This window comes from Sus scrofa, chromosome 7, assembly GCF_000003025.6.
Source record: "Sus scrofa isolate TJ Tabasco breed Duroc chromosome 7, Sscrofa11.1, whole genome shotgun sequence".
Classification (NCBI taxonomy): Eukaryota; Metazoa; Chordata; class Mammalia; order Artiodactyla; family Suidae; genus Sus; species Sus scrofa.
Window position 1 is genome coordinate 89,952,169 of NC_010449.5, and position 72,089 is coordinate 90,024,257.

Here is a 72,089-nt window from a genome sequence, read left to right on the forward strand (position 1 = left end):
TCCCTGTGACTCATTTCTCATTGAGTTGGGTGAACTTTCTGAATTTTCTAGAGGCCTCTGATGGATCCAGATTGGTTTCTGATAGGATCCAGGATCGCTCCTGCTTTCAACAGCACAACCGGCTCTTTTCCCTTGTGTTCGGGGTTCTGGAGACTAGCTGTGGGCTGAAATATCAATATCCTTTCCATGGTAGGCTGGGAGGGGGCGCTAGAGAGATGAGAAGGTGAGTTTCCAGTGTGTGCACAAATGCACACAGCCACCCAGCCTAACACAGAACTCGAAAGCTCTAGAGGAGCAATTACCACATTTATGACCTCAGCAATTGCTCAGGTTGGGGAATGCCAGGCACTTGAAGTTTGTTTTCCTGTACAATTGGAACTGACATTTCCCCAAGATTGCATTACTTTGAAATCCAGAAATTGCAGCTCAGATAGTTCATAAATTTATTTCTGTTCCACCTTGTAGCAGTTATTACAAAGACTGATCAGCCAAAGAATATGGGCTTTCTGCTTTTTATTTCCTGTTTTATTGCAGTCGCCTTTTAAGATAGGGTGGTATGATTAGCAGGGTGGGGGCAGCTCACAGGCAGTTGGTACGGGTGTAACTGGTAGAAACTCCCAGTCTCTTCTATTGCCTACTCCACCCAGCCCCCTGGAGGAAGGGTGTGGAAAAAGATATCAAGTGTCCTAGGAGGAAGTGAACCAAATGTTTAGTTGTCCCTGTCCTCCAGAAGCTCCTAGTCATATGGGGTCACTGAGCTGAGAGCCAGAACAGGCGGGGCCCAGGTGCTAGGGGAACCCTATGGAGAGCTTCCTGGAGGAAGTGGAGGCTTCTACTTGGAAAGCCTTTGACGTGAGATGATTACCTTCTATGTGGTTGGGCCCAGAGTCCTAAAACAGGAAAGGAGACAGGGTGCAGGGCAGAAGCCCACTCCAAGAATGACAACAGTATAGCTGATGGTTTAGCAGGGTGGTAAAGAGTCTTCATGATTGATATCCTGGCTCTGTCATTTGCTAGCTTTGTGGCCTTAACCTTTTTGTGTCTCTTTTTTAATTTGTAAAAGGGGGGCAAAATTGGCTTGCTGAGAGGACAGAATGAGAAAATCCATGGACCATTTGAGGATGGTGCCTGCACACAGGAGTTACGAGTGTGGCTCTGTTAGTGGGGCAGGACCTGACTTTGTGAAGATGAGGGAGAGGAACAGCCAAGGTCTGCACCTGTGTTCCTCAGGTCCTGTCCATGCAGAATACAGGGTTGACCTAGTAATAATGAGCCTGTGAGTTAACTGACAAGTTTTTTTTTTTTCCCCCCTTGGGCTGCATCTATGGCCTATGCAAGTTCCCAGGCCAAGGACTGAACCTTACCCGCAGCAATGATCCAAGCCACGGCAGTGACAACACCGGATCCTTTAACTGCTGGACCATCACGGAACGCCCTGACAACTTACTTTAAATGAGAAAAGGAGAGTAAAGTTTTTCTTCCTCTATCACATGTCCTATTTGGGGCTTAAAAACACAGCTGTCATCCTCACTTCTTCCCTTTTGAATAAGTGGCTAGGAGCACAGTCTACCTTTCCTAACTGGGAGAATCAAATCTCACAGTGCTTAAATAGCTTGTCCCAAATCCTGCATTGAGATTACTAAAGAGTAGGGGTCTGAACTGGGGTCTAAACTACAGGCCCAGTCCTCCTAATCCACCACATTGCTCCCTGTCCTCTGGTACCCAGCAAGATCTACCCTCCATCATTGCCAAGCTGGTCACACAGATGGAATGATTTCATCAAGCAAGCCATGCTCAGAAACAGAAAATGTCGCCTTAGGCATCTCTTGGATGTTTGGTTTTAATATCAAAGCTAGTTCAGACCATAACGAGCAAATACTAAATGATTGATTCTTTTAGGTTTCTCTGACAGAAAAGAATGGAGGCTGAGAATCAAGCCAGCTTTGAAGGGTCAGCAGAAGGGGACAGGGAGTACCAGGTGACTATTACTGGGGTGAGTAGGGACTAGACTTTGCATTGTAACTTTGCTTGGCTGTTCATTCAAAGGAAAACTGTGGCTTATAATTACAGAAAATCAGTAGCTGGAGTTATTAATAACAAAGCAAACAGCAAAAAAAGCTGTTTGCGCAGCAAGTAATTTGTGGTAATGTTTTGTAATTGATAGTCACTTCTATTATTTAAACACTAGTTAATTCCTGTACTAAGCAATGTATTGACTTTACTTGTGGTGTTATGGCAGCCCTCCCTAGCTTAAAATCATTCCCTGTTTTCTTTAGATAATTAAAATGCATTGTTTATTTGTTCTATTTGTAGGTGTTGACAGGACTGCACCTTCTGGGAGAGCTCTATGGGCAGCTTATGGAAAAGCGCACTTGTAAGCTCTGGTCCTTCTAAGGAGCCAGCCTGATGCTTTTCTTACAAGAAGGAAAATGGGAACATCCCTTGGTAATTCGTCCACACAGTCCCCCTGTTGTTGGCTTCACTTGGGCCATCTGTGAAAAGAGAAGAGTCAAGCCTGTGGATGCAGCTGCCATTCTGCAGCAATGACGGAGCAGCTCTGGCTCTGACAAGTTGCAGGGGCGAGTCTCTCCCCCCTCCAGGCCTGCAGGTCTCCTCTCTAGGCCTGTAAATGAAGGATGACGTGGTCATCCTTACAAGTTCTCAGGGCCCTAAATTGAATGAGTTAACAGAATCTGTGAATATGCCTTCCTGCAGATGCACTGAAGGCTCTGCTGGAAAGAGAAAAAAATACAAAAAGATTGATAGACCAGTGTCACTTGAGGATTCACAGCCAACAAATATGAGCTGTCTGTTCCTGTTTAGTGTCTCTGCATCTTCCTGAAGGCTAAGTTTTACTATTTGATTCCTTCTATCCCTTTAAACAACAGGCTGCACATAAAATAAAATCTACTGAACCTCAGCTGAGGCTCCAGGCTAATGTCTTATATGAGGTATTCCAAAATGTTTTTCCAAGTTTATTTACAAGATGGGAGTCCTTACATTAATTTACTGGGCATACTAATTTTGATTTTGTTTTTGTTTTTGTCTCAGGAAGAGAGACAAAAGGCCTCTCTCTCATAAGCTGTCAGTTCTCACCTCACAAGGTCAGAGCTGAAAGCCCCGTGTGGAAAAAAAAATCAACTCCAAAATGCAAATATGTTGTATTGCTATTGCCGGCTTGTGGTTGTGCAAATCAGTTGGCTTCAGCTACCTTGAGAGATTGAGATCATTGATTAGCATTTCTTATCATTCTGTTAGCCTCTATTTTGTTTCATGGCTTCACATCACAGTCCTAGTCTGCCTAGCTATCTTGCAAATGTGTGTTGCTGGCTGTAAGAAGCATTTGCTCTGAACTACAGCTTGGGCTGGGTTCTTGTTACCATGGATGTCCCCTTTTCTTCATCTTGGACCAAGCAATTCATAACAATTTCCTGCATCACGGCTAGAAAGGTTAAGTCTTTTGGCCTAAGAAGTCTTGTCTGCTTGGTTGAATTTTGACTTACAGATGGTATCCTCCAGCTTAATGGCTGTCTTATCATCCTACTGAACAGGCTAATGTCAGGCTTATGCCTTCTCCCAAATTCATTTGCCCTGCCTTGAATAAGCTGTCCTAAGCCTTGCAAACCATCCTGAGATACAGGCACAGACAGCACCTCTTGGGATGTTACACAACATTTGGAAGAGATCAAGAAGACATGCCTACTTTTTAAATAAGAAACTTGTCAGAGAACCAAAGGGCTAACCCCCAAACTTGACTTTGGACTTTCCCTCTGCTGGAATTCATTAGGAAATAATTTGTATGAAAAAAGAGAACCCCTTTTTTTTTACAAAAAAAAAAATGAGGAGAGATATGCCCTACATATTAAAAATATAATATTAAGCTAAAATAAATAAGCGTTTAAGTACAATCACAGAAATAAATATATCAAGAAGAGACAACTTAGATATAGACCTTGATATTTACAATTGAGCTATAATAAAGGGAGAAGTACATATTCAATAAATGAATTTGGAGGAGAAAAATAATTAACTTAGACATTTCCCACAGCATCTTACAAAATAATTTTCAAATGGATGATATGGATAAGACAGGTGCACAAAATGAAACTTAACATATAAGAAATTATAAAAACATTTTTATTGAACATCTAGATGGCAAATACTTTTTTTGGAGGGGGGATGCACCATGGCATATGAAAATTCCCAGGCCAGGACTTCCCGTGTGGCTCACAACATGACTACTTGGCATTGCTTCTACAGTGGCTGTGGCTCGACCCCTGGCTTGGGAACTTCCATGTGCTGCAGGTATGGCCAAAAAGGAAAAAGGAAAAAAAAAAAAAAGAAGTTCCTCTTGTGGTGCAGCAGAAATGAATCCAACTAGGAACCATGAGGTTGCGGGTTCATTCTATGGCCTCGCTCAGTGGGTTAAGGATCCAGCGTTGCCGTGAGCTGTGATGTGTAGGTCGCAGACGCAGCTCAGATCTGGCGTTACTGTGGCTGTGGCATAGGCCAGTGGCTACAGCTCTGATTAGACCCCTAACCTGGGAAACCTCCATATGCCACAGGTGTGGCCCCAAAAAGACAAAAAAAAAAAAAAAAGAATTCTCAGGCCAGGGATTGAACCCACACCATAGCAGCAACCTGGTGCAGCTGCAGTAGCAACACTGGATCCTTAACCTACTTCACCACAAGGGAAACTGCTACATGGCAGAGACTTTTTAAACATAAAAACTGGGTAAAGATAAAAAGATTTGACTAAATAAAAATTTAAAATATCTGTATACTTAAAAAGTGTTCATATTCAAAGACAAACTATGAGAAAATGGTTATCAGGAAGGGACGCTGAGAAGATACAAATGACAGTATCATGGTTTTTGAATCTCCCAGAATTCCCACATAAAAATAGAGCATCTAGATAGCAAAAAATTAGAAATCCATCTACATTTACAAGGTTAAGTGAAGAGGTAGCCCCCAAACCCCAACATTGAAACCAATGGATCAAACTACCAATAGCTTCAAGATCTTCAAGGTATCTTCACAGATTTGCCAGAGGAAGCTGAGGGAGGGAGGGTATCTGACAGAAGATGGCCAGCAGGTGAGAGCAGACCTAGGAACAGCAGGTGAACCTTTGAGGGTTTTTACGCAATCCGATAATGATGAATAACTGCAAGAAGACCTGTGAGAAGGTCTTAAGGGGCGCCAGAGTAATCTTTATCCTGCCAACCTGGAAGTGACCAGTCAAGGCTCCCGTCTGGGACAGTTCTCAGTAATTTTACAGGTCTTAGTAGTTTTTGGACTGTTATTCTGTTGTGTGTATAAGATGGGATGAAGAAAATTACGAATTATGGAATATTTTATCATTTCCTAACCCCTTGAGAGTCAGAACTTTTGGCACGGAAGAAAGGAGATGCAGATGCACTAGAGCTGAGGTTAAGTGACTAAAAAACCTTAGAGTCCTGCAATTGAATTGGAAGTATCAGTATGAACTCACGTGGTGGGTGCCTATGTGTGTTCAGTTTTGTTGCAATATGATATATGTGCTCCTAAAAATCGCCACAGTGTGCAATAAAAGCCATTGGGCTTATGGTAAAAATGCAGGTAAGGGTGTAACACTCAAAATTTTCATTAGTGACAATTTTTTTAAAGGAGAGAAATTTAGCAAAAATGGTAGCTCTGTTCTATACAGGTTAAATGATTCAGAAATACAAAACATAAATACTACAATAAAAATGTCATTTTGCCCTGAAAAAGACCTAAAGTCTGCTTGTGGAAGTGGGCATTGGAAGGCTTGTTAGTTATTGTGAAGCAGTGGAAGGAGGCTTACCTGAAATTGGATGGTAAGTTGTACCAGATGTGGGTGGCTGGCTCATTGTCCTCTTTGGGCATTGGTGCTGAACACCTGAGTTATGTGATCTTTTGCCGTCTTAAATCCTGGATCATGTTTTTCTGCCTTTGAGATGGAGGCCCTCTGAAACATGCATTTATAGTAGAGATTGTTGTTTCATCATGATCAAAAATATTATCCAATATATAGCATTCTTCTCCAGTAACTTCTGTGTTACTGCTAGAAATTCTTTTGCTTCTTTCTCATCTGCAGTTGCAGCCTCACTTGACAGCTAAAAACTCTGGAAATTGTAGTGATGTTTGAAACCACCAAACCAGCCACCTATAGCAGTAAAAGCTGCCATTGCAGGATTTTGCAATTTCTGTTTAAGGTCTTTGTATACAGATTGTGCTTTCTCTTTGGTTGTGGAAAAGATTATTCCTGATTTTTTTTTTTCTGTTCTGTGTATTCTTATACAGCTTAGTTCGGTTGCATGCTGTTTTCTTCCTTCACTTAATATTTCTTCTGTATAAAATCACCCACAGCCAAAATTTGTGTTAGGTTCACATTGTTCCTTTTTTTTTTTTTTTTTTTTTTTTTTTTTTGGTCTTTTTGCTATTTCTTGGGCCGCTCCCGCGGCATAGGGAGGTTCTCAGGCTAGGGGTCGAATTGGAGCTGTAGCCACTGGCCTATGCCAGAGCCACAGCAACGCCAGATCCGAGCCGCGTCTGCAACCTACACCACACTCACGGCAACGCCGGATTGTTAACCCACTGAGCAAGGGCAGGGACCGAACCCGCAACCTCATGGTTCCTAGTCGGATTCGTTAACCACTGCGCCACGACGGGAACTCCACATTGTTCCTTAATATACCAATTGTATTTGAACGAATTTGCATTTTCAAAACAAGCGTTATAGCAGAATTGGCTGTATATAGGTTTTTTCCCCTCATTAACTCCTCATCTCTGTCCACTAAAAGGACTAAAAGCAATGACTAACGTTGTAAAGTAGCAATGAGCATCTTCAGCACCATATCCCACTAAAAAGAATTCAGGGCTGCTTGGAGGAATGGCTGATTTCAGGTCCGGGGAAGGAGGTATGTAAGGTGAGCCTGGAGTATCTTGTCGTAGCAGAGAGTGGGAAAGATATCAAGGACCACTAGGGTCAGGTCGGCAGGACTCAGGAACAAATTGAGGAAGTTCCCACTGCCAAAGATGGAACATTTTGTTATTTAATAAGAATAATAGTTGTACAGATACATTTAGATCAATTATATTTAAATCCATGGATTCCTAATGCTATTTGGAAAAAAAAAAAAACTGGTCTCTATCGGAGAATGAAAGGCATCTATTCGTTATCTTGAGGACTGATAAATAAGACAATCAAGGATTCATCCTGCCTTTTCTTTAGAAACTATACCACTGGGTAACCAAATCGTAGATGCAAGGAAACATCTCTTTATGGAAGTATTCCAACTAATAAATGAAAAAAGAAATGATGGAATTAGAACATCGCCATTTGCAACCCCCAGTGATTTAATAGATCCAGGCATTGAACATCAACAGCTGCTCGCATCACAAAAAGGGAGACGAGCAGACATTATGTGCCTCCTGATGAAAAACACACCACCATCTATAGTCATGCCAAAGGGATCAAACTTAAGTCTAATCAAGCCTTTGGATCCAGCTACCAATTTGCAGGAAATACAGAGCTCAGAGGAACACATCGAACTGTTTCTTGAATATGCAATCAGCAAAATCCAGACCATGGGGAACATTACAGGGTAAAAGGCTCAGGTTCTTAAAAAGAAAATTTATAAAAATAAGAGAGAGCATAGGTAGAATTTGTATTTTTTAAATGATTTAAAAGATCTCAAATTTTTAAAAATTGACAAGGCTAAAGAACAGTGTTTTAGAGGTGCACTTTTTAGTTATAAAGCTATAGAGAAACATGGGGAAGGAGCTGAGGTAAGAAACAGGGTAATCAGTAATCAAGTTAAACCAGAGAAAAGAATAGAAACTGTGTTGCCTGTGCAACTGTGTGTGAAGACCAAGAGTCTTGTCCACTACATGTCTTTATGGCCCTGCTTTTCTTAATCTGCGTTGTCTCAGGGTTGTGCCTGGGTTTTTGCCTCCAACCAGATTTGTATCCCCTGCGGTAGCGGCCCTGGTCATGGGGCCTCACACCCCACAGGGCTTGAATGGTTTTCTCCAGGTGAACTCTTTGCCATCCTCCTGTGGGCTGAGGCAGTTTCCTGGGAGGAGCAGAGCTGCTACTTTATGTCAGATCTCCTCTCTAAGATTGTAAATCCGGTGGTTGCTTTTTCCCTCCATCCACCCAAGAAAAGAAAAAACAAAAACAAATGCTGGGCCTGTCGGAGTCATTTTCCTCGCCATCCCTGCAAGAGCCCAGGAGTCCTATTTGGCTGCTTCATGACAAGCCAATTAGATCAAGATTGTTAATCAGAGTAATGGAGGGAGAAGGGACCTGAGGAAAGGGAAGGAGGGAAGGATTGTGGCAGAGGCAGTAATATAAGACAGAGAGCACTGCCCCTCCCTTCCTCCTCTGATGTTTTATTCAGGCTATTTGCAAATGAGCCAGTGGAAACAGCATTAACAATAAATGAGATGCATTAGACTGCGGAGGGGGTGGGGAGGGAGACTGGAGTGATGTTCCTTGCCGGCCAGGCTCACGGGCTCCTTTTTTTTATCAAACAAGGCTGAGCCCTTCTCAAGTGGACTTACCTGCTTGCCCACCTGTACTCAAGCCTTCTGAAGAGGTCCAGATTCCATTTCACAAACAATACAAAGTTCAGAGATTTTTCTAGCATACAAGAGCCAACCTAAAAGGCAAAGCCAATATATCAAAACCGCAGGGCTGGAAACTTTCACTCTCAGCCTCAGCATTGAAGTTGTCACAACCCAAAGGGTCCGTTAGGCAGTCATTCTACTTTAATAAAGTAGCTAATACTCAATTTGTGCTTTCCACTAAACCAAGCATGCATTGTCAAAAGTTTCTCATGATAACCCTGTAAAGTAGTGGCAGTGACCAATTTTATAAGCAGAGAAACTGAACAATGGTACTCAGGGCCTGAAAATTGTCACTTTTAAGAATTCAGGAGTCTCCATAATTCTTTTCCTTTGGACAATTTTCATAAGCACAAATCCCCATCTACTAATTTACCTAGACTTGGGTAATTCTTTCCTTCCATTCAACAAATAGGTGCTCCATGGACCAGGCACTGAGCTAGATGGAGAATAGGAAGTTCAGGGGCCAAGAAATCCTACTGTTTTATTTTATAGGCTATCAAGCTGCCCATCTTCCTCCTGATATGGATTCTGATTCGACTATAATTAATACATCCTGTTAAAAAAATAGTCATAGCTATAATACATTAAGCACTCACTAAGTTCCAAGCACTGTGGTAACCAGTTTATGAATGCTATTTTATTTAAAGCTTTGGGTCCACATTTAAGCCCAGAGCTCATGCTTTCACAATATGCTATAACACACTTCTCTTATAAAGGGGAAAGCTTTACTTTTCCACATTGACTCCCCACCCTTTACAGCTTCAGTGAGGCCCAACTCCCAACAGATACACACTTTCTACCTGGGTGAACTTGCAGCATAAGTCTGCCGGTATATTTCTTTGACTGTCTTTCTTCTTCACACCTATCTGCATTCTGGGTAAGGGTCTCTTCAGCAAAGGGGGATAGAGGAAGGCCAGGTGTCCATCTGAAGCTATGACAAAAGCTGCCTCTAGCCTATAAAGGATTCCTGCTGGCTGGGCCAAAGAGACTTTGAAACACTTAGGTTAGAGTGACACTCCCTGGCACCCATCTCTTCTAAGGTCACCCAAAATATCCCTTGATATCCCAGGAAGATGTAAAGAAGGGAGAGGCTTCTATTAAAGAGGACCAGGGCTCAAGCAGGATATGACTAACTTCTCAGCATGTGGTCCTCACTGCAGCAGGATAGGGCCCAAGCTCCATCCCAACCTACTCAATCAAAGTCTGTGCTTCAAAAAGATTCCCAGATAACTAGAACACACATTAAAGTTTGAGTACATGGGGAGGAAGTACAGCATAGCCCAGAGATTCTCCAAATGTGATCCCCAGAGACCAGTAGCATCAGCATCACGTGGGAACTTGCTGGTAATGAGAATTCTCATTCTTGAGCCTTGCCCTAGACCAACTGAATCACAAACACTGGGGATGGGGCCCAGCCAACTGGGTTTAATAAGTCTTCCAAGTGATCCTGATACATGCTAAGCTTGGAGACCACTGGTACAGACAATTACCCCTCCAAGTCCTGGGTCCCTTACTTCTGATACATCACTTAGGCTGCAATCTTGGATGACAATTGGGAAATCAGAAGGAAGGTCTTCTGTGCTCAGTTTTCTCCTTTCCATTTTATTACCCTGGGGATGGTTCTGAAAACTCAAGCTTCCGAACCAAATCTCTCTTGCTTGTAATTTAGTCCTTCATTTGCATTGCCAATAATAGCGGGAAGAAAGAAGTTCCAGGAGACCAACTGGCTTTTAAGTGCTTTATTGAATCTTCTAAGAAGCATGCCTAGGAATGGAAGGCCCAGGTTTCCCAGCATAAGAATAAACAAGACATGAACCACACGGAAGAGGGGCTCTGGTGGTCACAGGCTGAGGGTTGGGTTGAGCATGGGTAAAACAACCCTGGCATAAGACAGAAACAGATTGGGAGAGAGCATTTACACAGACAGAAGAGGCAAAAGAATATGAATATTCTCCAAATTCAAGAATCACTGGCTGTCAGAAAACAATCTAATCCATCTCCCAACTCTAGTCAGTAATATGCTTACATCTCTCCAGACCCAGGATCTCCATTTCTTTAGTCTGGGGAAGTGCCAATACTAGACATGGATTTTTTTTTTTCTTTTCTTCCTTTTTGTCTTTTAAGGGCCGTACCCACGGCACATGGAGGTTCCCAGGCTAGGGGTTGAATTGGAGCTGTAGCTTCTGGCCTATGCCACAGTCACAGCAACACAGAATCCGAGACGTGTCTTCGACCTACATCACAGCTCACGGCAACACCAGTTCTTTAACTCACTGAGTGAGGCCAGGGATTGAACCTGCATCCTCATGGATGCTAGTTAGATTCGTTTCCACTGAGCCATGATGGGAACTCTATGGATATTAAAAGAAAAAGCATGATAGGGTCCACTCATGTCTTCAGCAAGTCTTTTTGGAGACTGTTTTATATGCCAGGCACAATGCCAGGGACACAAGACAGACACTACTTCCAACCTCATGATGTGTACATTCCAATGGAAGAGACAGGCCCCAATCTCAATTAAGTGTATAATTACAGGCTGTGAACATGTCAGGGGAGATTGTAACAGGAAACCTGGCCTGGTCTCAGGCCAAGGAAGGATCCCCTGGGGAAAGGGGTTTTTTGAGTTTGGGTCCTAAAGAGTTAACTAGGCAAAGGCAAGTGTTAGTGGTAAGAACAATTACCACCGGCAAAGAGAAAGGACCTGAGTCATGAGGTGGAGCATGGCAAGTTTAAGGGTCAGAAAGAAGAACCCAGGAAGGGCCCCTGACCATGGCAGATGGAGGCATGGCATCAGTGGACACAGGAGTGGATGGCAGAGATCAGGCCATGCAGGTTTATAAAGCTTTGGGTCTTTATCCTAAAAGCAGTGAGGAGCCTTTGAAGGGTTTTCAGCAGATGGGTACTGGGCAGGTTCCCATGTTGTAAAGCTCACTCTGCTGTGCTATACACAGGGGAGTGCAGATGGCAGGAGGATAGCAATGAAGCTAGTAGAGTGGTCCAGGGGATTCTGACCAAGTGCTGGCAGTGGAAGTAGGGAGAAGAACGAAGAACAGAGAGAGAGATTTAGATGAAATCCATAGGTCTTGGTTATAGATTGGATATACAAGCCAAGAGGAGAATAGGCACCAAGGGTATCTCTTAGGTCACTGAGCAAGGGCTGCAAATGAGGATGAGGGCTGGACTGGGAAAGAGAAAGAGTAGAATAGCTACAAGTGTAGAAGAGGTGTACCCAGAAAGGTCACGTGATGAAATCAGAGCAGTCTACAGTGAGTGAATAACTCACTTAGTGTTTAATTAAAGTAGGTGTCCAGACAGCTCTCAGTCATTCACAGTGATCTAATGTGTTGATTTGGGTCCCGTTCCTCCTGTTGCAATTTCTGGGATTTGCATTCTTGCCTTTTCCAGCAGGTGCAAGAAGAGAAGGGGCGGGGGGAGGGCAGGTCACTCAGTCATGTATGTCTGGTGGAGAGATGAAAACTAAATGGCCTCACCTACTTGAAGTGCCCAGCTTCTTGTGACTACTTAGCTTACAGAACAGCAATCCTCTCCCTGAAGGGGAGGGCTGCATATAAATGCAATTTACATCTCAGCAACTCTCTACAACCATCCCTTAGTGAATTAGTCAAAACTTCAAGGCATCCAAATTGGTTCCTGCTATCTGTTTCATCTTCCAGGTTGTTTGCCTTTAAAGTTTAGAATGGAACTGAAGAGTATTAATAGCAATGGGATGTTTTTGAGAGCCTGGGGGAAGGGGTCTGTGATAAATAAACACTAGAGAACTGCAGAAAATGAACCCAGCCAGTAAGCTTTTTTTAGGCAGATTTACAATGACTGGTTACTCTATCTCTTGGAAAGTCATGTGGGCAGCAGCCACCGCTGGGCTTGGAGATTATTTGTGTGGAAAAGGGAGTCCAAAGCTATAATAAAATTTTAATTGTATACTTGATCTGTTTCAGGATGAAGAATCCAAATAGATTTAGGTTTCTGTATTAGTCAGGGTCAAGGCAGGGATCAAACAGTTTACTCAGAAGAGATAATTGAGGATAAATTAATGAAAGGACTATTTCCAAGGGTGTAAGCAGAGAAAACTAACATGGGATAGTGAAGTACTAGGCTATCCAGAAATCTCTAACTTCCCACAGCATGAGAGGGGAAGAAGAGAGTGGTTAGTTATTCCTGCAGCTGTAGAACAACCCGGAATCTGCAGAGGAATGAGGTCACTGCCAACTTCAATCCCACATGGAGGAAACCTAGGGGAGAAATACTCAGCCCTCTCTTCATGCAGATGCTTCTCGTTGGTCCATCCAAACCAGAAACCAATAACCAAGGGAGCGCATGGCCTCGGTTCACACAGGCACCTTCCCTGGCACAAAGCAAGGTGGAAAAAAGTGGAGGGTGAATGAGCAGAGAGAAGCCAAGAGAACCCAGGGCACCAGTGAGAGACTGATTCAGATTTGCAAATGTATGTGGATCAATCTATTTATGTGGATCTGTGGATTTCACTGCCAGTGCTCTTCTGGTTTTAAAATGATACTGTTAATCCTACATGGTTAGTATTAAACAGAGCAACAACGGAAAGCAGGCCCGCCAGCCCAGGATGTGCTTGGGGTGAGGTGCGGAGGGAAAGGTACTCAACTGTACTGTCTGTGTTTTCCTCAGTTTCCCCTCAGAAGTCAGCTGTGCCTCTGGCCACTGACTTGCTTTTTCTTTTTTCTTTTCCCCAAAAGGAGACAGGGCTTGAATTATTGATGAAATCAAAAGGATAAGTCTGGGGATTACATGTTTCCATCCTGCCTGTTGTTTGTCCAGTAAATATCATTTCCTCTGTAAAACTTGAGGCTTCATCTCAAGTGTGTGGACCAGACTTAAGCAGACATTGAAGCTTCCCTTGGAGAAAACCCTCTGTTATCCTGGCTGACTTTGATCTGCTCTCTCCTCCTATGCAATCATAACATGGACTCCATCAGGACCTTTGCCCCTTGGCCGTTTTATTTCTCACTGGGAGCACACTCTGCAACTAACTTTGCTCCTGGTCTTTCCTTTGACTGGACGAGTCTCCCCTCTCTGGAATTTGCTAGTTTCGGAGCATTTTAAATATTCCCTTTGGTGAAGCGGGGAACCCTGGGGGCCCCAACAGACAAAGGCAGACCCACTCCCGCACTGCTCTCTGCTGGAAGCTATTGGGACTGCTCAAGTCCTCAGTAAGGACTGTGTGCCCGTGCTGGGCAGTCAGGGCCTCACCCTTACAAGGCAGTAGATACAAGGCAATAAAGATAAGGCATTACTCACTTAGAAAAGCTCTCTCATTAACAACCTATATGTGAAAAAACATTGGGATATGACATAGAAAGATTTTTTTCCCATGATTTGATATAGAGACTTCTTTCTAAACAGGCACAAAAACCAAAACTCATAAAAAAATGCCTCAAAAATAAGAACTTTTCGCCTCAAAAATAAGAATTTCTATATGACAGAAGACACCATACACAAAGTTAAAGGACAAAAGGAGAAAACACTCGCAACAAAGGATCAGTATCTAGAATACATAAAGAACTTCTACAGATCAAAAAGAAAATGAAAAATGATTCCACAGAAAAACATTCTAAAGATATAAAACGCTATTTCACAGAAATATAAAGTATAAACGTATTTTTTTATAAAATAAAAAAGCATAAGATATAAAATAAAAAGGAAACATAAAATGGCCCCAAAAAATGCATGACAAAAACCTCAGTTTTACCAGTAATCAGGAAAATGGAAACTCAAACATGGGGGAGTATTTTTCCCCTAGTAAATTAGAAAAAAAAATTAAAAAGATATAGAAGAAAAGATATTTCCATTCACTATAGATAAGACTGTAAACTGGTATGATCACACTTTGTAGAATAATTTGGCAGTATCTATTACAGTGCAGAATGTTCATATACTATGGATTCTATTTATCCATATCCCCTCAAGAGAAACACTTCTTCATGCGTACAGAAGGCAAGTCCAAGGATGTTTGTGGCAGTTTTGTTTGCAATAGAAACAAGTCAGAAATAATTTAAATGACCATCAAAATGGGATTGGCTAGGGGTCAAATTGGAGCCGCAACTACAGACCTATGCCACAACCACAGCAACTCCAGATGTGAGCTGCATCTGCAACCTACACTGCAGCTCATGGTGATGCTGGACCCTTAACGCACTGAGCGAGACCAGGGATCAAACCTGCATCTTCACGGATACTAGTTGGGTTCATTGCTGCTGAACCACAACAGGAACTCCCAGATTTTAAAAAAATGTACCTATGTATTAACACGGAAAATTCAAGACCTTTTGTTACATGAAAAACAATCAAGCTGCACAATGACATACAGTATGATAACACGTATAAAAATACCATGTACATTAAGCAATATTATTTTTTCCTATGGATATAGACATTCTGGTTTTTTTAATGCATGGTAAATGTGTAGAAGATATCAAACTGATGGTGAGAGTTATCTTTGGGATGGAGATGAGGACTGGAGATGGTGGTCAAATAAGACTTCAACCTTATCTATAATGTTTACTTTTTTATAAAGAGAATATATTCATGTATTACTTATACAATTCAAACTAAAAAAACAATTCTTATTTAAAAGGAAGAAAACTATTCTTGGAGTTCCCGTGGTGGCTCAGTGGTTAGCAAATCCGATTAGGAACCATGAGGTTGCGGGTTCCATCCCTGGCCTTGCTCAGTGGGTTAAGGATCAGGAGGTGCCGTGAGCTGTGGTGTAGGCTGGCGTCTACAGCTCCGATTAGACCCCTAGCCTGGGAACCTCCATATGCCGTGGGAGCGGCCCAAGAAATGACAAAAAGACCAAAAAAATAAAAAATAAAAAAATTAAAAATAAATAAAAGGAAGAAAACTATTCTTAATCTTTATTTATAAATCACTTGGAGGGCCAGGGAATCATTGAGCTATAAGCAAAATGGGTGATTTGTCAGGGGACCTTCGAAGTAGAGGGCACTGTGGTTGTCATGGAGATGGCTGCCTTCAACACAAACCAGTCTGTGCATCCACCTACATATCAGATCATCTCCCATTCAATGTCATAATTTTAAATCTTGGTTCACAAACTCAGTAGTAATAATACAATCCTTAACACTTATTGTGGGTATTTGACATTAAAATGTAGCATCTTATTCAATCTTTTATTTTCTCCCTCTCTGTCTCTCTGCCCCTGGCTCTGTCTCTCTCCCTTTCTCCAGATGAAGTTGCTTAGCTGTAGAAGTATTATATAACCTATCCAAAGTCAGTTAATCAATATGTGGTAGAGTTTGTCTTAACCCTAGCAGCCATACTTGCTACCATAGAAATGTATTACTAAATTATAAGCATTTTGGTAGTTTTGTTAGCTTCAGAATATTAACGTCCTGTCAGAAGCTTTCCTAAGTTTCTGTGCCACAAAGGCCTTGCCCATTTGCTACTTTGCTCTGATTCAAAATTGGCAGCTGATTGGTTCTGGGAGGAAAATACATCATAGGATGAAGTGTTACTCAAGCCAGTACAACTAAGAAGCTCAAAGAAAAATACACACTGAAGAAATAACTAAGAGGTTAGGAATAGTCCTCAACCAGAAGACTATTTCAAGTACTTTTAAAGTTACTTTAGCAATAAAACTAATCAATAATAGCAAAGGTTAAAGTCTGACAATAATGCAATCCTTGACTCTCATAGGACACAATGTGTTCCATTTTCCAAATTCTAGAAATTTCTTATATCTACATGAAATGCCTCCCACTGATGCAGGCCTGTTTTCACTGCTGAATCATTTCTTCCAGCCAAAGAGAATACGACTGAACAACATCAGGGACTACAGAGATGTGTCTCCAGCGGAACCCCCGGAGAGGGCTCTTGGGGTCCCTTTTGGAGCAGAGGCAGGCCTCCTCTTGCTGCAGAGAAGGATTTTTGAGGGATGTTTCCAGAATAACTTATGAGTAGAAGGAGAAACAGGCTTATAAATCAGAACTGTGATTCCTTCTCTTCCAATTAAAAAATATATGAATTACTCTTTATTTGGTTTCTTGAGAACATGTGTGTCTATGAATAATACATGGATGGGCAAGGCCACACATGGATCTGAAGGCCCAGAAGTCTGAAAGCAAATGAGAGCCGGGGTGTGAAGATTACATAGTGGATTTTAAGTAGCATCATGTAGGCAAGGAAAAACCTGGAAGAGCACAAAAAGTGATCTGAAGTAACAAGCACATCCAAGCCCCTGGCCATGTACATACACAAACATCTCCTCTCAGATGATGGCAATTGAAAGTTGCTAGGTTCCCATTTGAGGAAGGGGGAGATAAAGCAAGAAACATAGTCTAAAAAAAGATTGGAACATTAGGGTTTTAATGAACAATGTTTCAGGGCAGAGAATTAAGGACAATCAAATCTTCCTTTCTGGGTTGGAACTCCAATTACTTAAACTCAGCAGGTACTGGCATAAGAGGGACAATGGTTAGGACAGCAGACAAGGGGTGGGGTGGGTGGCTGCTGAACTGCAGGGTCCATTCCAGGATTCTACTTCTGGCTCCCAACAACTGAACTGTGATCTGAGGCCAAAATGGGGTTTTTCCATTTGTTAAACATGAGATAACACCTTGGCATTGTACACATTAAGGAGATTAAATGTTAGCAAAAGCCTGATGATGTAGGATTTTTAAGTGGCAGGGTCTTAGCTTAGAGCTCTCTGGAAGATGTTGAAAAATGTGCCTCTGACTGGCCTCAAGAGCATCGGAAGGATCTCCTACTGCTTGATTTGGTCCTTTGAAGACCTGTGGTGTCCCCAGATAAAGAAGAAGCCATGAGCATCACTGAGATTACTCATCTCTCCAGTAAGGAAGTACTGCGGTCCCAAGGAGGGTAGCTTGAGATCCCAACAGCTTTAACATGCAGGCCTGAGTGCTTGCTTAAGCACACACACAAATACACATGCTTCTTTATCAGCTCTGTTGAGCAAAGGATTTTTAAGGATAAAGGATTTAGATTTTTATCTTATCCAAATCCCTTCAAGGTATTGTCTCAAGATAGGACAAGTCCCTTTAACCTTATCTTTTTTGAAAATGTAACAATTGAAATATTACCTCCCCTCCATTCCCCACCCTTCAAGTAAAATGGCCAGCACAAGGTATTTGGAGCTGTGGCCGGAAGCAGATTAATATGTGAATTGAAAACAGACAAACCCTTTAAAAGTCTGCCCACATTGCAGAATTGGAAATAGATGAGCCTCTTTCCCGTTATAGCAACAATACCACAAGGCGGGATTTGTTTGCAGGAGAATAAATTGGCAAACAAGCTAGAACTAGAAGGTGGCTCCCACCTCACTCTGCAGCCTGAACCAGGCTGAAGAGGAAGAGAAACCATAAGCAGTGGCAGGCTCCTGGAGGAGGCAGGGCAAGAGGCTGCCTGGAACACCCTCACCCCAATATCTCTCTCCTAGTAGCCAGAGTCACTCAAGGATGGAGCCCAGTAGGATGGGGTTGGGTCAACGCGTAGCTTGCCCTTGGTTCTCACCCTGATGGGACCATTTCTTAAGATGGAAGAGGCACTAGAGTGGAAAGATAAAGAGCACAGACTCTGCTGTCTGGTAGCTGACTTTGTATTCTGGCTCCACCATGTATGAACTCTGCGACCTCAGATAAGCAGAATAAGACACGACCAGCTGGTGGACCAGAATGGGTGAGTGGTTGGAATGAGGTCTGGAAAGAGCTGCAGAGCCTTCTAGACCACTCCTACTCTGGGGCACATACTACAGGTCCTTAGTCAGAAACCCTCACCCTGGCTTCCTCACCCCTGCCTGTGGATCTCTGTTCCCTGTGGCTGTGAGTCACATTCTAATACCTCTCCTGACGTTGCTCCAGTCCCACCCACACACCCACTTATCACTGCCTAAAGCATGCCACTCGGTCACTCAGACCTTTCATTGCAAGGGAACCGTAGCAGGTGTCAGAGCTGAGAGAGGAAAAATAAAATCTCAATCCCCACTGGAGGGCGAAGATCATTTTCTGCATTTCCATTTAAAGGGAGAAGTGAAAAGCATGAAATCACATGCCAACTGGGAGAAAGAGTTTAAAGCAGAATAACCTTGACAGGAGCAAGTCACCAGCAGCATTCAGGTCACAGTCCCATATCTGAATGCCTGGGGAGAAATGGGACATATAAGCAGGGACACCCAGGGAGAGGTTACCGAGCCTTCTACCCTGAGCCCCACCTCCCACCTGCTGGCCTACTTGACCTTTCCATGTGGACATGCCTTAGATTCTCAGGCTTATCTTGCTCCATACTCAGCAAGTCATCTTCTTCCAAATCTGCTCCTCTTCTAGTCCCTTCTCATATAGTGACTCCTACACAAGCCAGAGATCTGGGAGCCTCCAGGACTACTCATTCTTCCTAATATCCCCACCCTACTGCACCAGCTACAGCTACCCAGCATCTTATCCAGTTTGTTTTGTCCCTGCCTGCTCCATCCCCACTGCTAATGGCCTTCATATAGTTCCCTCATTTCTTGCATGGACCATTGTAGTAGCTTCTTGACCAACCTCTGATGCAACTTTCTCATACAGTTTCTATTTTGCTCCCAGTATGATTCTCCCCCTCCAAATGCAAATATGATGGTGGAAATTCCTTTCTTTGAGTCCTTGAGTATTTTCCCTCTGCTATCAGAATAGCTTCCAAACTCAGGCTGGTGAATGGCATTCTAAGCCTTGACCCTTCCTAGCGACCCAACTTTATCTTCTCATCTACCAACCAACACCTCCACCCCACCTGTCCACCCCATTTTCAACTCTTTCCCTCAAGATATCAGGCTCTTTCATACACCATGACTTTGAAAAGTCTGTCTCTTTGCCCGGTCTCCCTGGTGAACTCCTACTCATGCCTCAAGACCCACCTCCCGTCTCCCTCTCAGCCCTTCCATCTGTGGCCTCACTCATCTCCTTCATCATGATAGTGCTGCACTTGCTTGGCCACCCTTCTGCCTCGTCCACCAGGTCCTTGAGAGTAGGACTCTGCCTTGTTCACCTTTGGATGCTCAGGCCCAGAACAGAACCTGACACAAAAGTCTGAACAAATGTTCATGGAATGTGCGAGCTGGGAATGATCCCCTCCAAGGCCAGGAGAGGTTGTGAAAAGAGGCTGTAGACAACTTCGGGGATGTGGTGGCGTGAGAGAGGAAAGTGATAGGGTCTTTTGACAGATCCTAGGCCTCCCTGTTAAGGGAGCAAATGGAGCATGGACACTAAAATCCTTTAGAAGAGCAGATGCAATATAAAAATATAAATACAGGCGTTCCCGTTGTGGCTCAGCAGTAGTGAACACAACTAGCATTCATGAGGATGTGGGTTCAATCCCTGGCCTAGTCAGTGGATTAAGGGTCCGGCATTGCCATGAGCTGCGGTGTAGGTCACAGACGAGGCTACAGCTCCAATTCAACCCCTAGCCTGGAAACTTCCATATGCTGCACGTGCAGCTCTAAAAATATGTATATGTAAATATAAAAAAAGTTATGGGAGAGAAATTATTGCCTACTCCTGAGTTTAGAGACCTGCATTCTCTCTTCCCCGAAGGAGTTTCCCAAATTGGACTCAGATTCTCTAGGCTTCAGGGTCTACAAGAGCCAGGATATAAGGACTCAGAGATACAAGAAAAGTAATATTTTGTGATTATGTATGGTGACGGATGTTAACTAGACTTACTGTGGTGATCATTTTGCAATATATACAAACACCAAATCATTAGGTTATACACCTAAAACTAACATAATATTATGTCAATTATACCTTAATTAAAAAAAAAAAGAAATATCACTGCCTCACTGGGAAGCTATATATGCACAGCAAGCTGAAAGCTGACTTCCCTCACCTTTTTAAAAATGGAGGTAAAATTCATGTAACATAAAATTCACCATTTTAAACATTTTTGAAGTGTAGGAGGCCGCTGGTGGCCTCACAGGTAAGTACTCAGCATTGCCGCTGCTGTTGCTTGGGTTACTGCTGTGGTTCAGATTTAATCCCTGGCCCAGGAACTTCCACATGCCTCAGATATGGTCAAATAAATAAATAAATAAAGTGGACAACTTAGTGGCTTTTAGGACACTCACAGTGTTTTGTAACCATCATCACTAATTCCAGAACGTGTTCATCACCCCAAAGGAAATGGTGGACCCATTAAGCAGGCATTCCCCGTCCCAACCCTCCCACAGCCATGAATCAATCTATGGATTTGCCTGTTCTGTCTATTTCATATAAAGAGCATCACATAGTACGTGGTCTTTTGCATCTGGCTCCATCCACTTAGCATATTTTTTTCAAGGTTTATCCACATTCTAGGATGCATCAGTTTTCATTCCTTTTTGAGGCTGAATGATTTCCCATTGTATGGACATCTCACATGTGATTATACATCCATCAGTTCATGGACATTTAGGTTGTTTCCACTTTTTTCCTATTATGACTATTTGGCTGCTGTGAACATTTGTGTACAAGTGCTTGTGTGAACATATGTTTTCATTTCTCTTGAGTATACAGTTAGGAGTGAAATTGATTCGTCAAATGTTTAACATTTTTTGAGGAACTGCCAATGTGCCTTCCTCACAATATGTACCATTTTACATTCCCACAAGCAGTGGATAAGGGTTTCAATTCACTCATATTTTAAAGATTTTAGATGTCAAATTTCCAATACTAGGGCTTTTCCTATACACACTGCAAAAATACAACCAAGTGGATAGTGACAGAGTCAGAAATTAAAGTCTGAAATGGGGAAACAGTCTCAGGCTGAACCTGAGCTGATCCCTGATGCCTCCACTCATGTATCTCCCAAGATGGGCTGCTTGCAGCCATCACTCAAGGCAGGGCTTCTGTGTAGCTCAGAATCACAAGGGTGTCATATGCCCTGTCTCTTAGATCTACCAGGTAAGGCATCTCCACTGTCCCCCACTTACAAATCAGATGAGGAAAGGAAGTGAGTCTAGATCTCATTGGCAAGTAGGAAGGAGAGGAAATAGGCCAAATCCAGGGAACCATGTTATTGATCAGAAATTAGGGGTTTTTTGGAGTTCCCATCCTTGCGCAGTGGAAACGAATCTGACTAGGAACCATGAGGTTGCCAGTTCAATCTCCGGCCTCGCTCAGCGGGTCAAGGATCTGGCATTGCTGTGAGCTGTGGTGTAGGTCAGACATGGCTCGGATCTGGCGTTGCTGTGGCTGTGGCGTAGGCCGGTGGCTACAGCTCCGATTAGACCCCTAGCCTAGGAACCTCCATGTGCCACAGGTGCAGCCCTAAAAAGTCAAAGAGACAGAAAAAAAAAAAAGAAAAGAAAGAAATTAGGGGTTTGGAGAGTTCCCGTTGTGGCACAGTGGTAATGAACCCGACTGGTATCCATAAGGATGAGGGTTCAATCCCTGGCCTTGCTCAGTGGGTTAAGGATACAGTGTTGCCGTGAGCTGTGGCATAGGTCACAGATGCAGCTCCCACTGGACCCCTAGCCGGGGAACTTCCGTATGCCACAGGGCCTAAAAAGCAAGCAAGAAAGGAAGGAAGGAAGGAAGGAAGGAAGGAAGGAAGGAAGGAAGGAAGGAAGGAAGAAAGGAAGAAGGAAAGAAATTGGGGGAGCCAGAACACTGGGGAATCCTCTGATGTGGGGCAGGTGGACCAGCAGCAGCGCTCAGGATGGCTGGCAGTCAGGCTGGGACAGAGCAGCTTTGGCTCAACAGAGGGTTAGGGGAACACAGAAGTCCCGGGAGGTGAGAGGTCTGAAAGCACCAGTCACAACACAGGGGCAGGGGCAGGACGGGACCAAGGAACAGCAAGTGAGAACGAGGCAGGGTCCTAGCTGGCCTCAGAGGCAGGCCCATCTCTTAGTTAACCACTGCCCCTCCCCAGACTACATCTTAGCAACAAAAGCAACACTCAGCTCTAGGACCCTGAATACAGTCTGCCCCCCTCATCTTACCCCCATCATGTGCATCACCTGCACACGTTTACAGCACCCTGAAGATTCCTGTCTCTAGAAAACTCTGACTTACCCTTCACATCTCAGCTCAAGTACATCGCTTCTAGGAATCCTTCCCCCCACATGCTCTCTGAGGGCCGGGGGACTCCTCCCCCGACACCCTCTGCTCTCCGCCCTGTGCCACGATGGCCTTTCTCTTACCATCCTGAGGTTATCTCCCTGCAGTGCCGAGCAATGCCAGGGCAGGGACAGAGCCTTTCCTCATTTGTATGCCCAGCCCTGGTGCACGGTTGCCCAGGGCCCTAGGAGATGAAAGGCTATTTTGCAGTGTCTGCTCCTGGGGACCTGGACCAGGAATGAGCAGAATTAATGACAGAACTAGGCTAGGGTTTCAGGGGGAGACCAGCCACACACTGAGGTGAGGATGTTCCCAGCCAGGGTTTTGGTAGACCATGGCCCACAGGGCCAAATCCAGTCCACCACCTGTCATTCGTATGGCCCAGGAGTTAGGGGTGGATTTCACAGTTTTAAATGCCAGAACAAAATCAAAAGAATAATATTTCATGGTGTGAAAATTATTTCAAATTTAAATTTGAGTCCACAAATAAGGTTTTTTTTTTTTTTTTTTTTTGTCTTTTGTCTTTTTTAGGGCCACACCCACGGCATATGGAGATTCCCAGGCTAGGGGTCCAATCTGAGCCATAGCTGCCGCTGGTCTACACCAGAGCTATAGCAATGCCAGATCCAAGCCGCGTCTGCAACCTACACCACAGCTCATGGCAACACCTGATCCTTAACCCACTGAACAAGGCCAGGGATTGAACCTGCAACCTCATGGTTCCCAGTCGGATTCATTTCCGCTGTGCCACAACGGGAACTCCAACAAATAAGGTTTTGAATGTTTTCAAAAGTTTATGGAAATTTGTTTTCCTTTTGTTATGGAATTACCTACCTAATATTCTTGACTTTGCTTCTTGGCCCACAAAGCTTAAAATATTTACTATGTGGCTCTTTACAGAAACAGTCTGTTGCCTGCTGCTCTAAACCATTAGCCACAGGATGCTTCAGTCCTAACATCTCCCCTGCCTCCATGACAACCCCCCAAGACCAAGCCTGCCAGCTCCCCTTCCCAAGTGGCAGCACTCTTGCCCAGTGCCTAACTCGATACTCTATCTCCAGCATGTTTCCCCATCCATACACACCTCTTATTCTGTTATCAAAAGGCTTTGGGGAAATACAAAGCAGTCCCAATTCACAAAAACATTAACAATCCTCACTGTGATCAAAGGTGGGATAGCCTGAAATTCTCTCGTTTACCAATCACCTACTACAGGCCAGGCATTATGCTAAACGTTTTAAAGATATCATCTTGAAATGAGATCCTGCTATATAGCACAGGGAACTATATCCATTAACTTGTGATGGAACATGATGGAGGATAATGTGAAGAAAAAGAATGTATGTTTACATGTATGACTGAGTCACTTTGCTGTCCGGTAGAAATTGACAGAACACTGTAAACCAATTATAATGGAAAAAATAAAAATCATTTAAAAAGTGTAAAAAATAAAAAAAGAAAAAAAGAAAAAAAAATATATATCATCTTGAACTCCTGAAAGTTCTCATTATATCCCTCATGTACATGCAGAACAGAGATGTCGTCCCCTTTCTCCCTTTTACTCTTGTCTATCTTCATACTGAGTGGAGAGGGAATCTTTAACATAACATCAAAGTTATACTAACTCATATAACACTTGTCATTAGTAAAGTCTTTTTCTTTCTTTCTTTCTTTCTTTCTTTCTTTCTTTCTTTCTTTCTTTCTTTCTTTCTTCCTTCCTTCCTTCCTTCCTTCCTTCCTTCCTTCCTTCCTTCCTTTCTTTCTTTCTTTTGGGCCATGTCCATGGCATGTGGAAATTCCCATGCCAGGGATCGAACTTGCACCATAGTTGTAGCCTGTGCCACAGCTGTGTCAATGCTAGATCCTTTACCCGCTATGTCACAAGAGAACAGTAAGGCATTGTTTAAAATCAGGATTTCTCATCCACATCACTAGCGAAATTCCAGGCTGGATAATTCTTTGTTGTGGGGCTGTTCTGTGCATTGTAGGATGTTCAGCAGCATCCCTGGCCTCTACCCACTAGCTAAACACCAGTAGCCCTCCTCCGGATGTGACGACCAAAAAACAAAACAAAACAAAACAAAACAAAACAACAAAAAAACCAAAAAACCATCTCCAGACACTGCAGACACTCAGACACTGCAGACACTGCTAAATGTTCTTGAGGGGAGGGGTAAAATTATCCCCAGTTGAGATCCACTATTTTAAATGTTTTACAAATAAACTCATAAGAACTCTACGAGATAGGTCCTGTTATTATCTTCATTTTAGAGATAAGTAATCTGTGGCACAGAGAGACTAGGTAACCTCTCTAGAATCACACAATTGGTGAGCGATAGAGTGGGATTTGAACCCATGCAGTCTAGGTCCTCTATCCATGTTCTTACCACTGTCAATTTTAGCAAGTCTCAGAACCCACTAAGCTGAATGCACACAGACAACTGGAGGGGAACCCCCTCTTTGTCCTTTAGGATAGAATCAGAATTGAGGGTCTCCTTGGCTTGACCACTAGGAGAACCAGCCAGATGAAAAAAAGAGACTGGGAGAGGGAAAAGGACTAGAAAACAGGGAATGATGACAAGGCCAGGGGAACACAGAACTCCCAGGCATCCAGAGGCTGACTCTGTGTGGCTAGACAGGAAAAGAGACAAACCCCATGTACTATGGGTGCTCATGGCCAGCTGGTAGTAACACTGTCTACCTCCTGTCTTCCTCCTCCCTTCTTCCTCTGTTCTTCCCTTCCTTCCTCTTTCCTTCCCTCTCCCTCTCTCCCTTACTTCCCCTAGTCCTTCCTTCCTCTTCCTTTCTTTCTTGCTGGTAATGGGCTGCGTATCTGTCTTTCCAGACATTGTGAGGTGTGACATGAGACATGAGAGTAAACAAATAAATAGGCTCTGAGCTTAATGAGGTATACTGTACACAGACCCCTTACCTGAAGGACTCACTAGTAGAACTGAGATTTTTGTATCAGTTATGATTGATTTTGGCTGCAGATAAGCGAGACCAGACTTAGAGAGGCTTCACTAAGAAGGGGATGATTGGAGTTCACGTCATGGCTCAGCAGGTTACAAACCCAACTAGTATCCATGAGGATGTGGGTTTGATTCCTAGTCTTGCTCAGTGGGTTAAGGATCTGGCATCGCCATGAGCTGTGGTGTAGGTTGCAGATGCAGCTCGGATCCCTCATTGCCTACTCTCATTGTGGTGTAGGCTGGTAGCTGTAGCTCCCTCCGATTGACCCCTAGCCTGGGAACCTCCATGCGTGTGGCCATAAAAAGACAAAAAATAAGTAAATAAAATAAAATAAAATAAAAAGGGAATGGTTTTCCTAGAAGGGTCAGATGTGAGCACTCTAGGACTGGTGGGTGGTTTCACAATGTTGTCGGCATCCCAGGCCCCCTCTCTCTTTCTGCTCCCCCATGTTTGGCACTAGGCTTTCATTCTTTTGCTCACAAGGAGGCTCCTGAAATTCCAGGCATCACAAATGTGATCAGGCAGCAAATGCAGGAGGAAAAAAGATGGGAAGGTGAGTGCCAGCTGAATCTGTCCCTTTGGTTTCCATCTCAGTGGTCAGAACTGTGTCAAATGTCCACCCTATCTGCAAAGGGAGTTTGGAGCAGTGTTTATTTTTTACTGGGCTATTACCAACCTGTGAAAAATATTGGGATTCAATTACTAAGAAGAAAGAGAGAATGGATATTGAGGCATCTAGATTCCAAAGGCAGCCTTCATTTCAGCAGGAAATAATGTTTCCCGAGAATGTGCCCTGGAATGGAAATCCAGGCTCTGGAGATGGATGCCTAGCCGTGAATCCTCTTCTTTCCCCTTACTATCTGTGTGAGCTTAGGCCAATTGCTTTATCTTTTCATGCCTCATTTTCCTCATCTATAAAATTAGGGGAAAAATAACATCCAGTTCACATGTTGTCATGGGGATGAAATCAATTAGCATATGTAAAATACCTAGAATAGTGTCTGGTGTATAACAAACCCTCAATAAATATTAGCTCTCTTTAGCTGCTATTATTTACTGAATATCTACTCTACGCCACTGCTCTATGTTATCTTCTCCAATCCTCACAACAAATGTGTGGGGGAAGTAAATGAGTTCAGGAGAGGTCCCACACACACATTGCCTGTCATTTTACCATTTCATCAAAGTCTTCTAATCCTTAGGAGTTTCTTTAATGAAAAACGCTCTAAGAAAGTTCTCTCTGCCCTGCCCTTTTCAGCAAGCAGCTTAGCAATGGACACAAGGCAGGGATTAGTAGCATCAGCACACCAGGGTGTCAGACATAGCCTCTCCCTGGCACTTTCTGATAGGTCTTTCTCTGGGTTTAGTCCCAAGTTGGGTTTTTTTTTGTTTTTTTTTTTTTCTTTTTAGGGCTGCACCCATAGCATATGGAGGTTCCCAGATGAGGGGTCCAATCAGAGCTACAGCTGCAGCCTACATCACAGCAAAGTGGGATCTGAGCCACATCTGTGACCTACACCACAACTCACAGCAACACTGGACCCTTAACCCACTGAGCAAGGCCAGGGATCAAACCTGCAACCTCATGGTTCCTAGTTGGATCTGATTCTTCTATGCCACGATGGGAACTACTAGTTCCACGTTTTGAGTAAGGATTTAATCTAATTTGTCTTCTTTCTTGCTTGATCTGCACATTTGTTTGCCTGTCCCAGATACTTAGAGAAATGTGTTAATGGCATTCTGGGGATTAAGCAGGGGCTGACACACTCAGGGCTTCCAGGGATCAATTAGGACAGGGTAGTGGAATGGATAAAAATGCTGGGGTAGAGAAGCATGGGGAAGAGGAGAGACTGCAGCTTACAGGAGATTTCAGCAGTTGGCCCCTGAGTAAGGAAGGCCAGACCAGGCCAGAAGACAACTGAGTTCAATGTCCCAGAAATAGGTGCTGACTGAAGGTGAAAACTGCAAAGGTGAAAACAGATCCAAGCCCCCACTGCAACCCCTTCATGCTCACCAAGCCCCCAGTTAAACCATCAGGTTGGGGTAGGGGGCTGACTCCCCGAAGTTACATCCAAATGAAATTATATATTCCTAGAAGAGCTTTGAAAAGTTTAAAGATTCTTATCTCAGTAGGATAAATTGCACTTGCAGGAATATCTCCTACAGAGATAATGTGTAGAAGGATATTGCATTATGGCATTTTTTGTAATAGTGACCATTTAGGGAAGAAGCAAAGCATTCATGAATAAGGGGCTAGTAGTTTATGGAACACATACATTTAAAAACAAAGTCATACATCAGAATTTACTAACATAAAAGATGTTGAAAAGATGTTGTTGACATGTAGGTAAAAAACACACTATAAAGAGAGAGGTAAGATATGTACCACTTATGTGAAAATAAAGAAATATATACATTTAATACATATATATTTATATATACATACATATGTATTTGTATAAGCACATACACAGCAGAAAGGCAAGAACATGGACAGAGAAAGATAGAGATATCTGAAAATTTTTGGTCAAAATGTTAGCACTGATTTATCTGCATAAAAATTTCCTACAGAGCTAGGTATCTCACTGTTGGAAGTAGGAAGTAAGGGGAGGAGGCTAAATTAATCCATATGGTAATGGATTAGCATTTGAGCCCTCTGTATGAACTCATGTTTGGCTTAATAAAGATACAGATGGTTACATATAAAATATTTATACACATGTCTATACTCACATACATATTTCTGTTGCCAAGAGGACAGAGAAGAAATTACATGCCCATAGCAAGGTGCATATATAGTGTCCAGATCTTTATTTCTAATACTATTCTCCAATAAAAGGAATTAGGGCTCCTTGAAGAAATGATTGATTCAAGGACTAGGGCAAGAAATAGGCACAATGAGCTTAAAGCATCTTATAGTGCCAGCAAGTAAGAAAGCACAAATAAAATAAAATAAAATAACCCATATTAATGGGAGTGTCAAAGGAGCACAGGAACCAACTAATAGATCTCCCAAATGGCAATACTGGAACAATTTAAGCAAAAAATCAAATAAGTATTATTGGATTAAAATCTAAATTTTAAAGAAATATATATGAGTCCATACTAAAACAAATAAATTATTGGATACACAAATACATGGGGAGAGGAGACAAGATAAATCTCTTGTATAGAAGAATTCCAAATAATTTATGTAGATGTTCTGCTCTCAAAGAGGGAGAGCATAACCCCCCACTCCTGAAGTGTGGCTGTGCCTAGTGACTTCCTTCCAAAGAGGACAGGATGGAAAGAGAGGGAAAAAGAGCAGCTCCACAGTGGGGAAACCTGTGACCAACTCATCTCGGTCCTGTGATCAAGGTCAACATCAACAGTCATAAATCATATTGCTAGTAGGTAACCCCGATATGAAGTGGGGAAAAAAATGACACTTTGCCTCCCTCATCTTCTTCCACAAAATCCACAACCGCAGCATCATCATGAGAAAAACATCAGATAAATTCCAGTGGTGGACATTCTACAAAATGCCTGGTCAGTATTCCTCAAAAGTGCCGTGGTCACCAAAAACAAGAGGCTGTCAAACTACTGGAACCAAGATGAGCCTAAGAGATGGGTAAATCTAAAACTGTTTGAAGCAGTAAAAAATAAACTCTTCTTTTTAAAAAAGGTTTTTTTTTTTTTAAGTTCCCACAGAACGATTTTCCCCTAAACAAAGAATCAAAGTGAATTTTGATCTCAAGACTTAACAATCTAGAAAAGGAGTAAAAGCTTTACAATTAAAACACTTTTAAGCTTTTCCTTAAAAGTTTTCCAATATTATGGATTAGATTCTTACATGGGGCATAAAGTCAAAGTTCTTGGGCTTTCTCCAAGAAACAGAAAGATTTTCTTAAATATATCAGGGGCAGACACAGCCTTGACTGAAGGGAGGGACTCAAGAAAGTTAGGCTTCCTTTTCTGGGCTCTTGATGTTTTCCTTATTACACACCTGTAGCTTAAACAGGTACATCTCAGCACAGCCTTTGTGAAAAGGCAAAGACAATTGTGTCCAGGTAGACTTGCAAGGTTTTCATCAGGCCCTGGTCCCTCCCAGTAGTTCACTTCTCAGGGCATTGTCTGCCCATGGCACAGATGTAGTGGAACTTTTCAGAGAAGCTGTGGAGTTTCCAGATGGAAGCTCACAGGCAGTGGCCAAGTATTGGTGGTCATATAGCTTTAGGTCCCTGATTCATTGGGGATAGTTAGATGTGTCACTATGATAACATCTAGTCTGTCATAGACTGGTTCATGAGACATCCCAAAGAACCCTCTGGCCCCCAATTTAAGTCAGAAAGAAAGGACCCTGATAGGCTGTACTTCTATAAATCAAGCTGAAGGGGGCAAGCCATGGAACTGTTTTATTCTTTCTTACTGATTTTGTATGTATGCAACTTGACAAAGTAGAATTATAGAAAGTTGGTGTTCCTGATGACCTGGGAAATAGACTACAAAATAATTCTTCTGAACAGTCACAGAGGTCCCTAAAATTTGTACTAGGATTTAGAAACAAAGTCAGAAAATGATATCTTTGAAAACTAAAATGGCAAAAATTAATATGCAGTGAATGGAATTAGCTCCCCAGGTATTCGTTCCTTGTAAGTCATTCATCCTCAGAGATGTTTGGAAAACATATTACATTTAAGACTGGAGAGTCTCCCAAATCTTTTTTTTTTTTCCCCAAATTTTATCAAGGGCTCCAGGAGTCTTCCGTATTTCCACAGGAAAACTACTAATCTCAAATGGACTTTAGCTTATTGAGATAAACTACAGTTTTGAAAATTGTGACATGCTAATAAAAAAAGCAATGAAAAGCTCTATGTGGAATCCAGAGACAAGAGAGAAATAGAAAAGTTCTGGTTAGGGTTTTAAAAATAGGTCTAAGTCTAACCAGTAGTCTGATCAATTTGTGGTTTCCAGTTGCTAGAAAAGTATCTTTCCCTAGGACAACTTTTCAGGTTCTACCAGAGCTGGTCCTGGGAGAGTAGGTAGCCCTTTCTCTGACTGTGAGTTTTCTAAGGAACCTGAGGATCTCTAGGGAAGACATCATCTGGAGATGATCCAGATAAGCATCTGATTACTAGAAATCCTGCATTAATACGTTTATAAATCAGTGTCTTATGAGTTTGGAAAATGTCCCTTCACACTTCAGAACTAGAGCACCCACATGTGCTGACACAAGTGGGTTCTCAAACCCCAAGGCCGAGGTCTCAGTTGCTGGACTGAGATATCCTCACCAGGGGCTACTCCATGAAGCCTGCCTGGGCAGCTAACTGACTTCATGAATGTTTCTTCACACGAATGTGGATCTTGATTTTAAAAATAGTATCTTGGGAGTTGCTGTTGTGGCTCAGTGGTAATGAACCCAACTAGTATCCATGAGGATGCAGGTTCGATCCCTGGCCTTGCTCAGTGGGTTAAGGATCTGGCATTGCCATGAGCTGTGGTGGTGTAGGTCACAAATGTGGCTTGGATCTGTCATTGCTGTGGCTGTGGCATAGGATGGCAGCTGCAGCTCTGATTCAACGCTTAGCCTGAGAACTTCCACACGCCACAGGTACAGCCCTAAAAAGCAAGAAATAAATACAATATCTCATCTCTTAAATTCTATAAGACTGTCTATTTAAAATGCTTCTTCAAGTCATCTCCTTTTGGGACTAGCTAATGCTATAGTCACTGAAGATGGATTATGTGACTTATCAATATCTTTCTTTAATTGTGCTTGATTTTTCAAATTCATCTAAGAGCAACAGGGTTGGGTTCTTCTTATATGCATTGAACCACTTGGTGACCCCAACCCAGTGGCTGGGTATGAACGAAAGAACTATGACAGGACATGTTTATACCACAAAGCCCAAACCCTTTGCTTATGCTGCACACGCAGACTTTACCATTTGTTTGTACTGAAATCATTTTCTATGACTTGGAAACACAGAAATAATCAACTGAAAAAATTTCCACTTATAATTTAAAAAGTAACACCTACAAGAGGCAAACTTGTGCTAGTCACCTGTGTGTAGTGAGCAGACCTCAGTTTCCTTAAAGAAGTTCTATCTGTGGGTTAGAAAGAAGAACCTGTATTTTATTTTATTTTTTTAAATTTTTTTTATTTTTTATTTTCCCACTGTACAGCAAGGGGATCAAGTTATCCTTACATGTATACATTACAATTATATTTTTTCCCACCTTTTGTTCTGTTGCAACATGAGTATCTAGACAAAGTTCTCAATGCTATTCAGTAGGATCTCCTTGTAAATCTATTCTAAATTGTATCTGATAAGCCCAATCTCCCGATCCCTCCCACTCCCTCCCCCTCCCATCGGGCAGCCACAAGTCTTTTCTCCAAGTCCATGATTTTCTATCATATTGTTTATATGTGAGTAAAGCAATCTTACTCTTCAGTACATGCTCTTAAATAAAATTTATTTGGATTCTTTTCTCCCTTCTAAGACAAGAGCCATCACTTCTCTTTCCACACTTCTCCCTCTCCTCTCTGCCAAATATTTTCTATCACAAAGAAATTGCCAGGCTTCTGGTCATATTCAGCATTCCCCTTGGTTTCTGCAGGGCTCCTTGGTGAACACACGCCCTGTTATGATTAAAAACATTTGCCAGCTATAAAATGTCTTCTCCAAGCCCCTCTATAAAAGAATATTAAAATCAAAGCTCGTGCTGTTATGAGTTTCTGGAACAACAGTCCTGGAGGCAACAGCTGTTCTTCCTTATTGTTGTAAAAGCAACTCTCTTGGCAGCACTGTGATGGGCTTTTATAACTTTCTTGGAGAGAACCCACTGAACTTCAAGAGCAGACTCCCACCCATCCCTGACCTCTGAGTGATCCAGAAGAGCCCTGCCAGCCGCCACCTAGCTGTGTAGGATAGGGCACATAAGCCCTCCTTCTATGCACTACACAAGAAGGAAATGACAAAGAGAGATGTCATCTCCTCAAGACCTTGGACAGCACTGCTGTGTACCTAATGGCCCCACTCCAGGTGGCTGCCCACGCCAGACATTCAGCTACTTCCTTCAGGCATAACTTCCCACCTGCATTATCAGGAAGGCCTTGGGTCAGGCATCAGTATTTTGCACCAAAGATACACGTGGGTTTTAACTTCCAAAGGAACCAGGCAAGCATTCTCTTTGCTGAACAAACTCCAAAGGAGAACAAAAATGGAGTTTTTTTGCCAAGAAGCCTGACCTGACAGGTCTCTGGCTTGCTAAGGAGACAGCAGCATCACTGGCAGGTAAGAACACAGAGAGGAAGGCAACTCCTGCAGCTTGAATGGCTGACATCAAAACCAAATCAGAGTATTTGTGGGAGTGCAGCATGGGGTCCATGCTTTCCAGCTCAGTTCTAAGTTGCAAGATAATCACAGCCCAACACTTAAAGGAGCACAAGATTATTTTTTCCCCACTACTGGCCTCTGTCATCCTTGGATGCCCAGTAGATAAATCATTTTAATGGCTATAGTAATAATATTAGGTACCACTTATGTTTTATATACATTATAATACTAAATTCAAGCAATGAACCAAGAAGGTATTATTATATCCATTTTGTATGTGAACAATGTGAAGAAAATAATGGATAAATAACTAACTCAAGAATATGCAGCAAGCTAGTATCTGATAGGGAATTTGAACCCAGATCTCTCTGGCTCCAAAGCACATGCTCTTCATTGGATTTTCTTCCTACTCCCACTCTGCCCAGAGTGGCTACACCTCAAGTCTCAGTCACGTGGTCCAGTGTGTGCTAACCCTCAGATGAAAATGACCCCCTACAACACACCTTGAGGTCTAGTACCTGAATATTTTAGACACTATTTGTTGAAAGCCTACACCAGTTTATATTACATGAATAGAGGACCTTTAAAAATACCAGCGTCTCAGGGTTGCAAGGGTCCAAAAGAAGCACCTAGTCCTTTTTTTTTTTTTTTAATGGCCACATCTGCATCATATGGAAGTTCCTAGGCCAAGGGTCAAGCTGGAGCTGCAGCTGCAGCCTATGCTATAGCCACAGCAACACTGGATTGGAGCATCATCTGTGACCTATGCCACCGCTTGCAGCAATGCCAGATCCTTAACCCATTGAGCAAGGACAGGGATTGAACTTGCATCCTCACAGAGACTAGTCAGATTCTTTTTTTTTTTTTTTTTTCGGTCTTTTTGCCATTTCTAGGGCTGTTCCTGCAGCATATGGAGGTTCCCAGGCTAGGGGTCGAACTGGAGCTATAGCTGCCGGCCTATGCCACGGCCACAGCAACACGGGATCTGAGCCACGTCTGCAACCTACACCACAGCTCACGGCAACAGTGGATCCTCAACCCACTGAGCAAGGGCAGGGATTGAACCCGCAACCTCACGGTTCTTGGATTCTTAACCCACTGAGCCACAGTAAGAACTCCAAAAGGCACCTAGTCTTCACATGCATCTCAGGAATTCTGAAAGTTACAGTATCAGCCCACATCCATTTTGCATGAGGATCAGATGAACAGGCTCAGAAAACAGGCACAAAACATTGTGAGGACTTCCAGTAAAGCCTAGAAATTAAAAGCATGTATTTTACCTTTGCTTCCCAAGGAAATTTCTCTAAAATGATAGTATGGACATTTAAAGGAATAAACATATGGACACAAAAGATGGGAGGGGAGATGACAGAAGCCAAGATGATGGGAAGTGAATGGATGAGTGATGACTACAATCCAGAGAAGGTTGAAACTGAACTGCCTCCAGGAAGATGGCTGATGAGGAGTAAGCTTATTTGTGCCATTGAGCCCGTGAAAGGCTTTGGGTTTGAAGGAACTGGGTACTTCTAACGATGCAGAGGAAGAGATGGCTAGAAATAACCTGGGGGGCAAAAGTCTTCATGCGAAGCATTTACCCAACAGCCCTGTCCTTTTCCAAACCCCATGCCATCAGATGGCAGCCCTCCTCTACCTACTACAGGAGATGAGAGGCATCTCTCCTGGAGAAACTGAGCCAAAATCGTTTCAGGCCTGGAGACACAAGATTCAACAGAGGGTAAAATACTAAATGAAAATGGAAGAATTCATGAAAGCCTGCATATTGAATAATGAGACTCCAAGCCCTGTCTCAACTCCCTCCCAGGGTGACAGACAGGAGAAAATAGACACCAGAGGAAGACTTATCTATGATATTTCAGGGCTGCTTAACAGAAAGACACAATCTCTGACTTTTTTAAAATTTAAAAGCTTCTCATTGCTTACCAAAAAGGTTGCAAATATAGTATGTAGAGTTACCACAGACCCTTCACTCATCTTTCCCAAGTGTTAACACTGTACATAATTGCAGCACGCTTGTCAAAATCAGGAAATTAACATTGATACCATACTCTTAATTAAAGTATAGACCTTTTCAAACATCACTGATTCTCCTCATCTAGTCTAGGACCTAATCCAAGATTATACACTACACTTGGCTGTCATGTCTCTGTAGACTTCTGCAATTTAGGACAGAGGCTCCTTATTTCTTTGTCTTGGATAACTTTGACATTTTTAAAAAGTACTGGTCAGCTACCTTGTAGAATATTCCTTCTCAGTGTATCACATTATGAAGCACATGATATTGCTGTGACTCATCACCAGTGATGTTAATTTTAATCATTTGGTTAAGGTGGCATCTATCAGGATTCTCCACTCTAATGCTGCCTTTGTAATTAATAATTATATACATGTATATATGTGTATATATAATATATAAATTATGCGTATCTATATGTGGACACATGTATATATACATAGTGTATATACAATGTGTATATTAATATATTACCTCTATATATACATATACATATATATGTGTGTATATATGTTGGCCGTACCTGTGGAACATGAAGTTCCTAGCCCAGGGATATATATTGCATATAGTGTATATACAATATATATATTAATATATTCTCTTTATATGTACATATACATATATATGTATGTATACATGTTGGTTGTGCCTGTGGCACATGAAGTTCCTAGGCCAGGGATATATATTGCATATAGTGTATATACAATACATATATTAATATATTCTCTCTATATATACATATACATATATATGTGTGTGTGTGTGTGTATATATGTTGGCTGTGCCTTGGCACATGAAGTTCCTAGGCCAGGGATCAAACCCTCACCACAGCTGTGACAATGCCATATCCTTAACCCACTGCACCACACAGGAACTCCCACTAAATAACTATACTGTGGGGAACAAAGTATTCTGTTTTCCAACTCACTTTGACTCACTAATTCTAGCATCAATTGATGTTTTTTCCTATAACAATTGTTACTGTGGTGTTTGCCAAATGTAAATTTTTAAAATTTTCCATCATTCCTATACATTTTTAATTGAAATTCTAGCTGGAGCTTTTTTTTTCTCCTCCAATTATTTATTTACAAAAGTGTTTATTTACATCAGTGTGGACTCATGGATATTTATCTTTATTCTATCTTACCTATCTTATTCTATCCTCATTAATTATTTTGTGTTCAAATTGTCCCAGATTTGGCCAGTGAAAGCTTTTTTTTAAAATTTGGTTCCTGTGTCCTTTCAACAGGTCCTCATCATTTTCTTGAGTACTTTCTTACTTTCTGGCAGCATAAGCTATTCCAGGCTCATTCTGTACTTTTTCTAATCTAGCCTGGAAGGAACTGTTTCTCCAAGGAGCACTGGTTGCTTTTACTGGAGAATGATATTTAAAAACCAGCATTGTGGAGTTCCTGTCATAGCTCAGTGGAAAGGAATCTGACTAGCATCTGTGAGGACGCAGGTTCGATCCCTGGCCTCGCTCAGTGGGTTAAGGATCCGGCATTGCCATGAGCTGTGGTATAGGTTGCAAACATGGCTTGGATCTGGCACTGCTGTGGCTGTGGTGTAGGCCAGCGGCTACAGCTCAGATTCAACCCCTAGCCTTGGAATCTCCATATGCCATGGGTGCAGCCCTAAAAAAAAGAAAAATAAAAACCAGGATTGTCACTAGGTATGCTTGTTGCTATTGGGGTACATTTCTTTTAGACCCTCTCAGCGACAATGCTAGGAAATAAATGTATAGATACAGATATACATACACATCTATATCCTACAGTTGTTTTAAAAACAGAGACTCAAATTTTAGATTAAGATGGACATTTACTAAAATCGGCTTATAAGAGAAAGAGATGGAGAAATATAATACAATGCTAAACTCCTCAGCCTCCTCAATTCCTCATAAAAGTTCTTTAATACGCCTTTACATGGAAAAATAGGCAGAATTACACTAGTAACTTGAGCAAGCTGTCATTGGTTTCTTCTTAATAGCTATATTTTTTTCAAAATATCTATCCATACAACTTACATAGTTTACAAAATACTCATATAGGTTCACAACTCCTTCCAATAAAACAGTTACTGTATAAAGACAGAAAGTAGAATTTTACACTGAAGAAGTCTTACAGATAGCTTCTTAATCAAATGATCAAAGAGAACATCACATGCCACCTGACAGGATACAATGAGAAGCACACAGTATCCTTTCTGCGATAGTCCTGCCAAGGATGCAAGACCTGAGTCCAATCAAGAGGAAACACCAGACAAACCCAAGAACAGGGTATGTCTACAAAATAACTGACCTGTACTCTTCAAAAGTATCAGGCTCACAAAGGAAAGACTGAGAAATTATCCTAGGCTGAAGGAGATTAACGAGAACACTAATTCTGAACTGGATCTTTTTGCTATAGAGGATTTTATTAAGTAAACTAGAAAAACTTGACTGGGGACTCAGAAATAGATGGTAGTAATGTATCAATGTTAATTTTCAATTTTGATGGTTACATTGTAATTCTGTGGGAAGATGCCCTTGTTTGTAGGAAATACACATTAAAGCATCTGGTTACCATGGTATTTTCATGTCCACCATTTGCTTTCAAATTGTTTCTGAAAAAAAAGTTGTTACTATATACGCAAACCTTTGCTAAGTTTGGATTTGCTTTAAGATTTTTATTAATTAATTAATCAAAAGAGCGAAAACCCTGAGAGAAAAGATTCTTTTTAAAGTTAGAAAAGCCCAAGAAATTCAACATCTGAATACTATGAGCTCCATCAAGACAAAACAGAATAAATAGAAAGAAACAAAATTATCAAAGAAGCGTAATCAATGAAAATGTTGCATTTTCCCCATGGGACACAATTCCTCAGATTAAAGACCCCACTAAGCATTTAGCACAATAAATGGATAAGACCAAGGAATATCATCATGCAATTTTAGAGCACTGGAGATAAGAAAGGATACAAAGAACTTCTGGAAAAGTAACAAAAAAAAATTACATACTCTTTATAAAGCAATTTTTGACTAAAGAGTAGATCATTTTTTTTGCCAAGCCTCAAAATCAACAAAATCCTCTTTTTATAAGCAGTGACTGAGATGTTCCAAACTAGAAAAGCTATATCAGTCAAAAGGGTTTTTTCCTAACAAAATTTTGCCATTTTCTACTCGAGATAATGTTAAATTATAATCAGAAAATGCTCAAACTAGTTTCTCAGCCTCTTTCTTTCTTTCTTTCTTTCTTTCTTTCTTTTTCTTTCCTTCCTTCCTTCCTTCCTTCCTTCCTTCCTTCCTTCCTTCCTTCTTTCTTTCTTTTTTGTCTTTTGTCCTTTTAGGGCTGCACCAGTGGCATACGGTGGTTCCCGGGCTAGGGGTCTAATCCGAGCTGTTGCTGCCAACCTACGCCACAGCCACAGCAATGCCAGATCCGAGCTGTGTCTGTGACCTACATCACAGCTCACAACAACGCTGGATCCTTAACCTACTGAGTGGGGCAGGGATTGAACCCGCAACCTCATGGTTCCTAGTCAAATTCGTTTTAGCTGCGCCATGATGGGAACTCCAAGAGCTTTTTTCTTTAATGAGATTGCTTCCTGAATGGTGTCAAATGTCAGAGCAGAGATTGGAGACCCACCTGTCACTTGTTCTGGGAAGGCTGCATGAAAGAGGCAAAGGTTATCTGTTTATCTTTTTATAGGGTATAAGAGGATACAGAGTATGATAAAGGTCCATGGTGGGTGACTTCTTTTTTTCCAACAGAGATTCTACAATGTATTGATCATCTAAAAGCCCTCATGGCGTAACATAAGACAGAAAGAATAAAGCCCCCTCCAACCCCACCCCATCCCTGTTTGTTTCTGTCACTCATTTCAATAGACTTTCTCCTGGGAATGGAGCAACATCAGCCTTGCTGTCCTAGAGTCTCCTAGAATCAATTCTCTGAGTCCGTGCATTCCCAGATAAAGGCAGCTATTAAACGTCTCTGTCACACAGATAAAAGAAGAGAATCAGAAAGTGCCAAACTTTTCAACAGAGTTTCACATTCCTCTCTTAGGTGGTCAAGATTAACCCCATGGCAAAAGCAGAAGGACACTATTTAATGGTTAAAGGATCCATTCAAGAAGAGGATATTAAAATCGTCAACATATATGCCCCTAATATAGGAGCACCCAGATACCTATAACAAATATTAACAGACATAAAAGGAGAAATCAATGGGAATACAATCACATTAGAAGACTTTAACACCCCACTCGGCAATGGACAGAGGCTCTAGACAGAAAATCAGTAAGGCAACAGAGATCCTAAAGGAAACAATAGAAAAGTTAGACTTAATTGACATTTTCAGGACATTACATCCAAAAAAATCAGAATACACATTCTTCTCAAGTATGCATGGAACATTCTCAAGAATTGATCACATACTGGGGCACAAAGCTAACCTCAGCAAATTTAAGAGTATAGAAATTATTTCAAGTATCTTCTTTGACCACAATGGCATGAAAATAGAAATCAACCATAGGAAAAGAAATGAGAAAAATCCTACTACATGGAGAATAAACAACATGATACTAAAAAACCAATGGGTCAATGAGGAAATCAAGAAAGAAATTAAAAATACCTTGAGACAAATGATAATGAAGATACAATCACTCAAAATCTATGGGACACCACAAAAGCAGTGCTCAGAGGGAAGTTCATAGAAAAACAGGCCTTCCTCAAAAAAGAAGAAAAATCTCAAATTGACAACTTAACTCACCACCTAAATGAATTAGAAAAAGAACGAAAAAAAAAAAAAAAAGAAAAAACCCCTAAAGTCAGCAGAAGGAAGGAAATCATAAAGAGCAAAGAGGAAATCAATAAAATAGAGATTCAAAAAACAATAGAAAAAAATCCATAAAACTAAGAGCTGGTTCTTTGAAAAGGTAAACAAAGCTGACAAACCTCTGGCTAGACTCACTAAGAAGAGGGGAGAAAGAACCCAAATGAACAAAATAAGAAACAAAAAAGGAGAAATCACAATGGATACTGCAGAAATACAAAAAACCATGCGAGAATACTATGAACAATTATATGCCAACAAATCTGACAATCTGGAAGAAACAGATAACTTTCTAGAGTCTTACAGCCTGCCAAAACTGAATCTAGAAGAAACAGACCAACTGAACAGACTGATCACTAGAAGTGAAATTGAATATGTCATAAAAACACTCCCTACAAATAAAAGTTCCAGGACCAGATGGCTGCACAGGTGAATTCTACCAAACATACAAAGAGGGACTGGTGCCCATCCTCCTTAAACTTTTTCAAAAGGTTGAAGAAGGAACACTCCCAAAGACAGTTTATGATGCTACATCACCCTAATTCCAAAACCAAAGATACCACCAAAAAAGCAATTATATTTTAAGACTTGTGTTTGCAAGAAAAGAAGAGAGAGAGAGTTATGACCCTGAACCACCACCTCCCCCTACAACAGGTGCTGAGGGACACTACCAGCTATCAGTAGCACAATGGACACCTCCATCAGGCAAATACCCTTGTCTCTAGGAAGGACTCAGCAGGGCAGCCTATGTAGCATCTTTGTGCAGATTAGAGAAAGGAGGCCCCTCTGGGTAGACACCTCCAGATTCACAGTTTTGTGTGCCCCTTTCTCTGGGCAGAATCAATTTGATGACATGTATTGGATTCCAGTACCCAGTTTTCACTCCCTCAGCCCAGTACATTTGTGCCACAAGTTCAAAATGCCAAACATATATAGGTAGCCCTTGGCATTTAGGCTAACCTGTTTTTCAGCTGGTTAGCTGGGCTGGAAGTGGGTCAAGTGGCCCTGCTGGCTTCTTCTCCAAGGCTGACATCCTATTTGAGAGCCTCAAATTCTGGCTGCTCTGTTGGTGAACACACACACACACACACAGACACAGAAAAAGAGGGCATTCCTCTTTCAAGCCTCAAAGAGCTTGTTTAAACCTGTCCTTCCATGCTCTCCTCTCGCCTTCTACTCCACTTTCATCCCTGCTTGCAGTACATGAGCAGGGTGGCCTCCTGTACTACCATCTTAGTACAGCTTAGCACAGCTAGAGTTTGGGGCTGGTAGTGGAGACTTTGCTTTCCCCAGAGACTGGAACATGACCCCACAGCCATCCAGAGACAAGCTGTGCATTGGTGGCTGCAGGGGAACTTGAGTAGTGCCAAGTAGAACTCAGAGGCCAATAGGGGCTGTGCTAGCAAAGAGAGAAAACTTGGGTCTCAGCAGTTCCACAGTTTGACAACTCCCTGTCAAACACAGTTTCTGTTATCCTTCTATATGATACACTCTTTGAGTGTCCTTCTTAAGGTTAACATGTGGCCTGAGGAAACAGGTTGCAGTGGAGAAGGCTCCAGACAAATTAGTCCCATCCAGATGGAAGTCCTTTGATTTCTGATAGCTCCCCAGGGCCATGGGAAGTGCATGAGACTTGTCAACAAGTGTCACTCTCTTTGGACAGCTCCAGGTTTTCTCCTCATTAACCATGATGGAGAAAATCCATTAAACTTATCTGAACACCAAGAAAGTTGAAACAGCATTTATGATTCCTCTACTCTTTCTACCTGCCCCCAAACAATCGGCACCTTGAAAGGAAGAGAAGTCCTTTCCAAGTCCAGCGAGCTGTTTTTAAAAATTTCCATCCATCCTCAATTATTTTTGCCCTGTGACCTGACTGAGAGCAGCCTTGAGGCCCACACCCCCATACATTGCACCAACCATCAGAGATATATTAAAGTTTGTCTTGACCTAATTCCATTCAAAATTTGAGAGCTTTTTCATACCTTAGGAAGTTCTGTGTCACCTATGAAAAGTCTCAAAGTTAGATTCTCATTGTAGAGAAATTACTCCTGCTTTAGTTATGATAAAACTCTTCCAAATGGGCCAGTTCCTAATTAGGTATTAGTAACTAGAGTGACTTCTCACCTGCCAAATATAGGAATCAATAGGATCTCCTCCCATTTCTATGCCTGTGAGCAATGGAGCCAGACTGCCTGTTCAGATCTTGACCCTGCTACTTATTAGCTGTCACTTTGGGCCATCCTCCCTATACCTCAGTTTCCATATCTGTAGGACAGAAAAAATAATGGTTCATAATGGGATTATTGCAAGGAGTAGATGAGCTAATATATGCAAAATGCTTAGCACAGTATACCATTAAGTACTCAATAAATAATACTGGCTATTATTATTATTGCATAACTTTGGCCCAATTTGGTAAAAGGTTTTCATACCTCATTGTGCTATAAGAGTGCTTGCATCATCCTTAAAAGGCAATAAAAAAATCACTCCCCCTCCCTACACCAAATAATGGCTTGCCTTCCAACAGTGGTACTTGTAAGCAAGTTATTTCAATAAACTACTTTCCCAGAGGTTATTGGTCTTTATGAGCCCAATGAAACTTCTTGAGATAAGAGATAACATTCAGAAATAAAGAAATATATTTAGAACTGATAAAGCAATGGGGTCCTACTGTACAGCACAGGGAGCTCTGTCTAATCTCTTGGGTTAGAACATGATGGAAGACAGTATGAAAAAAAAGAATGTATGCATATATGTATGACTGGGTCATTTTGCTGTAGAACAGAAATTGAAGGAACACTATAAATCAACTATAATTTAACTTTAAAAAGAGAAATTTTTTTCTTTCTTTTGCTTCTCTAATTCTGTTCCCTCTCTGATATCTCCATATGAGTTCAGCTTCTAGAGAAATTAGCTTAGTCTCACCAGGCCAAGGGCTGACAGCTGGGAACAGCCCTCGTGTGTGGGAAGAATCATATGGTGTTTTAGTCCTGGCTCATGGTATATCCCTCCATATTATGCCAAGTCATATCCCATCTAAGTTCCCCTTGGTGCTTCTGGATGTTTGGAACTCTTGAAAATAGAAGTTTGCTACACAGGAGCTTCTAACTGAGCATAAGGCTCCTTTTGACCTTGGCTTCCAGGATTTGGGGGAATGTGGTGAGAAGCTGGGCTGGGTCTTACTCTCAAGTAAAGGATCAACTTCAGATTCAGCTTTAGCACTATTTCCAGACAGGGCTGTCTTCCCTGTCCTGCCAACGTAGGAAGAAGAGGGATGAAGAAAAAGGTGCTTTAGGAAAGCAAATATGCCATCTCTGTGTGAGATATACTAGAAAAGAGTAGATTTGAAGACAGGGAGATGTCTAGAAGTGAGAAAAATGGACCTGGACCAGGTGGTGTCAACAGCACAAAGAAAAGAAAGGATACATGTGTCTTAGTCCATTCAACTTCTATAACAAAATGCCAAGGACCAGGTGACTTATAAAGAACAAATATTGTTTACTCACTGTTCTGAAGGTTGGAAGTCTGAGATCAGGGTGCTAGCATAGTTGGATTCTAGTAAAGGGGCCTCTTCCAGGTCTCAGTCTTCTCACTGCATCCTCAGATGCCAGAAGGGGCTTAGAAACTCTGAGGCATCTCTTTTATAAGACCACCAATCCTATTATTGAGGGCCCCACCTTCATGGCCTAGTTACCTCCCAAAGGCCCTATCTACTAATACTATCACCTTTAAGGGTTAGGATTTTAATTTAAGAACTTTGTTGGGATACAAACCATAGAAAGATGAAAGAGGGTACCAAGGAAAAGCAACTGAAACACTGGTTGGCCAGCTGGATGTGGGGCAGGGGAGAAGGAAGATTTAAGAAAGAGGTTTAAGGTTTAAAATCTGGGTGGTTAGAAGACTCTTATGACTAGGAGGAAGGCCCAGTGATGTGGGGGTTAAATGATAATGTGCTGAGTGTGATGACATCCCCCTGTAAAGATCTAGTCAGCAACAAATCTGAGGTGCAGACCACAGAGCTGAGAACTAAGATTCTTGATTAACTCACATCCATTGTGAAGTTGTGAGAATGGGTGTGGTCTCTGAGGGAAAGAACATAAGAAGGAAATAATAAGAAACTGCCATCCAACACTGAGGCAGTCTCTCATCAGGGCAGAAGGAGGAATGAGGACTAAAAGGGGACAGAGAAGGAAAAGTCCAAGAAGGAAGAAGTATTAGAGTTTTCTAGAGAAACAGAATCAATAGAATGTGGACTATATATAGAAAGAGAGATTTATTTTAAGGAAATGGCTCACATGATTATGATGGCTGGCAAGTCAAAATCTGCAGAGTAAGCTTTAGGCTACAGACTTAGGAAAGAGCCACTGCTGCAGTTCAAGTTCAAAGGCCATCTGCTGGCAGAATTCCCTCTTGCTCAGGGAGCAGTCTTTGTTCTCTTAAGACCTTCAGCTGATTGGATAAGGCCCACCCATATTACGGAGGGCAATCTGCTTTACTCAACATCCACCAAATTAAGTGTTAATCTAATTCAAAAAACACTCTTATAGAAACATCCAGAATAATGGTTGACCAAATATAAGGCCCAGTCAATCTGACACATAAAATTAATGATCACAGAAGGTAAAGATATATCTTCAAGGAGACCAAAGATAAGGTTCTAAGATGAATAATGACGATCAAACATGAATACCATCTGAGAGGCCAAGGATTATGAAGGAACATTCCAGCTGATTCTGCATCTAGGTATCATTGCTAACCACCTTCTCCTCCTATTAAGCCTAAGAGAATGGTTAAGAGCATGGGCTTGCACCCACCATCCATGGCATGGAGCCAGGCGGGGTCAGACTGCCCTCAATCCAGCTAGAATCCAGGCTCTCTGCTCTGCCTCTCTGGACAACTCAGGACAAGTTGTTTCTCAAATCACTTTATTTTGAATTCCCAGCCTGGTAACGTAGTCTAAGATTTCATGAGGGCCAAGTGATTGCCTTCTTTTTTTTTGGTCTCAATTTCCATTCATGCTACAGTAGGTCCCCCCCCCCTTTTATCTGTGGGGTTACATTCTATAACCTTCACTGGATGCCTGAAACCACAGATAGTACAGAATCCTACATATACTATAGGGTATATTTCCTATACAAACACACTCGTGATAAAGCTTAACTTATAAATCAGGTACAGTAAGAGATGAACAACAATAACTAATAATAAAATAGAACAATTATAACTTCAACAACAAAAAAGCATGGCCTTGCAGGTAAAAAAATTCTGGGAGCCCACACTGATTCAACCATTACTTGCTATGACCCCACATAAATCACACACTCTCTCTGGGCCTCAGTTTTCCTATGTTTAAAATGGAGATAATTTTATCTATTTCTTAAGATTACTTTGAGCATTAAATGAAATAATACTCTTGAGTGTCTAGTAGATACTAAGTACTTGATAAAGAGTAGCCCAAACTCTTAAATCAGATTATTAATAAATTAGTATTATCATCATCTTGATCATTATTATCCCAAAGTCTGAGACACAATTTAGAGTAGAAGCACTAAAGAGAGAATGGATTAAAGACTAAAGGAGACATTAAAGAGAAAATGAGAAGTAAGGAAAAATATGTGCCCACACTGGTTTGCAGACCCAGTATTCTGAAAATCCAGTTCTGAGATACAGACATTTTTTTTCCCCCCAGGGCTGCACCTACAGCATATGGAGGTTCCCAGGCTTGGGGTCGAATTCCAGGCTAGAAGTTGCAGCTGCCAGTCTACACCACAGCCACAGCAACACCAGATCCTTAACCCACTGAGTGAGGCCAGGGATTGAACCTGTACCCTCCTGGATACTAGTTGGGTTCATTAACCACTGAGCCATGATGTGAACTTCTGAGACCTGAACACTTTTAATTTATTCCCTCTCTTTTACAAACAAGGAAACATTTTCAATACTAATGCACTGACTTCTTCCAGCCCTTAGTTTAGTAACAAACAGAACAACAGAAGCAGACATTTTTCTACTTTGAGTCTCTGTCCCCAGATCAGTATGTTCCTGACTTCTATGACTTAGCCCTTGGTTTTTTTTTTTTTTTTTTTTTTTTTTTTTCTTTTTTTTTTTTTTTTTTTTTTTTTTTTTTTTTTTTGTTGTTGTTGTTGTTGTTGCTATTTCTTGGGCCGCTCCCGCGGCATATGGAGGTTCCCAGGCTAGGGGTCCAATCGGAGCTGTAGCCACCGGCCTACGCCAGAGCCACAGCAACGCGGGATCCGAGCCGCGTCTGCGACCTACACCACAGCTCACGGCAACGCCGGATCGTTAACCCACTGAGCAAGGGCAGGGACCGAACCCGCAACCTCATGGTTCCTAGTCGGATTCGTTAACCACTGCGCCACGATGGGAACTCCCAGCCCTTGGTTTTGATGCATTTCTTAGAAAACTGAGAACGAGGGTCATAGCAGACCACATAACCCCCTCCTCCCAGCAAACGAGGAGGCAACAGGTGTGGTACTTACACTGCACAAGGCAGGCATGGATTCTGACTCTTACATTTAGCTTGGGGCTTCCTAACAGTCAAACTGCTTTTCATTTCTTCTCTCAGCCCAGTGGAACAAGGGTTAATGATTTGGTCCAAAGAAACAAAACAAAAGACTCAAATCCAATTAAAAAGATCTCAGAATCAAGTCAGGCATAAAGAGTGTTTGAGAAACTCTACAATTGAATTTTTTTCATTGACAAATGATCCTGCCATCATTGTAGATAGGGTAACATATCTAATTCCTATAATTCTATATCTTTAACTGAAGCCTGCAGGAGATGCTTTGATGGAAGGGAAGATCAATGGGACTGAAAGGAATATATTCCACCTCATTCTCTCTCTCTCTGAATTCAATTTCTCATCAGGTACTATGATAGCTTCCCTCTTCCACCCCTGCCTAAAGCCAATTCTCATTTATCCAACTCTAATGAAGAACATGAAGCCAACAGATCTGCCAAACACCTAACCTAGTAAAGATCTCAACACTCTTCCCCAAGCAAACCTCTTCCTCTTGATTATTTCACCTTATGTTCTTCACCCAGAAGAGAAAGAAAGAAACTGGTAAAAATCTAGAAAGAAAAGAATTGGAGAGAGAATTGAAAGGCCCAGAGAGTTCACAAACAAGAGAATTCACTTCAGTATTATAAAGGGTCAACCACATTCACTTTATGCTTCAATCATATTTGACTTGGTTCTTCTGAGCGAGCACCAGCACCCCAATCATACATTTAGTAGCACGTCTGTGGCCTGCTATGTGACACACAATGCTACACAATGCCAGTATGAAGGCAAGACATCATCTTGGAATTAACATTACTTGCTTGTAATCTTGGACAAGTTATTTAATCTCCCTGTGACTCAGTCTTCTCATGTGCAAAACTGGGTATAGTAATAGACTATCTCAAAGGCTGTGATGAGAATTAAATGAGTTGTTATGTACAAAATACTCCAAGTTTTGACAGATACTACAGAGATCTCATTAAAGGAGCATAGAATACCGGGGAATAATTCCACCAGGATCTTCATAAAGGAAATTATGCTTAGACTAGGTCTTTTAAAAATTGAGCAAAAGTTTAAGGAGAATGGAAAAGCATTGGAAAGGCCATCCTAGAGGAGAGGCCAGCAGAACAATGGCACAGAAGTGGAAATGCACAAGTCACTGGTTGGTGAGAGGCTGGAGTGGGAGAGAACTGGGAGGAGGAAGCTCCTATCTCAGGCTCTGTTGGTCCGTGCATGCAGGGGAAAGTCTGTCTAGATGATGTATGGAGTTCCTGCTATACGGTGGAAGGAGTCCTTGACTGGGTTCAGGAAGAGCTGTCTTGGAAGAGGAGTGCAGCATCTCTAATCTGCTCCCATCAGCATCTGTCCCCATGACTTCCCCACAGGTGGGGCAGGAAAGATGGAAATGGAGTTTACCCTAGGATGGATGCTCTTCCAGTTAAATTCAAACAGTGCTTATCCTTGTAAAGTTTCTGAGTGGAGCTTTCCACTCTGGAGTTTTCCCTCCTTCTGTGCACCTCCTTCATAAGCAGTTCCTACTCATAGGCTTCCCCCTGCCTCTCACTTTTCAGGGTCCCCAGCACTGAGGAAGGAGCAGCTCAGGTGAGTCAGAGCTGGGGAGACTGTGGGAGACAGAGGTAACCTCAGTGGCCCCAGCATCTGCTCTCTGGTAGGAACACCAGACTGTCCAGGGACAGAGAGGGGCCAAGATCAATGAGAAATTCAGGGACAGAGAAGGAGGAAGCAAGATAGAAGAAGACAGAGAGTAAAAAACACAGAGGGAGAGAGTTTCTGAGGGCATCCCACATCTTTTGTGCTCTATCTCACAATGCCCTGGCACTTAGCTTTGCAAAGGTGTAACTTAGGTACAGGTTGAAGTGGTTCCCTTTCCACCATCACTCTCAGTGGTCCTTGTGGAATTCGTGCTCCTGTACAATGACCTTAGGCACTGCTGGATTAGAGGCCCCAAGTCCCAAGGCTTCTACTAGAAGCCATGAGTGCCATCTGTGCATTATAGGCTTCTCATGCCAAAGCACAAGTAGGCAAGGAGTTATGATGTTGGGGGTGCAGGTAGCTGGCCCTGATGACCACAAGGATCTGGGCTGCTGCTCTACAGTGGGAGGCAGGAAGAAGTATGTCTGGAACCATCTGGGATGTCCCGTGGGGCTTCCTATGCCCAATGATAACTATAAATAAGGCCATTTGTACAACCATGGAAAACCTCAGAGCCCTTAGAGAGGAAGGTCTGAGCCATCCCACCAGACTAGCAGCTTAACACATCAAAGTGCTTGCTGATAGGAAAGGAACATCAAAGATTCTGTTTGGAAAGTAGATGATGAATCTTGATCAAGGCTTTGGGACTAGTTGTAAGATCAGAAATAATGGCATGTTCCACTAACCTCCTGTCCTAAGTCTTTTGCAGACATGGCAGTTGGCCAACATCTTGCAGTCTCTGTGACAAGATGGCCTTAATGGAGACATCATTACATCTGTGCAGAGCAAGGAAGGATTGGGTCTTGTATCTTGCCTCACTCCCTCCTGGTCCACTTTCCTTCCTACTGTTGTCCTGGTGACCAGTTTTGTACAGAAGTGAGCTGAGAGCGTTGTGCCTCAGTTGCACCATGCCTCAGGGTTTCTTTGCCACAACACATGAGGCCCAGCAGGATCTGCAAGCAAGTGCAATCCTGAAGCCGCTTAATGGATCTTCCTCCCTTCTGTCACTTAGGTGGACATTTCAGAGCACATTCTATATGACTCTTTAGACATCAGTGCACTTCTCCAAAGTATCCCTTGAAGAATCTTTATCCATTAAATATTTATTAAGCACCCACCATATGCTGGGCTCTGTTCTAAGCACAGGAGGGAACGGATTCCCTGCCTTAATGGAGCACATAATCTCGGGGAGATATGATGTCTTAGTGTAAATAAATGATTCTGAGAGAACTCTCCAGAGTGAGGTTTTTTTTGTTTTGTTTTGTTTTGGGTTTTTTTTTTGTCTTTTTGCCATTTCTTGGGCCGCTCCCACGGCATATGGAGGTTCCCAGGCTAGGGGTCGAATTGGAGCTGTAGCCGCAGGCCTATGCCTGAGCAACAGCAACGCGGGATCCGAGCCGCGTCTGCAACCTACACCACAGCTCACGGCAACGCCGGATCTTTACCCACTGAGCAAGGGCAGGGATCGAACCCACAACCTCATGGTTCCTAGTCGGATTCGTTAACCACTGTGCCACCACGGGAACTCCTCCAGAGTGAGTTTTACCTCCTCTGGCTCAGCTCCCTTCCCTATAGGATGAATCTTCACCCATGGCAGGCTTGGGTGGGAGGGGATGTGGAGGAGTAGACACAGCCTCAGGGTCCATTCAAGATCCCTCTGAAGCACCAAGACCAATCCCTCCCGGGGGTAGGCCAGTCCTTGTCTTTCCTGAGTTGGCCGAGCTCTGGAGCTGACACCAGCCCTGCAGATTTAGTCCTGTTGCTCCTAAGTCACATGGTGACTATAGGGTGCTCCAAGCCTACCCTGCTCTTAGGGCTGGATTCACTTGCTACCCTGAGCCTGTCTCAGAGATGAGTCCCAGGTATCCCCTAACCTGCCACCTCTGTAGTCTGGGCTTGTTCCTAGTTGCTCTACTGAAACAAAAGCCCTATCCTGAGCCCTAGCTCCCTTAACTGCCTGAGGAAAACATACCTGTCCCCTGCACTTTGGTACCTACAGCTGCCACCTGGAGTCATGCTCCAAAGAGAGGAACCACATAGAACCACAATGCTGCCACCTGCAGATTACAGGTACCATCCCAGGTACCTGGTTATTCCCGATGCCACAACTCACCCCTCAGAGTCACTCTAAGTGACAGGCTGATTCAGATGAGCTCCATTCAGGCACCTCTCCTTGCTTTTCCCTCCATCTGTCCCAACTCATTCCCAGCTGGACTCATGGCTGAGCATTCATGGATTCAGATTTGGATAGCAGCAACATTTCTGACCGGGAAGTAAAAAAAATACACATATATGAATATATATATTATATACAAATACACATAATACAAGATATAGATATAGACATGTGAAACTTTTTCCTAATATAAAGATCCAAGACTTTGACTCTGTAATGGTTTTAAATCACTCCATTTTCTATAGCAAAGTTACACGCACACATACACACATGTCATGGCCATATCTTAAACCTAAGCTGACAGGGTATGAAACTGCATCTCGTTTAATATATAATGAAACACCTTAATGATACTTTTAGAAATAATGTCTTTTCTCTGAACCACTTTTTAGTATTTAATGTATGTTATTACCACAATTTTCATCTGTTTCTCAGAAATACTTGCAAAATCCATTTTCCTTGCTGTAAAACTAAATCCAAAGAGCAGGGGTCCCTGTCTATGCTGTTAACAAGTATTTTGAGATTTCTTTACAGATGCGTAACTCCAAAGAATTGAGCATACAGGCCTATGAGATGTTGAAAAGGTGTCCCATCTCTAAGGATACTTCTGGGTATAAGCTGAAATTAACACTATGGAGGTGGAGTTCTACTCTCAGAAAGTTTTGTTGGTAGTCCAAGACAAAAACACTCATGAAGATGAAGCCAATAATAAAGCAAATATCAAGAGAAATTTTTATATCAATTAAGACTCATTTTTCATTCAAAGTGACCAAAACACAACTCAAAATAGCTCAAGCAAAAAAAAATTGTGGGGATAGTGGATAGTGGAGGAGTGGGTTCCAACATACCCAAGTCAAAGAACTCAAAGTTATCAGATCTTTCTCCCTCTCAGCTCTGTTTTTTTGAAGTGTGGTAGCCTATGATTAAAGAAAGATCTTGGTTGCAGAAAATTCTATTATCCCAGCAGATCCTTCCAGAGAAGGACTCTGACTGGCCCTGCTTCAGTCACATGCCATCACATGTCCAAGTCCTGGAGCCAGAAGGACAGAGCACTACGATTGGCCAGACTCTGGCCACATGCCCATACCTGTGCCTTAGTGGACAAGGGCACTATAGGTAACTGTCCCACCAGAACCACATAGTATAGAGAAATGGACATTTCCCTAAGGAAAAGGAATATCAAAAAAAGGTGGAAGGAAATCCAGGCAGACAAAGTAATACACACCTACTTCAAAATTCAATGCATTCGTTTTCCTCAACTTAAACTTAACCTCTTAACAATTTCTTCTGGTCCTATAAAAATAGAAAAGAAGATTTATCTATATTCATATACAACACAGAAGAATGAAGAGAGACCCAAAGAAATCTCCAAAATCTACCAATTAGCACTACCACACAGAAACTTCTGCCTCTAGAGAAGGAGTCAAGTTCAAGTCAGAGGTAATGAATGCAAGTAAGAAAGCTCACTTCCTCCAGGAACATTCAAAGCAAGTGGAGGAAAGGTTGGTCAACACTGTGAAACTGAAGTGGAGTCAGGCAGGGCTCAGGTAGAAAACTGCTGTTAATATCCCACCCCAACCAATCAAAAGCGAACACCTACCTCATGAAGCCCAGCCTGACTACATCCACCTGGGTGGTCGCACTCACCTCCACCAAGCACAAGATCCCAGCATGGGATGCAGCTCCCTTGTCCCATCTTCTCCCCATCACTGGTTAACCAGGACTTAACTACCCTTTTGGATTCTGCTTTTGGCTTCTGCTTTACTAGGCTGTGGGAGCTAAGGTTTTACAATTTGGCTAAGACCTATAAAAACAGTTTTAAGTAAATTTACTCCAACCCCAGTAAAACAGTTACATGATTCTGGCTCCCCAAATTCCCAGAGTCTTAATCCTTGTTCTGAAAACTCTGATCTTACGCACCCTCTCTAGTCTTATCTCCACTACTTTTCTTCATAAATAGTTCCTTTAAAACACTATCAAATACTGCCTTTCAACTAGTTTTTTACATCTCAGCCTCTGGGCTTTGCCTGTCACTATTTCTGTGTGCTATTGTATGTCCCATGGGAACAATGCCATCACTCAGATGGTTATTCTGCCATCAAAATTCTAGTCATTCTTTAAATGTTACCTCAAAATCAACCTTCCCCATGAAGACTCCTACAACCACCTCAGTGGGAAGTGATTGCCATCACTGATATCAGAATTTAATGTTGGAATCAAGCTAATTTAAGTAGCTTTCAAGTATGAACTTTCTCTACTTGTCTCTATGATATTCTCCACAATGTTTAGAAAATGATTTCAACCAACTCCAGCCAGAAAAATTAACAAATGCTCTGGGTATAAAGAAAGTACTGCTTTTTAGATTTTTATAAGAATCTAGCATTGAGAAAGAACTGTGACTGTTGCTATGCAAAATAGTATGAACCTTACTCTCATGAAGCAAATGTACGTGAATCTATGAATCTCAGAACAACATATAAAATATGTGAGGATCTGATAATACAAAGGATATTCATTTGAAATTTGAAAATTTTGCTGTCAGATGTCCATTCATAAAGTATAGTATCTACTGACAAATACATTCATTAAAAGTTTAGCCTACAAAAAGACATGAACTATATTCTGAGGGAATCCAATATACAAATAAGTTCCTGGAAACTCTAAGTCTTGTGGTAGAGACCACTAGCGATTAGAGCTTAAGAAGCATACAAACAGCTTCCAAAATATTCTTTTCCTTTATAAAATTGCCCTAACTTAATATAGGTTCATTTTTGAAAATGTCTACCCAAGAGTTCCCTACTCGTTGGTATTCCGCTCTTCATACAGCAAGCTATTTCAGAGGTTTCCCTATTAGGCACTTTGGGTTTATAGATATCTTTTAAGGATCTGTTTTAAAAAACAGTAATTTCTCCCTACAATCAGACCTCTGAAAAGCCTTCTTGCCCTGTCTCACCTTGTCACCCACTGCAGTGTGGCCAATGACCTCACTGCCTAAATATCTCTCACCAAGTCTATGAAAACAATCTGCTGACAAATCTAACGAGAATCTTTGGGGCCTCATATCACGACTAATCAGTGGTATGGACAGTGGGGGGGCCATTCTCTTGCTTGTGAAATGTGTCCCCTGGAGCTCAGTCTGAGCATTCCTCTCCTCTGTGTTCTCCTAAGTAACCTGACTCTGCCAGTGGAGTCAATCCCACCTGTCTCACCTCACTTAGCTTCAAACACAAGACTTGCTCTTCCTCCCACAACCCCATCTCAGGAAGGACATCATCACTACCACCTACGTTGTTGCTGAGAGTCTTTTCAAATTCCTCTTCTCTCAGCACTCACATCTGGTCAGCACTAGTTCTTACTAGTTCTGCCTTCCAAGATCCCTTATACATGCTGTCAACCTCCTTGCCTTTGCTAACGCCTTAGAACACTCATTGTCTCCTGCCAGGGCCTTGTAGCTCCCCAGTTCCCATTTCTATTCTTCCCACTATCCTCCCACTGCTGCCAGGGTGATCTGAACATGGCATCATGTCTTACCCAATCAAAATCATTCAATGACTTGAAATCCCCTAGAGGACAGGTCCTAAATTCCTCATCACAGCATATGAATTGGTCCCTACTCATCTGCCCTATCTTCTCTCCAGTCTCTGCCCAACCTTACTCTGTGACTAAGAACATCTTTACCCTTTATCTCTGTCTGCTTCACTCTGGCCCTTCAGAGAAGCCTAAAGCACACCAGAAATGAGGCCATGGGCTTTGCCCCTTTTCTCTACTCTACCAGGTTTTTTTTTTTTTTTTTTTGTCTTTTTAGGCACCACACCTGTGGCATATGGAGGTTCCCAGGCTAGGGGGTTGAATCGGAGCTACAGCTACTGGCCTATGTCACAGCCACAGCAATGCAGGATCTGAGCCGAGTCTGCAACCTACACCACATCTCACAGCAATGCTGGATCCTTAACCAACTGAGCCAGGCCAGGGATCAAACCTGCAAACTCATGGTTCCTAGTCGGATTTGTTTCTGCTGCACCACATTGGGAACTCCTCTACAGGGTTTTCAAGGTGACTACAACCTTGAAGGCTATTGAAGCATATGAAATCATGTGATTAAATGGTTATACATGCAGACCCCAGAGCTAGACTGCTTGGCTACAAATCTCAAAGCTACCACTTACTAATTCTGACCGAGAGCAAGCTACTTTGACTCCCAATGCCTCAGCTCCCACATCTATAAAAGAGATATAATCTTAGTATACACCTAATATGGTAGTTAAGGGATTCAAACAGGAAATAAATATGAAATGCTTGGAAAACTATGTACTCAATAAATTCTTACTTTTATGATTGTGGATAACAATAATGATGATAGCTTTTTTGATTATCCAAAGACCTATATTTACTGCATCCCTATATAGTATAGAGCCAGGTGTACAATGTTGTAAGGAGATACAAGAATAGTTGAATTCTTGATATTTTTTCTTGGCTGTGCCCGTGGCATGAGGAAGTCCCTGGGCCAGGGATCGAACTTGTGCCACAGCAGTGACAATGCTGAATCCTTAATTGCTAGGTTACTAGGGAGCTCCAGAACTCTTAATTTTTGTTCACAAGAACTCATGAACAAAAAGAAGACAAAATATAAAAGCAAGAAGTTTCCCAAGGCTATAGAAGCAAACAACACTTCTGCCAAAAGAAACATTCTTGTCTTCTCAGTAGATTAGTGCATTCTGAGAATATAACTCATTTCCAAGGAACTCAGAAAGTGAGGCATTTCTCATTCATCTTTGACAAAGTCATATTTGGGTCTATTGCACTGTTTCTCAACTTTGGCACTATGGACATTTTGGCCAGAACACTTTTTGTTGTGGATGCTGATCTGTGCATCACAGGATGTTTGGATGCTTCCCGTTCCTCTGCTCACTAGATGCCAGGAGCACTGCACTCTACAGTTCTGACAATCACAAATATCTCTGGGTGTTGCCAAATGTCCGCTGAGAGGCAGAAGCACCCCAGTGTAGAACCCCTAGTTGATCAGCATTTCAGTAACAATATCCAATGGGAGCTCACCCAGACATAAGAGAAAGACTAAAGGAACGTGATGTTTTTTAAAACGGCTTCTCTCCATAAACCCTGGGACAAAGCCCAATTTCACTACCCTACCTAGACAGCAGACCTTGGTTCTATATCTTCCCCTTGCCCAGTCTACCTTTCCTTATTGGTAGAATCAGATTACTGTGGACAGCCTCTAATGACTGTCGTGGGGATTAACAGAGTTGTGTTCACAACTCTCTTTAACTGCGAACCATCATTACCATGTAAGGAAGTATCATTTTAAATATCCAGAGGACTATTTCACCACTGTGACTGTGCCTTTGTGTAGACAAGTAAGTTTGAATTGAAACATTATCACATTAGAGTCTAAGATTTCCATCCTGATTGATTCTTAACTTTCTTCATAGATATTCACAGATGACCCCCTCCATGCTAGGCACCACACTGTGCCCTCTAAAGATAGAGGGATGGGCCAGGGGCAGCCTCTACCTAAAGGCCCTGTGGTCAGCAAGTGTGCCCTTTGCTCCATAATCGACCATGCCCAGTATTGGACAAACTAGCCTTTCTATGTTCACAATACCAAGGAATAATAAAAACTGAGTTGCAAGGTCCTATGTGTGGTTATTTGGCATTGGAATTTCACAGGGACTATAAACCTAGCCTTTAAAATTTCTCAGAGGACAGGAAAATAACATGTGTTGAGTCTGTGCCATGTGCCAGCTTGTACTCAGGTTCATTCAGGATTGTGAGGAAGGCATCATCTCATTTTTACTGATGAGGACACTGGAGCTCATTAAGAATAAAGTTATTGTCCCAATACCACAGGGATTTGAATCCATACTGATTTTAATCCAAAGCCTTCTGCTACCACATCGTGCAAATGGAGGTGTTTTCAGAAATGATGCTATGGATAGGAGGAAGTTGTATGTACTACTCAGATGATCTATACCAGGGATGTGGGTGTCAGAGGAACACACTGCTCATCTGTGTGAATACCTCATTTGGGGAATGTTAAGATAAATGGCTATCACAGTGATCTGCAATCCCTCTGTTGAAGAAGTACCATCTAGGCTGAGTCAGTAGAATGTGGACAGAATACAAAGGAAGAGGACTTCTGACCAAATGAAGCAATAACAATTGATGTTCCAGTCTGTGGCTTCTTGGAGCCCAGTTATCCCATAAGCCCAAATGAGCACAGAAATACAGCACCTCTGTGAAGCCAACCTCTCCAGGAGTCAACGGGGTCAGAACAACTTAACAAACTCGCAGAAACAACAGAGAGGAACAGGGATGAAGGTATGTCGCCTGTGAGGCCAGATTCATAGGAATTATATTCAAGGTCATCCTTGACAAATAACAACAGTGTTATGATTTTGCAAACCTGTAATTTTCATTACAATATATGAATATGCTTGGGGGCCAGAGAATGGAAGATTGATAACTTCATTTAGAGCAAATCAATTGGATTTCACGGATAGACTCATGAATCATCCAAGAGACAAACAAGGGGTGTCAAGGAACACTGAGTCCTCTCCCCTGGCAATTTTTATAAGCCTCATCAATTTCTGTCCAACTAAACACTTCCATTTGGATTATTAACATAAAGTTTCTAGAATTCACAAGGTTAAGTCCTTCTAAAATTCTGGCACCCTGGCCAACAAAATTTTGTCATTATGCCTTTGCTTTAATTAACACGAGTAAAGAAAAATACACCTATCCAAATGTGGTCTAGTCAACCACAAAACTTTGAAAAAAAAAAAGTCATGCAGGCAACTATTGGCAGTGTTCTCTAAAGCAGTATCCTGGAAAGAGGGAGACTTAAATGGTCCAGATACTCTTGTCAACAGATTGTTAGAGCCATCTTAGCCTCACACCATTACATACAACCAAACATTTCCTGTTATGATCCCATATGTACTGAATGAGTTGGAGCTGGGGGAGTCAGGTTGTATCTCAAGCCCCTTAATATACCCATGATTTCCATAAAGACTAAGAAGTCACCTGGATGAAGACTCAATTCCTGGGGTTCAGCTATGAATAAAACAATTGGTGGACTTAGCAGATGATGGGGCTTGGTACAGTGTCAAGAAGAGGGTATAAGATGCCCAAGGACACTTCCATATTATTTAATAGTTGGACGAATTTATATCCTACAACAGATCTACCATGCGATCTGGCAGTTCCATTTCTGGGTATATATCCAAAGGAAATGAAGACAGGATTTTGAAGAGATACAAGGACTCCCTTGTAGCATTACTCACAATAGCCAAGATGTGGAAACAACCTCAATGCTCATCAATGGATGAAGGGATAAAAAGATGTGGTATATATACAAAATGGAATTTTTATTCTACCAGAAGAAAGGAGGGTATCCTGCCATTTGTGACAACATAGATGGACCTTGAGGGCATTATGCTAAGTGAGATGTCAGACAGAGAAAGACAAGTCCTGTATGATATCACTTACATGTGGAATCTAGAAAAGTCAAACTCATAAAAAACAGAGAGTAAAATGATAGTTTTCAGGGGCTGGGGGGATAAGACTGGTGCTATTTAAGGACACAAATTTGCAATAAATAGTAAATAAGATTTAGAGATCTAATGAACAGTATAATGAATACAGACAATATTGTACTATTATAGAATTATATAATGTGATAAATATTGCTACAATGGCATTGTACTATAATATATAAATATATTTAAATAACATACACCTTAAATTTACACAATGTTATATATAAAATGTCTTCAATTAAAAAATAAATAAAGCTCTTTCCACCTGTGATGAAAAACAAAACAAAACAAAACAAAAAAAGATGCCAAGGAACAATGTAATGTGCTTGTGCCCTCTGCTGCTACATCACTGAAGTTTGCAGTTAGTGAGTTTTAGATACCCACATAGACTGGTGCTTGGTATCTTCCTCTGCCCCTTGCCATTTCTTTGCCATTTAGTGGGGAGCAAGGAAACTAGCAAAATCCAGCTTAAAGGGGGCAATAATCAGGATGTTGAGAGCTAAGTGACCGTAAGGGAAAAAGACTTGAGCTATGATGAGGGCTAGATATCAGAAGGGGTTAGTGTAGTTCTTGGTGATGTGCAGCAACTGAAACTAAAATCTGTCCTGAAACACATGGATGTCTTGTGAGGAAGAGGCTGCACAAACAACCCTGCTCTAGGGACTTTGCATAACCAGGAAGAAATATTTCTTTAAAGCAGGGATAAAGAATATTTGGCCTTGGGTCCTATAGAACTGTCAGAGTTTGAGTGTGTGATTTTAAGTTCATCTAGCTGTGATAGCTATAAATAAACAGGGCTCATGTGTATACAAACATAAAAAGCACCTCTGGGTGTCTAAATATATTTGGGGAAAATAAATTTAGAAAAGCCTGAAATTCCAGCAGCAAACAAAGGCTCCAATCACGAAGATTTGGATCTTACTGAGACCACATCTTTATTTTCAAGCTCACAAAGCCAGAGATACCGAGGACGTACATGCTTACCAATCTTGCCAACAGTAAATATTTTCAGTCTGCAAGGTGTTGATTTGAGTTTTTGTTGTTTTCTTTTCCCTATTTAAAGCCAATTCATGTATATGTGACTATTGTGACTAGATCCCAACCCTTTCACTTCCTTCAAGATTTTGCTCCAGAAAAATTCTCTTTCTTCTCTTACATCATCAGTTTTTCTCTCCTATTGGGTCATTACCATAAGCATATGAACATGCTATTATTTCCCCACCTTTAAAACAAACAAACAAACAAATATTCTTTTAGCCCTACTTTCCCAACTAGCTCTGGCTCTATTTTTTTTGCTCTCTTTTGTAGGAAACTCCTCAAAAAATGTTTTGTATACTAGTAAGCATTTTCATTCTCTCTTACTTCAATCAACTTCTTGTTCACCAAAGTACTTTTATAAAGGTTACCAGTTACTCACACATTCCTAAGTCTGATAACTTTAGTTCTCACTTAACTTGATCTACCAGCAGCATTTGGCATGATTTGTCATGCTTTCCTCCTGGATCCACTGTCCACTGGCTTCCTGGGAAGCATGGTCTCTGCTTCTGCCCCAAACCCTGTGGTATTATAACCAGGCAGGGCCCTGTGGGGCTCCTGGGTACAAAAGCCTTTCTGTGCCCCCCATCTCTTGTTTTTAGGAAATGGGCCTCATTCAGTCTCCATGACCTTCCCTGAGTTCCAACGGGCAGGTTTAGACAGTTGCTGATATGGGAAGGGGGGAAGGGAGGGGATGCAAAGACAAAGGAGGAATAGTCAAGCAACAACAGTACTACAGTCTTGGAGTTGGGTCCTGGTTTCCCCTCAAGGATTACACACAATAATATAGGCATCTTATACACCTAAGAGAAACGCTGCATGCCTTATGCTTCTTTTAGAAATGAATACTTTAAAATTGAACAGCTTGGGAGTTCCCACTGCAGCGCAGCAGAAACAAATCCAACTAGGAACCATGAGATTGCAGGTTCGATCCCTGGCCTCACTCAGTGGATTAAGGATCTGGCATTGCCATGAGCTATGATATAGGTCACAGACGCAGCTCGGATCCCATGTCGCTGTGACTGTGGATGTGGCTGGCAGCTACAGCTCCAATTCAACCCCTAGCCTGGGAACCTCCATGTGCTGTAGGTGCGGCCATAAAAAAGACCAAAAAAAAAAAAAAAAAAAAAAGAAAGAAAGTTAGTGGCAAGCTATAGACTGGAAGGAGATATCAACAGTACAAATACAAATATCTGACAGAGATCTTGTATATAAAATATATAAAGAACTTCTACAAAACAATAAGAAAATATGAGAAAAATGCTCAAACAGGTACTTTATAAAAGAGAAACTCAAATGTTCAATAAGCATATGAAGAGAAGTTCAATAATATTATTCACTGGAAAAGTACAATTCCCACAGCCACTGAAATAGCTGAAATCTCAAAAACTGACAAAACAATTTTTAGTGAGGATGTGGAACAAATGGAACTCTCTTATATTACAGGAAGAAGAGAAGTTAGATAATCATATTGGAAATACCTATTAAAGCTTCAGTGACTCTGCGTTCATGGAAAAGGCATCCTCATATCATGGCACCCAAGCCCTAATATACCTGATCCTAGGGGCATTCAAATGGAGGCAGTTCCAGCTGGCTTCTCCTTGTATCAGTGCTTCCCAGAGCACTGGTTCAACATGATCAATACAGACTCCTGGGCTGAATTCTCAGAAATACAGATTTATGTGGAAATAGTAGGAGATAGGGCCTGAGAATATGTATTTTTAACATCTCCCTAGAATATTCTAATTTGCAACTCAGTTTGGGAAACCACTATAGGCTACTATTTCTAGACACACAGACTCTTAACTCATTTCTACTGTGTAAATCAGCTCTTTTTATAATTTGGGACAGAATTTGCATTGCAAATATAATGTCTTTATTACTCATTCTTATATCACCCCCACCTTCATTTAAGTGATATACTAAAGATCCAAAAACCAAGCCCAGTAACTCTTAGATTTCCCTGAGAAATGAACTCTCTTTTTCTGGTGGTATTACCTGGTCTATATATGCAAGTTTATAGACGTGAAAGAGAACAAAGCTCCTCATTTTGTAAGCAGCTAACCCTTCTCCCATTCCCTGGAGGTCGCTGAGTCTTATACCAGGGTCACACTGACAGAAGGGTGGATCAGGTGGGACTTAGTAATTTTACGACCTGTTTTAAGAGTCCAAGTGATGCAGTGGAGATAAAAGTGCTAATCAAATTTCATGCTTCAAGGTGTGAGCTGATTACTGCTGAGCTGAGAGGGGATTTATTTTCATTGGTTCTGACAGGCTTAGGGGGCCGGGTGCTCTCCGTGCAGCTTCACATACTACTGACCACCAAAGGAGGATCCATGAGTCGGCTGCTTGGTGTCCTCTGGCTGGGCTCCTGGGGTTTCTTAGATCAAAGGCAGAGGGATCCCATAAGAGAAACTTCAGAGGCAAAAGATTTGCCGGCAAAGAATGACAGGGGCTGTGTGCAACGTAGCTGGGGGAGCCCTAGAGAATCTGTGTACCAGGTTAGGCCCCAACCGAGAGAGGCAGGAGTACCCTGATGACTCTGCTCCCTTCTATCTGGTAAGTTAACGTCTATAAGAGTCAGTTTCATCACTTGTGAAATTGAGATAAGAACAGTACCTGCTTCTTGTGGTGGTTGTGAGGATAAAAGGGGGAAAGATTGGATTACAGGCTAGGATTACAGTAGTGCCCCCAAAACTATTCAGCTGACATCCTGGGAGACATTAGAGCACAGACCTTGGATGCAATTCTTATGCTTGATATCTCTGTGTAGTTAAGATCTTTGGCTCTGAATCAGAGGCATATAGATACACCAAAAATCTAAAATGTTTTGTTTTTGTTAAGGTAACTATAAAGCCAAAGGAACCATAAATCTAGCAATTATTCAAACTCTAAGACAATTCCTGGGCCCCAGAACTCGCACCAACAGGAAATGAGCTGCTGGTACTGACATCCAAAAATTTTGTTCTCTCAGTGCTCACCTAGAATACCGCCATGGAGGACAACAAGCTAGAAAGATCCTTCCAGAAGCAGACCTGGGAATTGAGTGGTAACCCAAGAATGGGGATAATAGTCATAAATCCATCCTACCCCCAGAACTTCTTCAGTTTTAAGGATCCTCTCAGGTACAACTTAGATGAAACTAAGCTATACTTTCAAGTGTACCACTCAAGTCCACTCCAGGATGCTAGGGTTCAAGCCAGTCCTCCTGCATGTAGGCTGATGCCTCTTTCCTCTTCCAAACTCATCCTATTTTTTCTTTTAGATCTTAGATAAAATCAATTCACCTCTACCCAAAGTCCATAACCACTCCAAGTCACAGAACACTTTCTTTCTTCAGAATTCCTTATAACTCTCTTTACTAAGTATCAATATTGTACATGACTATAATCTCTATCTTTATTAAAATGAACAAATATAAAGTAATATATTTCAGAGGAAAGAGCTCTGGCTTTGATACAGGCTCTGGCATCACCACTTGTTAGGTGAGTGAACTGTGGAAAGTTCCATACTCTCCCTAAGACTCAGGGTCCTCATCTGTTAAATGCAGATAATAAAATTTTGTAGGTAATTCTAAAGAGTAAAATAACACATGTAAATCACCTGACACACAGCAGACATTTAATAGACTGAATCTATTAATACTGCATCATTTAATTTTTCATATGCTCTGGTTTTGTATATCTAACTAAAGCATAAGCTGTTTAAGGACAGATTTGAGCCTTGTACATTTTCATATTCTTCATAGGTTCATGCCCACAGTTAGTGTCAAGAAATACTTGTAACTATGGACTTAAGTAACATTTAGGGTAAATCCATTTTCTTCCCTTTGGTGAATTCTAGTCTAAGTCTTTGTCTCAATAGCAAATGCAGTGTCCTTTTTCAAATAGTTCTGGAAGGAGATGATCATAGAGCATAGATTCCAGTTGAGATCTGGACTCAGCCATCCAGATACTGAAAATCTAGGGATGTGTGGCAAGAATAAAAATACAGCAAAAATTAAGATATGGACTAGAAATCTTTCTGTTTTCCAATGGAAATAAGAAAAGAATGGACAAAGTATACCCAAAAGGAATCAGGACACTATGTTGAAGAATCAGAGACCAGTGGTAAGAAAGACTATAACAGAGTCAGGTCTTCTGACTCAGGCTCCAAGTTTTTATCTGGTAGCAATAGAGACAGGCATCAATTCTGGTCTGATCCCCAGGTGAAGCAGAAACATGGAGGCACATGACTGAGGTGTAACCCCAAAACTCACCCCAGACAGATACTGACACATGTTCTCCCTTAAAAACTAAAGAAGAAGTAGGAAAAAAAAACCCTTCAAGGTATATAATCTGATTTATTTTTGATCTTCTCCAAGAGCAGCCATGTTCTCTTTCTATAGTCCTAAAAAAAGCTAAGTATTGAGATTCCAAAACATAAACACAGAAGGAAAGGGTACTGCTGTTAGGTGGTGTCTAGAAGTCCAGTCAACTCAGTCATTCTACATTTGCATCCCAGAAAAGAAAAATACAACTATCTTCCATTAACCCATCAACTTCCAAGTGGTCCTTGGGCCATTTCCTTCTTGTTCTTAGTGGTTTAATGATCTTTCTTGAAAGACTGCTGTGTGCACCAGGGGGAAACATGTCTTCCCAGGCCAAGCCCTGTTCTCCCATGTCTGGGGTGGTTTCCCTCATTTACCACTATAGTGCCTCATGTTTCCCCATCTTGACTTCCTCTTCTGCCATCAGACATTGCATCACCATCAGCCTTGAAAAAGCCTCATAACTCAGGATGACAATATTGGGACCATTAAGCCCACATACATCAGCAAAACTGCCTCACTGCTGTCTCCACTCCAGGTTATAAAGATATGTCATAGCACACATAGGCCCCTTGAGCACTGGACTTGACAGGTTGTGCTTGGAAGGCCACATCTAATACCAAAGCCATTTTTTACTCAACAACCTCAAAATGCTGCACAGTAATGCTGATGGTGACAGCCATGGGCATCACCCTGGCATGGCCCATTGCTTAGATCTCAAAACGGGTGATCAGATCTAGCATACTTTGAAACACATATCATACACATACCCTGAAACATGAATATCAATTCCCCTTACTCATGATTAGGGAAAATCCACAGCCTATCATGTAAGAATTCACTTGCTTTATTTATGAATAAACTGATCAGATGGTATAAAATCAAGATCCCCAAATCAAGTCTAATAATCCCCCAAATTCCCATATAACAAAAAAAAATTTCTGGAAACTAGTAGGGAAGACGTTCTTCCTGGAGCCCATAAAGTTTGACCTCTATTGAAACTACCAAATTTCAATGACCCGCAGGCTGGCTTCTAAGCACCCTTAACTACTTCTTGTCAGCCCCACATCCCAACTTCTACCTCCAGGCAAATTAGCAAAAGTTGATGGATGACACAGTGTCAAAAACACAGAGATGACTTAAAAGCAAAATGGCAAAGTTGAGAGTATACACATCAAAATTCACAAATATGCATGACATTTGCCAAGAAATCTATCCATTTTTTTCAGTGGCACTGTATCCAAAGGTTACAAGAGGGTACAATTTCATCTCTTGTCCCTCTCTAGGGCTTGGTGATGACATCTTAATTGTGAAATGTTCTATAGCTTGAACAAACAAACTTTAAGATCTTAGTTTAACACATACTGGCCTTTATTTTGAATTAGGGCTCTCCTTCATTTTCATATCACATTTTTACCAGTTTAAATTTCTCACGGAGATGTCCATTCAAATTACCACTTTCCAATACAACTTTTGCAATGGGGGAAATGTTTTGTTCAATAAAGAAGCCATTTGAAATGTGGCTAGTGCAACAGGGAACTAAGTATTATTTACTTTTAATTCATTTTAATTTAGCCACATGACAGTAGTAACTACTATACTGGGCAGCACAAATTCTAAATGCTCATAACATGGGACTATATTTGCTTCCCCGGCAGGCCCTAGAATGTCAACCCAGCCAAAAATGCTGACACATGGATGAAGAAGAGAAATTTAAATGAGACTCAGACACATCAAGTACCAAAATGAATCTGGGACAGCCTCCCCAGATTCAGAGTTTAGAAAAAAATGCTTAGTTGAACTGGTTCTATAATTTTTGGATCCCCCCCCCTCAGCAAGATGAAGGCTATAAAAAGGAATCAAAGTGTGAAGAGGGAAGAGGGTGTGATGAAGAGATGCTTTGGAGAAACTGACTGACTGCTACCTTGTGCTCTGCTTGGAATCCTTTCAGTTTGGTAGGGCAAATACAATAAAGATTACCCACAGACCCATAAGAGAGCTGGACTAGACCTTGTTCTCCCAAGAAGACTTCCTGGGAGGGCAAGGGACTTCAACAGCAGGCCTTGGGTGGGACGGACCCAGTGGCAGCACTGATTAATGTTTAAGAATTGATTTCCTGGGAAAAAACCAATAATCTCTGATTTTTTGCATTTTTTCAATTTCCTGAGTGTAAATACTCCCATCATGGCCAATTTCCAGCTACCAGTCTGAAGTCCCTGAATGTACAGTCAGGAATAGATATGTACAACCCATGTAAGCCAGCTCAAGCATATTCTTGGGTGGGCCACCAGTGGGTGGGCCAGTGACTCTCAAGAAGCATCTTGTCTGAGGAATGGAGGCCATCTCCACAGTGCAAGACTTGCATGTGAGAAGATCCCAGTGATGAGTGTGTCTGCAGAACCCAGAGGAAAGAATGAATATGATAACCTTGCAGACAGAGAGCAAAAAAGTCATCAAACCAAGTCAGACCTTTCCCTTCCTCTCATCTGTCCCCCCTGCCCCACCCCTTCAGCCCTTGTAGGACATAAAATAGCAGTTTGGGAGTCTGTGAGAAGGTGAGTGGGAAAAAGAACAGAAGCTACTCACAGTCCTTTCCTTAAAATCAGGCAACTGCCAAGGAAAGACAAGGGCCTTAGTCCAGGAGAGATGAGGGAATGTCTCACCTCTGAATGAAGAAGACGGAGGCAGCGATTAATATCACCAACTGGATTTTACAGTTACTGAGTTGAGACTGTGTGTTGGGACTTAAAATGACTATAGGACTATGAATTATTTTCCAGTTTTTCCCCTTGGGAAAAGGGGATGAATTTAGAGGGATAATGGGAGGCAAAAATTAATAATTATGAGACTGAGTTTTCATTGCATCGTGAGGTGTACATGTTCAGCATTAAAAAATAGAGTCGCAGAGTTCCTATTGTGGTTCAGTGGTTAACGAACCTGACTAGTAACTATGAAGTTGCGGATTTGATCCCTGCCCTCGCTCAGTGGGTTAAGGATCCAGCATTGCTGTGAGCTGTGGTATAGGTCACAGACATGGCTTGGATCCTGTGTTGTTGTGGCTGTGATGTAGGCCAGCAGTTGTAGCTTCAATTCAATCCCTAGCCTGGGAACCTCCATATGCTGCGGGTGCAGCTCTAAAAAGACAAAAGACCAAAAAAAAAAAAAAAAAAAAAAAAAAAAAGTCAGGTTTGAGTATCTCTTCTTCTCAAATCTTCATCTTCATGGCATAAGAAATCAACACCACCAAGGATAATACGGATCATGGTTTTGTTTTTTTTTTTTTTTTTTTAATTGAGAGACAAAGTCTAATATTTGGAGCAGGATAGCAGCAAACATGTCACATACTCTAAAGTCCCTGACCTCAATAATGTGTGCATTTGCACAGTGGGATGGTGTTTAAATAAAACCACCAAGGTGGGAATGAGCATATCTCCCCTGATGTGTAGGACACAGCCCTATGAAATCTTCAGCTGATCATGTCTGATAATTTTATTTTTCCTGCAAAAATAATTTTTTAAAAATATCATAATTAGCAGTTATTTCAAGAAGTATTCCAAAGCTCTAAAATCTCAAAGGAGTGTTTGTTCACTTTCACTCTCAAAGTAAGCACCCACCTCCCTACCCTTTGGGAGTGGGGGCAAGGTGAAGGTGGTGACCGTATACAGGCAGTAGCAGTCATGGTAGACTGGTCATGGGAGCTGAATACCCCTGGCCAACAACTAGGCTCCAGTCTGACTGCCACACTTACAGGCCATAGATTCTAAGAAAAAACCAAAAAGATAAGCCTATAGGATGTAAAGGATCCTACAATTAGACTAGAGCTACAGGAGCTTATTCTATAAGGACCATTTTTTCTATTTACAGCTTAAATTTAAAGCTGAATGCTATCTGTCGGCCATAAAGTGACTACTTCATCACCATCAAAATCCAGCCTGGTGACCAAGGGAGAGTTTCATAACTCTCACATCAAAGTCAGCAGCTATCCAGCTGGTCAACCCCTTCCTAAAATTCAATGTCTTTGCATGAAACCCTTCCTCCCAGATCCCCTATGGTGAAACAACCAAGGGAAAGAAGAATGTCGGGATCTCCCACTATGACATGAGATAAAATATGAACACAAATCTATTCTTTTCCTCCAGCCCCAGATGCTTTACTCTAGACGTTCTTTGTCTGCTGGATAGATGCTTTAAGGGTATGGATGTTGCCTTGTCTAAACTATTAGAGAAGCTGAGCATCAAGTTGAGGGCTCAAGAAGAATAGTAAGACTTGACAATGTTTGGTGACCACCCAGAGGTGCCAATAGGAAGAAAATGACACAGATAGAGAGAAGCAATCTTTTTCTCTCTATCCAGGGTCAGTAGTGATAGGAAATGTCACATAAAATGCTGCTGCTTCCTCTTCCACTCATGGCAGGTGCCACCCTGAACCCTCCCTCTTTTCCTTCTGATTTTAAGCAGAAACTCGAATATTCTTAAAACATTCTGGTTCTTGGAATTATTTGAGAGTTGCCAAAAAGTACTGAGATCCCCAGAATAATGTGTATATGTCCATGCTCAGATATTTCCCAAATCCTGCATATAGTTTTAAGGAGGTTCACAGATAATACTCACCTCCAGCCAAAGTCTGTGGACCCAGATTTTGGTAATAGAGACTCAGAAGCCCTGTTTCAAGGCAGGTGTTCTGGTACTAATGCCCTCTGAGAGCACCACCCGGGAAGATTATCCCTGCCTCCACCACACTCCACCCCACCTCCTCCAGCCGGCCGGGTTTCAGCACAAGATTGCTTGGCAGTCGAACTGGCACCATACACCATTCAGAAGTTTTCTTTCCTGGGTGTAGGGGAAATAGCCAAATTCCTTTAAGCAAAACATGTCTTAGTTATTGATTTTTCCACTTGAAGGTTTTTCGAATCCCTGATTAAATCATAAACTGCTGCATCAGCCATATATTTGATGCTTCAATCCCTGAACCAAACCTCAATTTCTTTGGGACACGCACTTCAACTCAGATGCAGTGAGTTCAGGGTCTACATATATCATTCTTTAACTCATTTCAGCACTAACATTTATTGAGTACCTATTAAGTTCCAGGCACTATTCTGGGCATACGGCAATGAAGAAAACAAGCCTCATCTTAACTCATTCTCTTCCAAAATAGCAATTCTAACTACTGTTTCTTTTTAAAACAGTGATAATAATTCTTATAATAACTACATAAATTACAGTCTCTGTTCCAATATTTTATATGCATTATCTCATTATTTCTCACAAGACTTGATGAAGCAGGTATTATTATCATCCCTATTTTACAAATGTGAATATTGATCCAAAAAATACTGCTTAAGTAATTTACCTAAGCTAGGGAGAGGCAAAGATAAGATGTACTATCAGACAGTTTGACTAAACTTCTTCAGACTCAGCATCCCAGGTTGTGGTTGTAAGGCAAAGTTTGACAATGCAGTACCAATGAAATGTGAACAGATGTCCCTCCAAAATTAATCTGGCAGTGTGCACATATTTAGGTAGACCCGGGGGTTATCTGTGGTTCCCAAGAGGCTCACAGTCAGCATGAATATAATTAGGAGGCACTGACAACTTTGTTAAACAGAGATGGTTTGGTGATCCTAGAAAAAGGTAAGATGTGCATGGCTAGGAATTACTGAAGGATTACTGGACTTGAACTGGCAGCCAAAGGACAGACAAGTCAACAGTTATTTAAAAATATGTTTTTTAAATATATATATATATAGATTTTAAAAACCATCAGGAAGGTCAAAGGATGGCACCATGCAGAAAGGCCACAGTGATCAGCCACAGCCAGTGCTGCCGGAAGGACCAGGGGTTCAAGGCTGAGAAAAGAACTTTGAGAAAAATTTCTAGAAGCAGTGAGTCAAAAGCCAGGTTTCCCAGGTTAAGGAAGAGAGATACAGAAAGAAACAGTAAAGCTTGTTTTGCATGAATTCAAGAAATTTGGCAGGAAAAGGCAAGTGAGGAATGGGATGGTAACTGGACAAGGCAGAAGGTCAAGTGAAGCTTTTTCACATTGGGAATATCTGCTTCTATTTAAAGTTGTTATGAAAAGAGTCAGTGAAAAGAAAAAGACCTACCTATCAGTGAGGAACAAGTACATAAAGAAGGAAGATTCCTTGGGAGTTAGAAAGCCTCTCACCTTAGAGAAGAGGGACACCTGTTTTCTAAGCCTGGGAAGTTGAGCGGATGGTTCTGGGACAGATGTAGGGAGGAATGATGGTCCTTCAGGTGTGTAGCCTTAATCATTCAAATCAAACAGGTGAATCTGGGAAAAGAATGGATATGTGTGTATGTATAACTGAATCACTTTGTTGTACAGCAGAAATTATCACAACATTATAAATCAACTGTACTTCAATAAAACTTGAATAAAAAATGTAAAAAAAAACCATGATGAAAAGAAGAGATGATTATAATCCTAAGGTAATAACTGGAGAAAGCACAGGGTAGGGACTGACCGGTCTGAAGAAAATACTTTAAAATAGCAGTTTCCTATATCCATGGTTTCCAAAGATCCCAGTTAGTGCTAATAGGCACAGGTGAAACTTAGGACTGAGAATAACTGAAAGCAATAGCTCCTAGACAGGAGTTCATATTTTGCAGCCTCTGAAAGTTATACAATTTGGGTGTCCCTCCACAAAAAATTTTGCTCATATCAAGTTAGGTCCAGGGCTTTGGAAGGGGCCCTGAAGCTTCAGCTACATTAGCTTCACAGCAAATCCATCTCTGCCAAGTGGATATCAAACCCAGAGAGGAGGTTGCTAAGGAACACATACCTCTTTAGCATTAGGATCACAGTGGCTGAGATAAGACTGAAAGCCCAATTTGGAAAACGTGGTGATCCAGAGAACAATTATTTGAAGGCACTATGATAAGATATGAGAAAATGGTGGGGGTGGTTTTAAAGGAGACTTTTGGCAATCTAAACCACTGAAAGAAACATTTAATGTAAATTCGAATATTTTGCCTATCAATCTGTCAATTAAAAAAAACATATGAATTCAGCCCTCACCTAGCACATGTAGCACCTACAAAAAGACACCTATATAGGCAGACAAGGTGGAGAAGTATCTCCTCTGAGCAGGCAGAGCCTCTGTAGGTAAATGGTGTAGCAATCAGGGGGAGCTTTGGGATAAGGTAAAAAGTATTTCTTTCTCTCCATGTGGTGTTTCACTCGCAGGGTGCAAGGCTGGGCAAACAAAATGCAAGCTGGACTGCAGACCCAATTCATCCTCTTACCTAGGTACCTTTGTGCAGTGTTCAAACTGCACAACCAAACATGGCGGGTCCTGCATCTATAGGCATAGTGATTTTAATAGTACACCTAAAGGGACTTTAAAATATGCAATTCTCTGGCTCAGAATTATAATCTATCTTAAGAAAAGTATGAGTGAAAAGATAAAGATTTATGTAAAGCCCATACATGTAGCATTTATGTGGTGAAAAGTTGAAAACAACCTGCATGGCCAATAGTAGAACACTGGTTAATTAACTGTGACTCAGCCTTACAATAGAATAGTAACCATCCACTGTCTATTAAATGACCTTTCAGTGACAGGAGGAAATGTTCATGACATGATTCTAAATTAAAAAGCAGGAAAGAAAATGATGCAGAATTTTAAAATGTCTACATCCATGAAAAAGATTTCAAAAACATCAAAAGTAGTTATGTATGCATAGATGGATTAAAAGTGATTTTTCTTTTATGTTAACACTTTTCCATATTAACATTTTTTTAAACTTTGTAAAAGTCATGCTAATACCCCCATTACCAGTACACATTTTTAAATGATATTGAGACTGCAGGACAGAGACAAAGTGGGAGCAAAGGGTAAACGTTGCCTTGACCTCACAGGCATATTGTTTGCACCTCATTGATTTCTGCTGCTCATCGAGCCCCAGCGCCTGGTTGCCCAGCTGCACTCTGCTTCATTGCTCTCCCTGACCTAGAGTGATGGATGGCAATTAAAGGAACATGGCATCTCCCTATGACTGTCACTACCTTTCAAAGCCCTAGGAGCGTCTCTGTGTGCTTGAGCACTAAGACAAAACAGCTTTGGGTCACTAAAAACACTTTACCTAGGAACTACCTTGGAAAATGAAGATAATGTGAGCCAGGCTGGAGCAGCTAATTGACTAAGCTACTTACTTCCAGATTTATAGGACACCACTGCTAAGTAATTAAATTTACGGAGCTATTTCCACAAGATATTAACTTTACGTAATCCTCACTAAACATAAATTGAGAGCGGAGTTTGGGTTTTGTTTGTTTTTTCATTTTGGAATCAGTAATTAAAGATTATTCAATTATGATAATGTGTTTCATTTAGGAATGGTCTTTGTAGCTGAAGCCTGATGAATACTAGGTAGCTTGGGTGATAATAATAATTTTAGAAACTCTCCTGTAAAGTTCCAACTAGAGGAAACATGGTCTCTCACTTTTCTATGGTTACTTCTTCTCTAAACCTTATTTCAGAGCTTTTTAAATTCAGGGTAGATTTTCTCCCCAGGCTTAGAGATGGATAGAATTACTCCTATGCTCCTGCTCCCACCCCCGGCCCCCAGGGATCACTTTAGTACATTGTGGGTGGAACTGGGAAAGGGCTTCAGGTTTAATAATCATGGTTAAATAGTGGCATTGAGTGGTTAGAGAGAACAGTTCAGGATCCCAGGCCCACAAATCTCCAAGCGATGAAGGAAGCAGGCCCTCTTGGGTCACCCTGGCAGGTAGGGCTGCACAGCCCGGACTGGCCTCTTCTCTTCCAAACTGCGCTTGCCTCAGGCTCCCCAGCAAATATTTATTGAATACTAGATGCTGATGCACATAACATCCCTGGTGACCGCGTTATCAGAACTCCTTCTGGCAAGCACTTAGCAGCC

The 72,089-nt window shown here is 41.7% G+C and overlaps 1 long non-coding RNA gene across 1 annotated transcript; it reads right to left on the reverse strand.

Annotated features, from left to right (window-relative positions):
- LOC102159623 lies at nucleotides 5,820-50,360 on the reverse strand. The gene is made up of 3 exons (XR_304618.3): nucleotides 50,218-50,360; nucleotides 8,569-8,666; nucleotides 5,820-5,968 (listed from the first exon to the last, which is right to left on the reverse strand). It is a non-coding gene; the product is annotated as an uncharacterized LOC102159623 (long non-coding RNA).